The 71,153-nt window shown below is 47.2% G+C and overlaps 2 protein-coding genes and 1 pseudogene across 6 annotated transcripts in view; 2 read left to right on the top strand and 1 right to left on the bottom strand.

The window, feature by feature from the left end:
- Positions 1-343, top strand: part of TM4SF1 (transmembrane 4 L six family member 1) — an 8,661-nt gene extending 8,318 nt beyond the window's left edge. Inside the window, exon 6 of the mRNA XM_066241073.1 lies at positions 1-343. This exon is cut by the window's left edge and continues 524 nt beyond it. The gene's annotated coding sequence lies outside the window, so the exon portion shown is untranslated.
- A 33,033-nt stretch (positions 344-33,376) lies between these two features.
- Positions 33,377-70,294, top strand: TM4SF18 (transmembrane 4 L six family member 18). 5 transcript variants are annotated; one of them, XM_066241587.1, is made up of 6 exons: positions 33,377-33,501; positions 52,574-52,767; positions 56,784-56,873; positions 62,164-62,306; positions 66,733-66,913; positions 68,091-70,294. In XM_066241587.1, the coding sequence occupies exons 2-6, from the start codon at positions 52,591-52,593 to the stop codon at positions 68,103-68,105; spliced, it is 606 nt and encodes a 201-aa protein (XP_066097684.1). In that variant the 5' UTR covers positions 33,377-33,501; positions 52,574-52,590; the 3' UTR covers positions 68,106-70,294. The 5 variants fall into 5 exon arrangements, with proteins under 5 accessions (XP_066097684.1, XP_066097681.1, XP_066097679.1 ...); XM_066241584.1 differs by lacking the exon at positions 33,377-33,501 and adding an exon at positions 52,246-52,386; XM_066241582.1 differs by lacking the exon at positions 33,377-33,501 and adding an exon at positions 52,246-52,473.
- Positions 37,479-39,802, bottom strand: LOC136311632 (nuclear pore complex protein Nup88 pseudogene; annotated as a pseudogene).
- Positions 70,295-71,153: the final 859 nt, after the last annotated feature.

The following is a 71,153-nucleotide window of genomic DNA, read 5'->3' as shown; positions in this document are numbered from 1 at the left end:
TGCGGGAGAGACAGCTCCTTGTCCAGGGCGTGGACTGACTGGCGTTGCTCCACGCCCAAAGAGCCATCAGAATGTGCCAGCTGCTAGTTGCTGCAAGCACTCCCAGGTCCTAAACTCTCCTACCACGTGGAAAGTTCTCTGTCCTTTAAAGACAAGCACTGAGGATTGCGCCTTGAAAAAGAGAAAGGCCTGGATGCTCGGACAGGAAGACGGGAAACGGAATAAAGCAGTTGAATGACATCATACGAAAATTGGGGGCGGGGGTAGGGCAGGAGGACCACAAGGACATACCCCAGACTTGCTTGTTTAAATACAACAAAATAAAGTATTCACTGCCAGGTTTTTTCCTTGTTTAGTGTCCTTGTCCTTTGTTTCAAGTGTCCCCTTTTCTTTCCTTATTTCCCCCCCAGTGTGCAGGTTGTGAAACCCTGTTGCTAGGGGCTCTGTGTCTCCCCGTTTCCATGTCCCACTTTCTCTCCCTAGTTCTCCCCCCCTCTCCCACCTTCCTCTGCCCCCATGCGCTGTAGTTGCAGTGCCTGCCAACCCTAGGGGCCCTCGCCCCAGGCAGTCCACCTTCCTTTCTGGGGGGATGGGGGAGAGGGGGCATGCTGCAGCCTGAGGCTCCTGGGGGGAGGGGATGTAAGAGACATTCCCTCTCCTGATATTTAGGTCGGTTGTCCAGAGGTAGTCTCTTTCAAGTGACAGGATCCCCTGATCTATTTCTTGGAAAATGTCTTTGGAAGCGTTTAGCTTTCAGCATTGTCCGATAATGAAGCAAAGCTGTGATGGCCACTGGAACCAGAAGGTATCTTAAGACCCACAAACAAAGCAGTCAACTCCGTAGAATATAACAGCTTATGACAGTGTAACTTATGTAGGGGAGTGTGGATCAGAGCAGAGCAGACGCCCCAGCCATCCCGCACAGATGACTCGCCGCTGCTGACTGCTGCTCCCGCGCCTTTTAAGAGTGTAACGCAGCGGTCCCCAACCCCCGGGCCATGGATCAGTACCGGTCCCTGGGCCATTTGGCACCGGTCCGCAGAGAAAGAATAAATAACTTACATTATTTCTATTTTATTTATATTTAAGTCTGAATGATGTTTTATTTTTAAAAAATGAACAGATTCCCTCTGTTACATCCATCTAAGACTCACTCTTGACGCTTGTCTGTCACGTGATACATTTATCCATCCCACCCTAAAGGCTGGTCCGTGAAAATATTTTCTGACATTAAATCGGTTCGTGGCCCAAAAAAGGTTGGGGACCACTGATGTAACAGGTGCTAACAATTGACAAGACAGAGGGACCAAGAATGTGGTAGTGTGGTAACGCCAGGGGCCAGGCCTCCGGTGGTCTTGCCAGCGATGATTGTTTATAACTGATACTATTGCCAGTATGATATTCATATCCAGTTATCACACCTCCCTAAAAAGATATTTAAAGCTGCATTTGAAGGGACACAGATGACTGTCAACTAGAAGACGGCTTTGGTACGCTTGCCAAGAACAGTGAGTGAGGCTGGCCCATGGTCACAGTGTGAAACAAAAAAATGAAATCTGGGACAGAGAGATGAAGCTGGCTTTGTTCCTTCACCTGCATCTGTTGAGGGGTTTGTTTGCCTAGGCAACAGACAGGTAGTTCATAGGGAAGCTTTGCTGGCTGTTAGACAGCAGAGCGCCCCCTGCCTGTGAGGGCCCAGCAGTGCTCTCCTGGCTGAAGTGTCCTCATCTTCGCTGGCCCTCTGACCCTGGCCGTGGGAGGAAGACCACAGACAGACTCCTTGGAAGGATACTGCTTAAAAGAGAACTAAAGAAAGCACACGGGATTACAAAGTAAATCACTATTTTGCAACACTTTATCAAAATATTTTTGAAAATTATTAAGTTGTCTTGTCGGCCATCTCCATCCCATCAACATGAGTGCACAGGAAAACAGTGACCCCCCTGTGATAGGGCCTGAGATTTGTACTTTTGCAACATGATCCCAGTTGAAATAAAACTGTGAGATACTCGCAACAATTTTAATATGATATAAAAACAATATGGAGTTTCACTGTTGATTAACGCATCTTCAGTGTTGCTGATATTACTGTGACTTGTTGCATATAGTTCATTACAGTTTAATAAAAATGACTTTTTTTCCCATCCCAGTTTAACACTCCTTCTCACAGATATCTATTCATGGACCTCTTAGGCGTTCCTAGACCAGGTTGAGAATCCATGCAATAAAAGATCCAAAAAGAAGCATAATGACCAGTTGTGTCTTGTTTTCCTAAATGGATCCTCGGAGAAAATGGCAGGAATAGGCCCTGGCCGGTTTGCTCAGTGGTAGAGCGTCAGCCTGGCGTGCGGAAGTCCCGGGTTCGATTCCCGGCCAGGGCACACAGGAGAGGCACCCATCTGCTTCTCCACCCCTCCCCCTCTCCTTCCTCTCTGTCTCTCTCTTCCCCTCCTGCAGCCAAGGCTCCATTGGAGCAAAGATGGCCCGGGCGCTGGGGATGGCTCCTTGGCCTCTGCCCCAGGCGCTAGAGTGGCTCTGGTTGTGACAGAGCGACACCCCGGAGGGGCAGAGCATCGCCCCCTGGTGGACAGAGCATCGCCCCCTGGTGGGCGTGCCGGGTGGATCCCGGTCAGGCGCATGCGGGAGTCTGACTGCCTCCCCGTTTCCAGCTTCAGAAAAATACAAAAAAAAAAAAAAAAAAAAAGAAAAAAGAAAGAAAATGGCAGGAATAATTATCAGCCACGTTAGTCATAGTAGCAACCATGGAGCTCCTCCAGTGTGTCAGTTACTGTACTTCGGTTCTACACGGTATTTCATTCAAATCCCTCAACAGCCCTAGAAGGTGGGACTTGTCTCCATTTTATAGTAAAAACTCGGAGAGGTCAAGTAATCTGCGTAAGGTCGTACCTTTCCCAAGCAGTGAAAAACTGATGCAAATCCAGATCTAACCTGAAAACCCAGGCTTTTCAGCTCCTCTTGCTGGTCCCTCTCCCTCGGCTATTCCTGCCCAGGTGCAGGGATCTCCGCTCCCTCAGTGCTGACTCAACCTCTTCACCCACCTGAAGGGGCCCCTGTGACCCTCACTCGTTCCCGTTCCAGAGCTCAGATGGGAGTGATTCATTTTCCCCTGGTTTGCAAAGGCTTTAATCATAGACATTGCCTTAGCCCAGAGGAAACAGCTCATTCAAGTTACTGGATATCCTAGTTCATTTGTATTTATGGCTCACACTCTGGATGTGTAATATTCTGAACCCCTCAATTGGGCTGGAAATTCCCTCAGGGATGCTCAAACAGCTCATTATCATCTGGCAACGTAAAAACAATAAAAATGATGCGAAATCGGAATCAGCTGAGTAGGACACAGGGCCCCAAATTTAGCTACTTCAATCTAAGGGTCATAGGGAATAGTACCCAAATTCACCATGGTCACCGAGTTTACAAACAACTGCCTGCGTAAAGGACATCCCTCGAACTGAAACCTAAGAGGATCGATGGGATGTTGCCTTCATTACAGTTTGTTTCTTATATGTACGAGAATGCTTTGATTACATTCGCTTTGATGTTTAACCCTGTGTGGGAATGGAGAGATGTGGTGCAACTCTTCAGAAAAGCAAAAATCTACACATCTTTTAACCATTATTTTTATTTATTTTTTTGCAAGAGAGAGAGAGAGAGACTAAGAGAGAAAGAGGGAGAGACAGGAAGGGAGAGACATAAGAAGCATCAACTCGTAGTTGTGGCACTTTAGTTGTTCATTGATTGCTATTCATATGTGCCTTGACTGGGTGGGGGGGGCCTCCAGCAGAGCTAGTGACCCCTTGCTCAAGCCAGCCACCTTGGGTTTCAAGCCAGCGGCCTTTGAGTGCAAGTTAGCAAACATGGGATCATGTGATCCCATGCTCAAGCCGGCAACCCCACGCTCAAGCTGGTGAGCTTGTGCTCAAGCTGGTGACCTTGGTTTCGAACCTGGGACCTCATTGTCCCAGGTTGATGCTCTATTCACTATGCCACCACTGGTCAGGCTAAATCAGTATCTTTATTTTTAGAAATTTATTTTAAGAGAATCATCAAGGGCCTGACCTGTGGTGGCGCAGTGGATAAAGCGTCAACCTGGAAATGCTGAGGTTGCCGGTTCAAAACCCTGGGCTTGCCTGGTCAAGGCACATATGGGAGTTGATGCTTCTGGCTCCTCCCCCCTCCCCTCTCTATAATGAATAAATAAAATCTTAAAAAAAAAAAAAAAAAGAATCATCAAGGATGTTCAGTTTCCAGGGATAATTTTGGAAGTATTGTTTACATGAAAATAATAAATGACAAGAACCTCAAAGTCCAACAAGAAACTGGTTTGAGCAAATGTTGTCAGAACAATAAAATTATATTTATATGTAATATTTATTGCTAAAGAAAATAACTGAAATGTTGTTTTAATCAGATTCTGGGTGATTTTTATGTTGATTTGCTTATCTAGACTTACTAAAGCTTCTACAATAATCACAATACTTTTGAAAAGAAAATAAAAATGAGAAAAGAGAGATTCAATTCTGAAGTCATTCAGGGAGCAGTCCAGTGTTTGAAGGAAATGCCTCCAATGTGTGGGAAACTGTTGTTCTTGTAGGTGAGCCAAGGAGTCCTTCTCCAGCTAACACTGCAAATGAGCCAGCAATTTGGTGGGGGCTGGGCCAGGTGGAGCAGGCAGTAACCACAGCTAAACTGGCGATTATGAGGCCATCATTGGGAAATGTAAGTTCATGGCACCTATTGTTGCAGGAAAATGGCACCTAAACGGAGGGTAATAGACACCCAGACAATTTATGAAGGAAGAAGAATTTATTAGTAGCCAGCGGAACAAATGAGACTAGTAGCACGAAATCATGAGCTCCCTGAAGTGAGATTTCTTACGTCTTATGTACGTTTTACAGGGTCCATGCAAGGGGCACGTGATTCCATTGTCTGAGGTCCTACGTGCACCTCGTGACTCAAGGTGGGATGGGGAAGTTTGGGCCGCAAGGGGGAAGGGGTGTCCGGACCCCTGGTCCTATCTGTTTACAGATCCTGTTTTTCTCGTGAGTACTGTAAGCATCTCCGGAAGATCAGTTAGAGCAGGGGTCCCCAAACTACGGCCCCCTGAGGCCATTTATCAGGCCCCCTCTGCACTTCTGGAAGGGGCACCACCATCTCATTAGCCAAAAGCAGGCCCATAGTTCCCATGGAAATACTGGACAGGGCCCTGGCCGGTTGGCTCAGTGGTAGAGCGTCAGCCTGGCGTGTGGGAGACCCCGGTTCGATTCCCGGCCAGGGCACATAGGAGAAGCGCCCATCTGCTTCTCCACCCCCACCCCCTCCTTCCTCTCTGTCTCTTTCTTCCCCTCCCGCAGCCAAGGCTCCATTGGAGCAAAGATGGCCCGGGCGCTGGGGATGGCTCCTTGGCCTCTGCCCCAGGCGCTAGAGTGGCTCTGGTCACGGCAGAGCAACCCCCCAGAGGGGCAGAGCATCACCCCCTGGTGGGCAAAGCGTAGCCCCTGGTGGGCGTGCCGGGTGAATCCCGGTTAGGTGCATGCGGGAGTCTGTCTGACTGTCTCTCTCTGTTTCCAGCTTCAGAAAATTAAAAAAAAAAAGAAAAAAGAAAAATACTGGACAGTTTGTTGATTTAAATTTACTTGTTCTTTATTTTAAATATTGTATTTGTTTCCATTTTGTTTTTTTACTTTAAAATAAGATATTTGCAGTGTACATAGGGATTTGTTCATAGTTTTTTTTATAGTCTGGCCCTCCAACGGTCTGAGGGACAGTGAACTGGCCCCCTGTGTAAAAAGTTTGGGGACCCCTGAGTTGGAGATCTTTAGGATGTGGATAATCTTTGACTGGCTGAGTCGGTCATTCCCGCAGGCCCCTCCTCCTGCATCCCTCTGGTTTCTCCTCTCTCACTACTTAGTTTAGCTACTAAATAAAAACATTAAAAAAAATATTACCTACATGATCTGTTTTTGTTTTTAGTTTTAAAAATGAAAGTAATGAAATTTCTTTACTTTAAACATAGCCTTCTGTTGGTCAAATAAGTTTGTAAATACGATAAGTGTTTGCTTGCTTATAGTTTGCACTGGGTGTGGGGGACAGGCTGTAAGCAGGCCGGGTCCTTATAGCCTAAGGCTTAGTTTTAAGACTAAGCTTTTCCCCACACCCTTGACTATTGCATGATGTGGGGTAGTGCACTCTAGTGAGAAATCCCATTATGCCTCAGATAAGTGAGTTTGTATCAGAGACTTCCTTGTTTGTATATTGGATTAAAGGTTTTGGTTTCTACACTATAACGTGGGGCAGACCCGGAGCTTGCTCTCTCTCTGTTCCTGAGATTATCATTAGAGCAGAGAGCAGAGAAAGGCCACGTGGAGGAGAGGAGAGAGGCAGCCAAGATGGCGGAGTGCTGAAGGAGAAGCCAGTTAGTACAGAGTTTGTGCAGAGAGAGAAGGAAATGGGGAACAGAGGTGAATGAGGCTAGTGAGCTAGAAACCTTTGATTCTAGGAAACTCGGATAAGTCAGTAGCTTTATGAGCACTGAATGAGTGGGTTTTGGAGACCAGTGTGTTTTTACTTGCCCGCTGGGTGCAAGCTAGGATTAAAGCTAATGGCCCACCAGTTCTTGGCTCCGTTGTTTCATTACCCTCTGTCTGAATCTAATGCGAACCTGCATGGGCCAGGTGGCTGTGATGGTGACCGTGGATACCGGCTTCACACCTTCTATCAGGGCCGTTTGTAGTACAGCTTGAATTTTTCTCATTTTAAATTTCTGAAATAAAAGGTGAGTTAACAAAAGCATGGGTTTATAGGAGTTGGCCCAGTCTGGTAGTGAAGGTGACCCAATGTGTTTCAACAAGCACAAAAACTGAGTCACCCAGCCCAGGCTGGTACAAATTGTTCCTCCTTCCCTTTGAACATGAAGTGTGTGTGTGTGTGTGTGTGTGTGTGTGTGTGTGTGTCTTTGCCCCTTTGGATACTTATGTTTAATTACTACTGTTTGCAAAAGTTTGCAAAGCTTTTCTGGATGTGGATTTCATGTTAATTCTTGAAATCAATCAGTTCTCCCACACACACATACATACATATACACACACTTTCCTATTGCACAGCAATTAAAAAGAACAAACAAGTGCTGCATGAGACAATTTTGGGCGAGTCTCACAAATAATGAGAATGGAAACCATCTACACCAGGGGTCTCAAACTCGTGGCCCGCAGACTAATCCACGAAGTTCAAAATATTTTGGATAAAATTAAGTAAGCCTCGGGGCCTACTTGTATTTTTCATTTCTCTAGCGTCCTAGCTAGATATTAGCTTAGTTAACAGCAGTTGTGATACGAACTACAGTTTCTGGTCGTTTTGTGACACTGAGTAAACTGCATGTACGATTGTGCTTGTTGTACTGATTTTTTTTGTTTTCAACTGCAGTGAGAAAAGTGTTGCGTAACAGTTGCCTTTTGTAGACCTAGTGCGGCCCGCCGAATGGCTGTGATCTTGCTCTGTGGCCCACATGCTGAGTTGAGTTTGAGACCCCTGATCTACACTGTCCCTTCCTCCAGTTTTGTCAGAATTCTAAATGTAACCTTAACTAATGTAGCTAAATCCTTAACAGAGAGAATGGAGTGGTGAGTCTTCTCACAACATTTCCCATGCTGGGTTTCTATAGAAGCAACACTGTAACAGTTCCCCAAGAGGGGCAGTTGCAAGGTGTCTAGGTTCACAAGTTTCATCCTGCCAGTAAAAGACTCCCTGTCAAGCCTTACACTTGCTAATTCTCACCACACCCTGTCACATGTGTACAAATATCACTGATTCAGGTGGAGGGCTCAGGGCTAATTGCAATGGCCGCACCCATCTCAGATGTTGATGCCTAGAAGGGCCTGAAAACAAAACCAAGGTAGCCAGGTTGGAACCTCTCCAAATACCTAACGCCATTTTGTTTAAGACAAGCCGTGACGAGTGCAAGGCTTGTCTTCCTTCTAAAACAGCAGTTAGCCCTCCTGATCATCTCTCACACCTATTACATTCCTTTAGAATCTCTTAAAACTTTTATTTAAATCACTTTTTACATCAGTAAAATGTGCACAACGAGCCTGACCTGTGGTGGCGCAGTGGATAAAGCATCGACCTGGAAATGCTGAGGTCGCTGGTTCGAAACCCTGGGCTTGCCTGGTCAAGGCACATATGGGAGTTGATGCTTCCAGCTCCTCCCCCCCTTCTCTCTCTCTGTCTTTCCCCTCTCTCGGTCTCTCTCTCTCCTCTCTAAAAATGAATAAATTAAAAAAAAAAAAGTGCACAACGATGGACAGCCCAGTGAATTTCACACGTGGTGATACCACGGAACTGTGGATGGAAAGGGGCCGCATGCCGAGCCTGATGGGCCCAGCGGAGGCCGGCAAGGTGGTCTTGCAGACCCGGAGACCTAAAGTGACCCCCCAGACCCGGAGACCTAAAGTGACCCCCCAGACCCGGAGACCTAAAGTGACCCCCCAGGATGGTCTGCAATGAAAACTTCCTGACTAAAAGCAGTTCATAGCAGGCAGTCATGTTCTAGGGTGGTATTTTCCCCTAACAAGGGTCAATATTTACCTCAGTTGAGTTTGTCTGTGTTTTGGTTTTTTCATCTATAACACCACACCAGATAACCTTTGAAATGGAAGAGCAACGAGAGTCCCTGAGGGCGCAACCACCTCACTACAGCAGAGTCCACAGATCCCGCATCATCACGACCATGTGGACTGCTAACTATCCTATACCTACCTACCTAAATGGAGTAGGAGGCTACACATTGTACTTTTTTTTTTTTTTTTTTCATTTTTCTGAAGCTGGAAACAGGAAGAGACAGTCAGACAGACTCCCGCATGTGCCCGACCGGGATCCACCCGGCACGCCCACCAGGGGCGACGCTCTGCCCACCAGGGGGCGATGCTCTGCCCATCCTGGGCGTCGCCATGTTGCGACCAGAGCCACTCTAGCGCCTGAGGCAGAGGCCACAGAGCCATCCCCAGCGCCCGGGCCATCCCCGCTCCAATGGAGCCTTGGCTGCGGGAGGGGAAGAGAGAGACAGAGAGGAAAGCGTGGCGGAGGGGTGGAGAAGCAAATGGGCGCTTCTCCTGTGTGCCCTGGCCGGGAATCGAACCCAGGTCCTCCGCACGCTAGGCCGACGCTCTACCGCTGAGCCAACCGGCCAGGGCCACATTGTACTTTTTATCCAATCCCAAAGCCCCTCCCCCACTTTGCTTTCTCCAGCCTCCTTCCCCTGCGCCGGTGGAGCTCACGTAACCCCTGACCTGACGTCTTCCACTTCGGTTCTGACGGATCGAGTAAGGGAGGGAGCTGCTCCTTCCAGAGCATTTCCCCCATCCGTTGAGATTTGGGTTCCCGGCAATTGATGACATTTTGGCTCAAATAAACTCATTCAGTTCCCACAGGGTTAGACCTTTCTTACACTGACATAGCTGACATCTAGGTCAACACACAGGGCGCTTCCAGCACCCCCGAGAATTCTTGTCCTCTCCTGGCGACACACCCCTCCCACCCCCACGTGCGCCCTGAGTAACTCTGTTCTCTCCCCTGACGTCACCACAGAGCCCTCTTTTCTGTTCTGGACCTTCCTGTCAACGGATCCAAAGAGCATGTTCTCTCTTGTGTCTGGTTTTTCTCACTAAAACGGATACTTCAATTACAATGGAAGAGGAGAACGGGCATTTGTGTTACTTTTAAGATTATTATAAAAGCCTTGGCCGGTTGGCTCAGTGGTAGAGTGTCAGCCCGGTGTGTGGAAGTCCCGGGTTCGATTCCCAGCCAGGGCACACAGGAGAAGCGCCCATCTGCTTCTCCACCCCTCCCCCTCTCCTTCCTCTCTGTCTCTCTCTTCCCCTCCCGCAGCCAAGGCTCCACTGGAGCAAAGTTGGCCCGGGCACTGAGGACGGCTCCATGGCCTCCACCTCAGGCACTAGAGTGGCTCCGGTTGCAGCAGAGCAATGCCCCAGATGGGCAGAGCATCGCCCCCTGGTGGGCATGCCAGGTGGATCCTGGTTGGGCTCATGCGGGAGTCTGACTCTCTGCTTCTAACTTCAGAAAAATACAAACAAACAAACAAAAAGATTATTATAAAAAATTTTAATATATTTTTTAAGAAGTGGAAAGAAAAAAACTGAACCTAATTTCCCTACTCTCCAGCTAGAAACATGGATATCAGGGGATGTATTAGTCTCCTTGGACCACCTTAACAAAAAGTACCACAAACTGGGTAGCTGAGAACAACAGAAATTCATTGTCTCGCTGTCCTGGAGACCAGAAGTCTGATATCAAGGTGTCAGCCGGGCCACGAAGACGCTAAGGAAGGGTCTGTCCAGGCACCTGACCTAGCTTCCGGTGGCCTCAGGCCCCCCTTGTCTTATAGAAGAACACCTTCTCCCTCGTGTCTCTTCACACTGTCTTCCTTCTCTGCACATTGTCTCTGTGTCCAATTTTTCTCTCTTTCTTTCTATTTAAAAATAAAAAAACCCAGTCATAGTGCATTCAGGTCCACCCTAAGAACCTCATTTTAACTTGATTACCTCTGTAAGGTCACATTCTGAGGCACTGGGTATTAGAACTTCACTGTATCCTGTGTGGAGGGCACATAATTCAAACCATGACAGAAGTAATAGCAATCTCTGTCTGAGATGTCATCAACATCTTCTAAAGTCACCAGGTATTCTATGAGATGCCCTTAAAAATGTCTGGGAGCCCTGGCCGGTTGGCTCAGCGGTAGAGCGTCGGCCTAGCGTGCGGAGGACCCGGGTTCGATTCCCGGCCAGGGCACATAGGAGAAGCGCCCATTTGCTTCTCCACCCCTCCGCCGCGCCTTCCTCTCTGTCTCTCTCGTCCCCTCCCGCAGCCAAGACTCCATTGGAGCAAAGATGGCCCGGGCGCTGGGGATGGCTCTGTGGCCTCTGCCCCAGGCGCTAGAGTGGCTCTGGTCGCAATATGGTGACACCCAGGAGGGTCGCAACATGGCGACGCCCAGGATGGGCAGAGCATCGCCCCCTGGTGGGCAGAGCGTCGCCCCCTGGTGGGCGTGCCGGGTGGATCCCGGTCGGGCGCATGCGGGAGTCTGTCTGACTGTCTCTCCCTGTTTCCAGCTTCAGAAAAATGAAAAAAAAAAAAAAAAAAAAATGTCTGGGAAATTGTGCACACAATACAGATCTTCATGACGATTAGCCACTTGTATTCACATGCCATACATTCTGAGAAATCTTGTTGTAAACACCTGTTTAACCCAAAACCTCCCAAATTATGTAACTACGAGGCCCTGGGGCTGCAGCTGTGGAAAGAAGGTGATCAGTGGATAAGAAGAAAAAGGTAGAGCTGGGAACAGGTAAAACTCATTAAATGACAGTAGAGCCTAAGTGTCAGAGGAGTCAGTCTTTCCATGACAACCAGGACTTTAAGATGAAAGAAAAACCTTCTCCATGTAATTAGCTATTGCCAGTTCAATGGGCAGAAACTCAGATGTGCTTTGGCCATATTTCCTGCTCTCAAACAGGTGTGCAGGGTTCCCACCTGTGGCTCTTCCTTCTGTTCCCTAGGGGAACACTATGTGCCCTTTAATCAATCTAGCTCCCTAGATTTGGGAGGGAGTCCTGATTTCTTTTTTTTTTTTTTTTTCTTTCTGAAGCTGGAAACGGGGAGAGACAGTCAGACAGACTCCCGCATGCGCCCAACCGGGATCCACCCGGCACGCCCACCAGGGGCGACGCTCTGCCCACCAGGGGGCGATGCTCTGCCCCTCCGGGGCGTCGCTCTGCAGTGACCAGACCACTCTAGCGCCTGGGGCAGAGGCCAAGGAGCCATCCCCAGCGCCCGGGCCATCTCTGCTCCAATGGAGCCTTGGCTGCGGGAGGGGAAGAGAGAGACAGAGAGGAAGGGGGGGTGGAGAAGCAAATGGGCGCTTCTCCTATGTGCCCTGGCCGGGAATCGAACCCGGGTCCCCCGCACGCCAGGCCGACACTCTACCGCTGAGCCAACTGGCCAGGGCCAAGTCCTGATTTCCAATGTCAAAATTTTGGGGAAAAAAAATTCATTGTGGTTATCTTCGTCTCTAAGGGAGAGTCTTCTGCAAGTGGGCGAGACAACAGAATCTTAGAGATATAACTACCCATTTATAAGACATTTCATTGCTCCATAACTGAGTGCCAAGCTGGTTCTCCCACTGACTCCATTTCCGAGTCCCCATGTGTTTGTCATGGGGCGGGCTTGTGTGTGCGTACGAGCAGTGGTCTAAGAAAGCTAAAATCCCTGCACGTCTGTGAAGCAGCTTCCATCTGCGTGTGCGTATACATCTCCCTGTGCACGGGTGTCGAGGTGTGGGGGACAGGGACGTAACGGGGACGTGGGAAAGGGACACAAGTGAGATGACATGTTAGTGACCCGTTGCTGCAGAGGCAAGCTGGGTGATTCCGTCTTCAGCATCCTTCGCTAGAGTCAAGTCATCTGTGAGTGACTGTGTGCTTCTTTGGCCCAGGGGAGGGCCACACTAGAGGGGGTCGCCAGTCTCGTTTTGCATAACGAGAGAAGTATTCCGTCTATACCAGCAGGGCCCCCTATGTGGGTGAGGGCATCAGGGTTTGGTGGTTTGTGGAGGCTGTGCCAGGCGGCAGAATGGGCTGAAGTCTAGATACCAGAATGGGCTGAAGTAGGAGGCCTGTACCCTGAGCACCACGCCGTCCGTGGCTGCACACACGACCCTCTCTCGACCAGCTCTGCTTCTGAAGGTGGAGTGAACTACTGGCTTCCTTCCACAGACCTGAACTAGGTGGTTTCTCTCCATGTGCTGTTTTGAAGACTCTTCCCCCCCCCCCCCCTTTAAGAGTCATTTTCCTTGAATGGCACAGAGAATTGAATGACTACTGGACTTTTATTTGATAAGCACATTTGAGTAACTGAATGAATGATAGAACTTTGACTAGGTAATAAGTGATAAAAAAAAGCAACAAAGGGTACTGGGTTTCACTCAAGAACCCTGGATTTAGGTTATTTATGGCTGTTGATCTTGGACAAGTCAGTTTTCCTCTCTGAGCCTCAATTTCTTAACCTGTAAAGTAGAGATATTATCTCTAACCGCCTACCATGATCAGGGTGATTAAATTAGATACTATGTGAAAACTCATTGTCAAGTATAAAGTTTTGTGTCAGATATATTATTTTATCCCTGAGTAAAAAATTAGAACAGTAGTTTCGTTACCTTAGCACTCATTAATACTCGCTCCGTCGTCTTCCTCACCCAAGTCACGAACTCTGGGATTCAGTTGCAACCCAACATGTAAAGAACTCACATACTTTCTTCTTCCTTTCAGCCTTTAAAGCAGTGATTCTTTTTTTTTTAAATTTTATTTAGAAAATTAAATTTAATGGGGCGACATTGATCAGTAAGAGTATACAGGTTTCAAGTAAACATTTCTAAAGCATGTGAACTGTTGATAGAGTTGTGTGCCCATCACCCAGAGTCAGATCATTGTCTGTCACTCCTTACACCCTCTCCCTGAGCCCCTCCCCCAACCCTTCCCGGGTAACCACTTCATTCTCATCTGTGTTCACGAGTCTCATTTTTACATCCCACCTATGTGTGAAATCACATGGTTCTTAAATTTTTCTGATTTACTTATTTCACTTGGTATAATGTAGAACAGTGAGTCTTAACCCTGTCCGCATGTACAGATCACCTGGAAACTAGAGCCCAATATCTCTCATGAACATAGATGTAAAAATGATCAGTAGATCATCAAATGGGACCCAACAATGTGTAAAAAGTACTATACATCACAACCAAATGGGATTTATGCCATGTATGCAAGGCTGGTTCAACATTCCAAACATCAAGTAATCCATCACATCAACAGACTGAAAAAGAAAAAAAAGTCACATAATTGTATGAACAACAGATGGATAAAATCTAACACCCATTCATGCTTAAAAAAAACAAAAACCAAAACTTTCATCAAACTAGCAATAGGATTCTCTCACTTCATAAAGAACATTTACAAAAAAATCTACAACTAACGTTATATAATACTTTATGGTGAGTAACCAGTCCTGCTAAGATCAAGAAAAGGGCCAGTATGTCCATTCTCATCACTCCTTTTCAATATATTACAGGAAATTTCAGCTAATGCAATAAAACAAAAAAATTATATAAAGATATACAGTTTTGAAAGGAAATATACTCTACCTTTATTCATAGGTGACATGACTTTCTCTGTAAAAATCCAAAATAATTAACAAAGATGTTTTAGAACAAGCAATTACAGTAAGTTTGCAATAGACAAAGTTACTGTACAAAAGGATATTCCTTTCCTATATACCAGCAATGAACATGTAGAATTTGAAATGAAAAATACATTACTATTTACATTAACACCCTAAAAAATAAAATATTTAGGTATAAATCTAACCAAATATATAAAAGATTTATATGAGAAAAACTTTAAAATGCTGATGACTCCTGCAGCCAAGGCTCCATTGGAGCAAAGTTGGCCTGGATGCTGAGGATGGCTCTATGGCCTCTGCCTCAGGCGCTAGAATGGCTCTGGTTGCAAAAGAGCAACGCCCCAGATGGGCAGAGCATCGCCCCCTGGTGGGCATGCCAGGTGGATCCCGGTCGGACGCATGTGGGAGTCTGACTGCCTCCCCGTTTGCAACTTCAGAAAAATACAAAAAAAAAAAAAAATGCTGATGAAAGAAATCAAAGAAAAACTAAATAAATGAAGAGATAGTTCATGTTCATGGACAGAAAGACTCAGTTGGGTCAAGGTGTTAATTCTTCCCAACTTGATCTATGGATACCACCCAATCCCAGTCAAAATCACAGCAAGTTATTTTGTGGGTAACAACAGATTCTGTATTGTATGTGGAGAGGGAAAAAAACCCAGACTAGCCGATACAATATTGAAGAGAAAGAACAAAGTTGGAGGATTAATGCTACCTGACTTCAAGACTTACTATAAAGCTACAATAATCAAGACAGTGTGGAACTGGAAAAAGAATAGACCAATAGATCAATGGAACAAAATAGAGATCCCAGAAATAAACCCACATAAACATAGTTCACTTATCTCTGACAAAGAAACAGAGGCAATAAATAGTGCTGGAAAGAGCAGATCGACACAAGGAAAAAAAAGTGAATTCAGATAGAGACCTTACACCCTTTGGAAAAATTAACTCAAAATAAACCGCAGACCTAAATGTAAAATGCTTAAGTGTAAAACTAGAAGATGATATAGAACAAAGCCTAGATGACCTTGGCTATGGCAATGACTTTTTAGATAAAATACCAAAGACATAATGAAAGAAATAATTGATAAAATCAGAAACTTCTGCCTTGGTGAAAGACACTGTCAGGATAATAAAAAGATAAGTCACAGATTGGGGGTAAATATTTTTAAAAGACATCTTAATAAAAAATCTTAATAAAAAAACAACCTGCTTTGAAAATGAGCAAAAGACCTGCTTAAACACCTCATCAAAAAAGATATGCAGATGGCAAAAAAAGAAAAAGAAAAAATGCTCAACATCAGATGTCATGAGGGAATTGCACATTGAAAGAAGACACCACTTTGTCGAACAGCCAAAATCCAAAACATTGACAACACCAAACACTAGTGAGGATGTGGAGCGACAGGAACTCGAGTCATTGTTAGTGGGAATAAAACTTCGGAAGACAAGTAGGTTTTTAGAAAACTAAACATACTCTTACCATACAAACCAGCAATGGTATTTACCTAGATGGGTTAAAAAGCTATATTCTCACAAAAACCTACACATAAATGTTTATATTAGCTTTATTCATGATTGCCAAAACTTGGAAACAACTGAGCTGCTCTTCAGAAGGTGAATGGATAAACTTTAGTACATCTATATTCTAAACATGGAGCATTATTCAGTGCTAACAATAAATGAGCTATCAAGCCATGAAAAAAAAAAAAAACATGGAGGAAACTTAAATGCATATTATTAAAGCGAAAGAAGCCAATCTGAAAAGGCTACATAACTATATGATTCCAACTGTATGACACCCTGGAAGAAACAAAATTACAGAGATAGTGAAGAGATCAGGGGTTGCCACGGTTCAGGGAGGTGGTGGGGGAGGCGAAGATCTGAGACCAGAGGATGCTTAGAACAGTGAGACTGCTCTGTACGACACTATAATGGTGGATACATGTCATTGCATAGTTATCTGAACCCACAGAATGTAGACCACCCAGAGTGCACCCTAGTGCAAGCTGTGGGCTTTGGCTGATAATGCTGTGTCATTGTAGCTTCACCGATTGTAACAAATGTTCCCTTCTGTGGGCAATGTCCATAACAGGGGAGGCTATGGACGCGTGAGGAGAAAGGGCATATGGGAACGAAGCTCGATACCTTCTGCTCAAGTTTGCTGGGAACCCGCTCTAAAGTCAAGCTGTATATAAACAAAAAATTACCTGGTAGTTTTTAAAATTCCCAGTGCCTATAGGCCACACTCCAGGTCAATTAAATCAGGGCAAATGGGGATGCAACCTAGACATCAATAAATTTTTAATACAGCCCATGGAATCCCAACGTTCAGTCCAGGGTGAGAACTACCTCTCTAGAAGACGGTCATCTTGTATCAGTGGATCTCAGAACTGGCTGCCCGTTAGAACCACCTGGCTCTTAGGAAAATATGTCGATAACCAAGCCCCACTCCCTGAAATTCTGATTCAATTAATTGGTCTAGAATGAGGCCAAGGCACTAAAAATTCTTTAAAGAGCTCTGATGGTTCTAATAGGGCGCCAGGGTGGAGAATCGCCGACCTGTAGCAAGAAGGGCAAATTCCGGAACATGACACGCGCTTCACGCTCTCCAGCCCTGTACCCACGGCAGACCTCACTGACCGTTCCCAGAGCGCTTCCCAGCCGTGGCCGGGGCTCCTCCTCCACTCGGCACACCAGGCAGGCATCCATAACCCACCAGGGTTCCCCCTGCAGCTCCCTTCTGGCGTTGTTGCCTCACAGATCTGCTCTCCAAACCCGGGCTGGCTTTGTCGGACCTTCCTCCCCTCCCCCGTTCCTGCCTCGACCTCGTGATGTGGAGAGCCCGGCATTTTCACAGGAGAGCCAGCCGGCCCAGGCTGGGACTGTGTGACAGCTGCTCAGGCTTGAGGACCACGCTGTACCTCCATTCCCTGCCTGGCGTCTTCAACTCGCAAGGACTTTCTGCAAGCGCACGCTCATTCTTTTGAAAAGGGCTGATGCTACCAGGACTGATGGGATCGTGTTTATGAAACACTCCCCATTCGCGGATGAAAGACAGTGAGCTCTTCACTATTCACGGACAGGCCTATTCAGAGGCCACTGAGAACGGCTCATGGGAGTTGGCTGCCCCCCTTTTCTTTTCTCTTTTTTGCTTCGCTGTGACTAGATTGAAGGCCAGGACGCTCTAAGGAGCGCCCATGGCGTGGCAGGAGCAGCAGGAAGGATCCTGGTTGGGCTCCAGCCGCAGTCACTTTCTAGTTTTGTTTTCTTAAACAAGTTTCTCAGCGTCTGTCAGCTTCGCTTGACTCACATGTCCGGAGGGAATGATCATGCCGTGTTCTCCTCATGTATGTGAGAATGCCAGCCGGGCGCTGACAATGTCGGGGTTACTCGAAGAAGCTGGGGGCACCTCGGGCTGCTTTTAAAGGACCGCAGCGGGTGCACTGGCTCGTCAGGAGGGGGAAAGGTAGAGGATACTGCTGATTAAGAGTCCAGAAAGGAGCCTGCCTTTGACCACCGTGAGAAAGTTGTAAAATTTCCCACGTTGAGATTCTAGTTAAACACGAGCTCCGTGTTGAATCTAGGTTTGCCTTAGAAGTCGGGTTATGTCCAGTCAGGCAGCTGACCTCTCTATTTAAAACAAAAGCTCTTGCAGACATTCACGAAGTGGCTCCTCCACACCAAGCTGAATAATGGCGATTTTAAAAAGCTTTTATTTTTCCCCCAGTGCCTGGGAGAAAGTTCCTGTCACAAAATGCAGGCAACACATTTCATCTATTGCTAAGACGCACATAATTTTGGTACCTGTCACATGCCTGAAGTTGGAGTGTCCCTTAGAACCGAAGGCGTGTGTCATCATCTGATTGACAACATTTCTTTCCTCTCTTAGTGGTTCAGAGAATAAATGGGACATCTTACAGCGGACAGCATTTTAGGTTTAGTGAAACACAGCAGCCCTCTCCCTCTCCCTCGCCCTCAGGGGCACTGGAGGCTTGCATGGGATGACCTGGGAGAAGCCCCTGGACGCATCATCTCCCACTGCCGAGCAGGTTACCCCACAAGTTAGTAGTTTACGGCAGTTATTTCTTTTCTCGTCATTTCTGGGGGCCAGGAGTCCAGGAGCAGCTTAACTGAGGTTCTGGGTGAGGGCTGCCAGGAGGCAGTGTCAGAATGTCAACTGGATCCACCGTCATCTGAGGCTTAACTGGGGTTGGGCATTCCACTTCCAAGAGTGCTCACATAGATTTCAGAAGGAGGCCCTTGTCACCGTGAGGCAGCCCTTTCCAACAAGCAGCTTACAACAGGCAATGGCTTCTCCAAGAGTGTAAAGCCAGTAGCCACGGCCACCATCACAGCCGCCTGGCCCATGCAGGTTCGCATTGGATTCGGACAGACGGTAATGAAACAACAGAGCCAAGAACTGGTGGGCCATTACCTTTAACCCTAGCTCACACTCGGTGGGCAAGAAATACACACAGTGGGAAAACACTTCCCTTTCCATTCAGAGCTCCCAAAGTCACTGACTTATCCAAGTTTCGTAGAATCAAAGGTTTCTAGCTCACCAGCCTTACTCTCCTCTGTTCCCCATCTCCTTCTCTCTGCACAAACTCTGCACAAACTGGCTTCTCCCTCAGCATTCCACCATCTTGGTTGCTTCTCCTCTCCTCCATGTGGCCTTTCTCTGCTCTCCTCCAGCCTGGGCTCCTCTGCCCCATTTTATATTGTAGAAATCAAAACCTTTCACCCAATATACAAACAAGGAAGTCTCTGATACAAAGTCACTTACCTGAGGCATAAATGGGATTCCTCATGAGAGTGCACCACCCCCTATCATGCAACAGTCAAGGGTTTGAGGAAAAGCTTAGTTTTGAAAAGATCTTAGTATTAAAAGGGCGGGAAAGACAGTCTTAAAACTAAGCCTTAGGCTATAACGACCCTGCCTACTTACAGCTTGTCTCCCACACCCAATGCAAACTATAAGCAAGTAAACATATATATCATATTTACAAACTTATTTGACCAACAGTCATGATGAGAATGGGAGAGAGAATGAGAGGAGAAAAAATAAGTAAGAGAGTGAGAGAGGAGAGAGCGAGAGAAAGAGTGAGAGAGAGAGCGAGAGGAGAGAGAAAGAGTGAGAGAGGAGTGAGAGGGGAGAGAAAGAGTGAGAGAGAGCGAGAGGAGAGAGAAAGAGTGAGAGAGGAGTGAGAGGGGAGAGTGAGAGGGGAGAGAGAAAGTGAGAGAGAGAGCGAGAGGAGAGAGAAAGAGTGAGAGAGGAGTGAGAGGGGAGAGTGAGAGGGGAGAGAGAGAGAGAAAGTGAGAGAGCGAGAGGAGAGAGAAAGAGAAAGAGAGAGAGAGAGAGAGAGAGAGAGAGAGAGGAGAGAGCACAGGCAGCGCACAAGCACCCAAGACGGAAGAGCGGAGCTGCAGGCTCTTGTACCTGGAAGCGACACACTGTCTCTTCTGCCATGTTCTGTTGGCCAACAGACCAGTAATGGCACAAGGAAGCAGTGATTACGAGACATCTTGGAGACTTATTATCACAGTAACCAACACATTGAGTGACAAAAAGAAGGTAGGAAATAAGTGTTAGTTTCCCTTCCTATAGCACTTGTCTTTTTTGTGTGTGTATTTTTCTGAAGTTGGAAACGGGGAGGCAGTCAGACAGACTCCCGCATGCGCCCGACTGGGATCCACCCAGCATGCCCACCAGGGGGCGATGCTCTGCCCATCTGGGGCATTGATTTGTTGCAACCAGAGCCATTCTAGTGCCTGAGGCAGAGGCCACAGAACCATCCTCAGCAACCGGGCCAACTTTGCTCCAATGGAGCCTTGGCTGCGGGAGGGAAAGAGAGAGACAGAGAGGAAGGGGGGGGGGGTGGAGAAGCAGATGGGTGCTTCTCCTGTGTGCCCTGGCTGGGAATCGAACCCGGGACTCCTGCACACCAGGCCGACGCTCTACCAGTGAGCCAACTGGCCAGGGCCTATAGCACTTGTCTTTTTAACCTCATATAGACTTTGTTGGAAGAGATGGGGTCTGCACGTGGGTTTACACCATCACCCAGCGCATGGATTCGGTGTGTGTAGCTGCACAGCTAGAGGAGCAGATGCAGTCCTGTGAGTGGCTCTATTCGCTTTGGCTGGTGACAGAAAGCTAGCTTTCTGGCTTGTGTGCAAGAGGTGAGGACTTGACCACTCTCTCTTTTGAAAGAAATATTTCCAAACTTTGAAGTCTAGTCACCCAAGACAACTCAGCCACCATACTGCTTCTGACCTTGACAGAGCAGCCACATGACGCCAGGTGAGGGTCTGGAAACAACAAGAGCTCCCGGGGTCTCAGACCCAGGCCCCTCCACGGGGCACGAGGGGACCCGGCAGGCAACGCCTCCCCTGCTGGCAGAGTGGGAAGAATAGAGAGACGCACCAGGACATTCTGGGGGCCGGTTTTAAAGGTAGTATTAGACATGAGAAGCCTGGTCATTCAAAGGCGACCCCAGGGCTGCCCTGAATGTGCATCACACACCCTGAGTCCCCGGTTCCTCAGGTGTCGTGCTGGCCCAGCAGCGCCAGTGTCCCTGGAGAAGTGGATGGAAATGTGAATTCTCAGCCCTCAGCACAGAGCTGCAGAATCAGCCCACAGGGCAGTGCAGCCCAGTGAGTCATCTGTGTTTTAATGAAGGTTACAGGTGATTCCAATGCTCACTCACGTTTGAGAACCACTTCCCTGAGGAGTTTGGGAGCCACTCCCCACCGTGAAATCCTCTTTGGCATGATACCAACCCACCACCACCCCCAAAAGCAACACAAAGATAGTGTTTGGGAATGCACTTGCACGATGAAACTACAGAGGAGAGTAAGGGAGTGTTTCCCGTAAGTCAGGAGAATGGTTACTTGTAGGGCATTTGGTGACAGTGTAGGGAAGGGTGCACAGAGGGCCTCCAGGCTGGGCGTGCAAGCCCTTTAAAGGAGTGTGGGCACACCTGTTACGGGTTCAGTGTGGGTTTCAGGAAGGCAGACAATGCAAATAGGAGGGCTGGAGATCTGGAACATTCTCACACCTGCCCCCCCCCCCAGCACAGAATAGCTGTGCAGCCTTCTTCATAGCAGTCCAGTCTTAAGCAAATTGTAAAGCCAGGAGGCACGGCCAGGGCCACCATCAGAGCAGCCCAGCCCATGCAGGTTCGCATTGGATTCGGACAGTCGGTAAAGAAACAACGGAGCCAAAAACTGATAGGCCATTTTCTTTAATTCTAGCTTGCACCTGGCGGGCAAGTAAAAACACACACTGGGCTCCAAAACCTACTCACATTCAGTGCTCACAAAGCCACTGACTTATCTGAGTTTCCTAGAATCAAAGGTTTCTAGCTCACCAGCCTTATTCTCCTCAGTTCCCCATCTCCTTCCTTCTCTCTACACAAACTCTGCGCCAACTGGAATCTCACTCAGCACTCTGCCATCTTGGCTGCTTCTCCTGGCCACATGGCCTCTTTCTGCTCTCTGCTCTGCTCCCTCTGCTCTCTCATGCTAATCTTCCCAGGAACCAAGAGCGCCAGCTCCCGCTCCGTCCCCATTTTATAGTGTAGAAATCCAAACCCTTAATCCAATATACAAAACAAGGAAGTCTCTAATACAAAGTCACTTCACTGAGGCATGATTGGATTGTACCACCCCACATCAAAAAGGGTGGGAAAGGTTTAATCCCAAAACCAAGCCCCAGGTTACAACGATCCCCAACACACATTAATATCACCTGGGTGATGGCCTCCACGTGGGCGGCGCCATCTTTAACAAAGTGAGCATAATACATTTTATCTGCCCAACACAAATGAAACCCAGAATCCCGTGCGAGAATGTAGGTGTTTTCCAACACCAACCACCAGATGTTCCTATTCTCTGGGTAGCAACTGGGTCCCCAGCAATGCAATTCAATTTTGAAACTAACTCCTTGGAGTTGGTGTCAGATTATGCAGATTTAAGGGTTCAGTCTCCTTCGACTGCCCCCCTGTCAGAGTACTTCGGTTGTTCTCAGGACCCCACCTCTCCAGACTCAATAATGCGCAAGAATGGCTCCTAGAATCCAGGAAAGCGCTGTGCTCATGTTTGCCAATTTACTGTTGGGATGAGGCAGCCAGATGGGAGATGGACTAGGGCAAAAGGGCAGAGGGCGGGCCTAGGGCTTCCACGCCCTCTCTGGGCGTACCACCCTCTTAGCATTTCGATGAATTCACCAACTGGAAAGCTCATCAAATCTTGTGGTTCAGGAGCTTTTATAAAGCTTAATCTCCAACCTCTCTTGCACCTCCTGGAGGTCACTGGGTGGGGCTAAAAATAACATTCCAACCATTGTATCACTGGGTCTGTTTGGTGACCAGCCCCATCCCAGGGCTGTCTAGGGGCCTCGCCCTAAGCCTCCTCATTAGAAGACACTAGAATTGGGCTGATTGTGATAACAAGGATTTTCAGAATTCAGGGCCTGGAATCTGGGGCCACAACGATGAAATACACTCTTTATACCACACAGAGGAAAAAGTGTGAGAGGGAGCTACAATGTCAGGAAGAATTTTCTCAGATAGATGTGGCAGAGACTCAACTCTAAGGCCCATGAGTTTGGGGACTCTAGGCCTCAAACTGAAGATGGAAACCCCCTTGAGATAAGAGGCTTCAAGGATATTTTATAATTTAGGCCAGGTGTTCAGAGAGAGTATGTACATATGGTTTTTTATACGTGTGTGTGATTTACAACAGCTCAAGATGGCCGATTGCATTCCTGCTTAGGAAGGGCTGTTATATTGTCAATAAAGAGGTTTTCATTCTTAGAAGGTTTTGAATAGAAGGAGAAAGGAGACTCGGACCCCCTCCCATCTCCACTCCTGGTGAAAGAAGGTAAAACAGCCAAGAATGCAGGAGGGGGGAGGGAGATTTGAGTAGTCCTTTCCTCTTCCCCTTTCTCTCTCCTTAATGGGCAATTTACAAATGATAATCCTCTGGCATCCTGTAAGCCCCCTCCCATCCTGAAATCATGTGATTGACGACTATATCTCAAGACAAGGAATCACGAGATCCATGAATGTGACTTGTGTTCTGTAAAGGGTATATACGATGTGAGAAATCTAATTTTGGGAGCACGTGTCTTTGGAGCTATAGCCCCGTGTGCTCCGCCGGCTTTTATTAATACATTCTCTTTTTCCTCTAATAGTTATCTGAGTGTCAGTCCTCCGAGGTTTTGCTCTCCTGCAACAAAACAATGTCGGGAACGTGCTTTTGTTCTTCTTTCTCCCGTCTGCAGCCTCCGTGTCCCCTGGCCGGTTGGCCACCTGTTGGTCAAATAAGTTTGTAAATATGACATATGTTTGCTCGCTTAGAGTTTGCATTGGGTGTGGGGGACAGGCTGGAAGCAGGCTGGGTTGCTATAGCCTGAGGCTTAGTTTTAAGACTAAGCTTTTCCCCTCACCCTCGACTGATTGCATGATGTGGGGGGTGCACTTTCATGAGGAATCCAATTATGCCTCAGATAAGTGACTTTGTATCAGACTTCCTTGTTTGTATATTGGATTAAAGGTTTTGATTTCTACACTATAAAGTGGGGCAGACTGGGAGCTTGCTATCTCTTGGTTCCTGAGATTATCATTAGAGAGGAGAGCAGAGAAAGGCCACGTGGAGGAGGCCAGGAGAAGCAGCCAAGATGGTGGAGTGCTGAGGGAGAAGCCAGTTAGTGCAGAGCTTGTGCAGAGAGAAGGAGATGGGAAACAGAGGTGAATAAGGCTAGTGAGGTAGAAACCTTTGATTCTAGGAAACTTGGATACATCAGTAGCTTTGTGAGCACTGAATGAGTAGGTTTTGGAGCCCAGTGTGTGTTTTTACTTGCCCGCTGGGTGCAAGCTAGAATTAAAGGTAATGGCCCACAAGTTCTTGGCTCCGTTGTATCATTACCGTCTGTCTGAATCCAATGCGAACCTGCATGGGCCAGGCGGCTGTGATGGTGGCCGTGGCTACTGGCTTTACAGTACTGGAGTGGAGATCTTTTGACCGTCTGCGCATGGGCTGTGTGTTTACACCAGTGGGGTGGCTAGCGGTGGCTGGGAGGGGCCAAACACACCAAGGTCACATGAAAGGCTAAGGGGTAGCTCTCCATGAAAAGAAGAGAAGAATTCCAGGTAGCCAAAAAATAATACATAAGAGGATTTGATGGAGACCCCACACAGAGCAGAGTATAAACCAAAATAAATTCTGGAGTATAATAAAGAATAAAAAGCATTTATTTGAGCAAAAGGAACTGCAGCCCAGGAGACCACAGACTCAGGGAACAACCTAAACTGTGTCCCCTATACCGTGCTGCCATCAATAATGGGAGGCTGCCTTTGGACAGAAAGTTCCGTCCCATTCCCTCCGTTAGGCAAAATGAGATCTCCAAATTCTGAAGATGCAAATGAAGACTAAACTTATGCAGTCCTGATTGGACAGGGCAGGTGTCAGTCCGCCGGTAGGAAGATGAGACCAGGGCCTCCCTACAAGTGCTTGACTCAGATGGTCTACAGGCAGATGCAGTGTGGGAAGCTGAGAGTTCAATCTGAGGTCCTTCCCTGAACAGAGAGGACATGAGGAGCCCCTGTCAGCAAGCGGCCACTAGACTCATTATTCATAAAATTTAGGCCCTCGGTTGACCATGGGAAACCCTTCTCAGCGGATAAATTCCATCTGGGGATTCACATCAAACGGATCTTTCTTCTTGGGGTCCACAGGAGTGAGAGATCTTCAAAGACTAGCTGCAGTTCTTAAAAGGTGTGTGCATTTAGTAATGGGATGCAGAAAACTGTAGCAGGTGCTGTGGGGTCTGCCTCAGCCACCCACCCGGACTCATTCCCATCTCCCTTCCAGCCCCTCGGTGACCCCTGAGCTTTCCCAGGCCGGCAGTGTCTCCAGATCGAAGGTGCAGAGCGGTGCTGCAGGAAGAGCACGGGGCTCGGAGACCCGTCCTGAGTCCTGGACGAGGCCTAGGAGTCGGGGCCCTCGGTCCCAGGTTTGCCCTGACTTGACCAAGTTCACTCCCTTCTCAGTAAACCTGGCAGTAGACCGGGCTAAGCAGAATACGGTCATGGGCGGTGCTGGAGGGAGGGCGAAAGGAAGGGATAAAATCCCTCCGCCGAAGGGGCCGGGTGCGTTGACTGTCACAAAGATGTTATACTACAAGGTCTGTGACTTGGCTGAAAAATAAAAATGATAGACTGGAAATATACTTGGTATTATTTTATCTTAGCTCTATGGAAATTTTTTTCTTTCTTTTTTTTTTGTATCTCTTTACTTTTTTAGTGAGAGAAGAGCAAGTTTTTTCCCCCTCACGGGCTAGGATAGACAATAAATAGCTTTGGGTGGAGGGTGGTGGGGTCCCTTAAGAGGATACATATCATTTAAATCACAGGAGACCCGTAAGGAAAGGGTGAGTAATTTAGACTGTCTAGGCAGAGGTGATGTAGAGAGGAAAAGGTGAGTAATTTATACTGTCTAGGCAAAGGTGACACAGAGAGGCTGTTTACATGTTAGAGGTTGGGGTAGAGGGTGGAAATAGGCCGCCCGGTGGCCCCTTGGTGATCACAGGAAGGAAAGGACAGGACAGAGGAAGTTTCGTGACCAGGGGAATCCATCTTGACTCAGAGCTTCCGGGACCAGCTCTGGCTGCACAGAAGCTGAAAGAGACGGGTAAGAAGGAGGAAGGGGAGCACACGGGGGCCCTGGCAGAACCTGAAGGTGGGCCCTGTTTTCCGTGAACAGCCCCTGCAGCTTCTGCACGGACTGGCGCCCTGCGGGCTCCACACAGTGGACCGGGAGCATCTTCAGCTGAACCAGCTGCTTCCCAACAGTGACACCGTATGGCAGAGAGGAGTAAAGACAGTGCGGGGCCCCAGGTCCGCCCCGTGGCTGAGGGCATCCGGCCAGCCAACCCAGCCTTGAATATTTGAGAGCATGCACCTCAAGAGGAAGAAGTGCTAGTTCTTGTTGCTGTGCTTGGTGGGTGGGGGCTACAATGATTTTGATCAGTACGGACACTGAGGGGGAGCAGAGTTTGCCACCCCAAAATATGCCTTTTGGGGGGATATTAATTATTTTAAGCTGGTTATTTTAAGAAACAAAAGACTTGGAAAAGAACCTTTGCTCTTCTCCCTAACGACTTAAAATGATTTCAATACAGGACCTGCTCCAGGACGGGGGCTGTCAGCACAGATAACTCTGGGTTAACACGAACTGAGTGTGACAGAGGAACTCAGCTAGACCCACGTGATAGGTCCTCTCTGTGTTCCACTGTGAAAGGCGGCCCAGCAAACAGTTGTTCACCAAACATTTCCTCCTTCATCTTCATGTGAATTGCTTTCTTGCCCTTTGAGGTCCAAACCATTACACTCACACGTGTGCACACACACACTCACAGGCATACACACTGCCCATTCTCTCCTTAGTTCAAGGTGGCATATATGTAAGGTGACCAACTTTTTTTTTTTTTTAATATTTTATTTATTGATTTTTAGAGAGAGGGGAGAGGGAGAGAGAGAGAGAGTGAGAGAGAAGGAGCAGGAAGCATCAACTCCCATATGTGCCTTGACCAGGCAAGCCCAGGGTTTCGAACCAGCAACCTCAGTGTTCCAGGTCGATGCTTTATCCCACTGCGCCACCACAGGTCAGGCCGGTGACCAACTTTTTTACCATGGAAAGGAGGACAAAAATAAATTGAAGAAAACAAGATCATAAATAAATAAAAGAAACATTTTGTTCATTGCAACAATAATACACTATAATGTGATAAATGCATAATAAAAACATTTGTAATATTTTATATTGTAATTAGGCTTACATGCCTATTCATTTTTAATACTAATTGTAAGAAAAAAGTACTCATTTAGTATAACTAAATATCAAACAAAACCACAAATTTGGAGTGATATTTGGGTGTATTTATTATTTTCCTAATTAAAAATCATGTTTTATGCAACTATTTAATCAAAATGCGTTATTAATAGATACGGTTTGAAGTTAGATTTCCACTCTAAAACTCGAATTTCGGGAAAATACTTGTAAATAAAATTATACGTATTTGGAAATTATTAAATAGATAATGAATTAATAAAACATGAATTGTGTCTACCTGTCTATGATTGAATATTCACTGAGAAAGAAATAATCATGAGTCTACAGTGTCGTATGTGCCGTGTTGTGTTTCAGTAAGAAGTACACAAAGCCATTTACACGCTCAGTATATCGCATGCTCTCTCAAGGTCTCCTGTGCGGAGCGCATGTGTCTCATAAGCTCATCTCGCCACACTGTACTGATCTTTGATGAGTCGTCATGTCAAATACAAATACATCACATCACATGCGATGGATCAATTCTGTATAGATTGAATATGGGCATTTACAGTCTTTCAATATCAAAAAGGAGGACATGTAGGAGGACACTTTTCGAGAGAGGAGGGAACTTACAAAAGAAGGACTGTCCTCCCTAAAGGAGGACGATTGGTCGCCTTAATAAGCCTCAACTGCCTGATTTGTCCTTAAGTGTCATGATCTGATGGCACCCTCATACGTACATACATCACTCAATCTGGTTATATTTTCAGTTCACCTGTCTCATGTGAGTTAGATATTGAGACCAGGCAGAAGAGCTAGGAGGGAGAAGAAGGGAAAGTTTCCCCTCCCCACCATACTTTGAGTTGTTGAAAGCAGTTCATACTGGTTAAACACATTCTAAAGTAAGTGTTATAAATGGACAACTTAGCATTTTTGAAAGTCATTTTGATTCTCGCAGGTTTCCCTGGAGCTCCTGAACTACACATTGCAGGCCGCAGAACAAACTGTGTCTCATTCTGTCTTTCACCGGACGGTGTGCTGACTTGCATTTTGAAAAGAAGGAAGAGGAAAGAGTGCGAGGACTTAATTTTTTTATATCACATGGGACTTGTAAAAAAAAAAAAAAAAAAAAAAAAGGTGGTTCTATGGAAAGTAACATTACAGGGTAACCTGATCATAAATTCCTAACTGGGCAGGTCAGGGTGAGCGATTGCATTCCAGGCACATAACTTCTTCACCTTAAAGCTTATCTTTGCCTCAACCCAGCCCTGCCCCTTGTCTCTGTGCATCTCGATGAACACACTTTTGAAATTCCCCTTTCAGACCCCTCCTTGTAATAGCTGACGGCCTTTTTAGCAAGACCTCCACCTGCTATAGGGCGGCGAAGGGCATGTAATCTTAACTATCTCCCCCCTTCATGTAACCCTTTTTAAAATCCCTCCTTTTCTCAGATTCATAGAAGAAACTGTAGTGTAAGCTGTTATTATTGGAAGCGTTTATCTCAGTCTGATGAGATCTTGTTTTTCATGTTTATCCTCTGTTTGTTCTGTGGGTCAAATAAGTTTGCAAATATGATGTATATGTTTGCTCGCTTATAGCTTGCATTGCGTGTGGGGGACAGGCTGTAAGCAGGCAGCGTCCTTATAGCCTAAGGCTTAGTTTTAAGACTAAGCCTTTCCCACCCTTCTAACACTAAGATCTTCTCAACACTAAGCTTTTCCCCACACCCTTGACTGTTGCATGATGTGAGGTGGTGCACTCTTATGAGGAATCCTATTTATGCCTCAGATAAGTGGCTTTGTATCAGAGACTTTCTTATTTGTATACTGGCTTAAAGGCTTTAATTTCTACACTATAAAATAGGGGATACCAAGGGCTCATGTTCTCGGTTCCTAAAGTTAGCATTGCAGAGGAGAGGCAGCCAAGATGGTGGAGTGCTGAAGGAGAAGCCAGTTTGTGCAGAGAGAAGGAGGTGGGGAACAGAGGTGAATAAGGCTGGTGGGGCCTTTGATTCTAGGAATACTTGGATGAGTCAGTGGCTTTGGGAGCCCTGAATGGAAAGGGAAGTGTTTTCCCACTGTGTGTATTCCTTGCCCGCCGGGTGCAAGCTAGGATTAAAGCTAATGGCCCACCAGTTCTTGGCTCCGTTGTTTCATTACCGTCTGTCTAAATCCAATGCAAACCTGCACGGGCCAGGCGGCTGTGATGGTGGCCGCGGCTACTGGCTTTACAGGTTCAAATAAATTTTTACAAAACTTCTTTATAGGTTTGGATGTTCTTATGTCGACAGGCTACCCTGAGGTCATTATATTTTTCTCTAAGGTACCTTTCGGCTCAAATGTTTACAATTTTATATGGAACTATTTAATGTGTTAAGAATCTCCAGGAAAATTGACCCATGATGCTGAGGGGGAAGAAGAAAAATTTCTCTATCTCGACCCTCAAGGTTCTTTCAGCTGGTCTAATAGTCAATCAGTGTGAGATAGATTAATGACAGAAAACAACCAAATTTAATTACCTATGTGCACATGGGAACCCCACATACATGAGAGAGCCAGAGACCTCACATCCACGAGAGGTTCAGAGACAGATAAAATGAGGTAGATATGACATCTCGGGCTAAGGAATGATGTTAGGTGCCCTAGGCTTCAGAAGGGAAGAGGCTCATTTGCAGACTGATAAGAAAAGCAGGTTTTCGGTAATCAGATGTTTTTCCTGCTATGTAGATAAGTTTTTTTGTTTTTTTTAAAAAAAAAGCTTATTTCTGACAATAGTTCCTATTCGGCAAGGTCCCTAATTTAAAATTCTTCTAGATAGTTAAGGGGTGGGGCAGAAGTTTCTCTTGAGTTGGCAGGGCTGAAAGGGACACTTAGACCACAGAGGCACAGGTTGGGGGTAACTCGTAATGAACCCCGGCATGACTCACTATGTACACTATGTAGTTTTAATTGATTAAATATTTCATTTTATTTCTAGCTGAACACTATTGTATCGATTCTCAAGGCATTTACATATTTATTTTAATATGACTGTGTAAACTAGTCAACTGGGTATATAGTTCACGTGGGCTCAAGTGTCATTCAGTCACATAATAGTTAGGGTGCGGACCTTTCTCTGGGTCGGGCACTGGTCTGGGTAGAGAAGATAGAGGGGTACAGAACAGAACTCGGCTTCTCCCCCAGGCAGCCTGCCTGTCTGGAGAGAATCAAAAGGCACGAACAGAGCAGAGAGGAGGAAGACTTGAGCCAGGCTTAGTTGCTACCGCTGGTATTGAGAGGCATAAAGGCACAAAGAAATGCCAACAACCAAACAAAGCGTCGGCCCACAAAATCAATAATTCTCACTCAAGCAGTGATGCTTAAATGTTAAATGTGTTGAGTGTTTGAGCCAAGATTACTTGGGTCTGAATCCCAATCCCACACCACTTAGCAGCTGTGTGATGTTGAGCAGACACTAAGCCCCCAAGTGCTTCCGCTTCCTTACCTGTGCATCGGAGAGAATAATACTCAAGAGAAATTTAAATTAGATAGTACTGGCAAAGGGCAGTGCTGAGTAGGATTGAGCTTTATTGTAATCATGGAAAGAAGAAAAAAATTTTCAGACCAATCAGATGCCGTGTTCATATCAAGAGTTGACTCATTTAATAAAGAGTCGCAGGTTTAGAGAAGATGAGATTTACCATCTCTCTTTAATTCTCTGGATCTTGACCTTGTCTGCATATCTGAATCACCTGGGAAGTTTTAAAGCTGATGTCCAGACTCCATCCCCAGAGCCTGATGCTGGGTTTCAGGATTTTTAACCATCAGTAAGTGTGCAGCCAGGGTTGGGACCCATTTGTCTAACTAAATATGGAGACTGAGCTGATCTGTTCTTGGGTCTCAGGTAACCAAAGCAGTTACTGATGGCTTTCATTCACCCTTACCAGTCAGTCACGTGGTACTGATAAAAAGAAGCAAATTAATCTCTGTATCAAATTATTATCAAGATTTCTTTGCAGGCCCATTTGACCTTAGACTGTGTTTCACTAAGGATTGTGTTCAAAGTTTACTTGAGTTACTTTGTTTTGTACCAGACACGGTGCCCTGACTGCTCAGCTTTGGTCTCTTTATATTCTAAAGGAAAAAGGACTGCAAAAAATCTAAACTCTGGCTCATAGATGTGTGATCGTAATATTAGGATTATAATTCTAAAGCTATTCTTTTAAATATATTGTGGAGTAAATCAAATGGATTTACTATTAAGAACCACAATTTTTGGTGTGATCATGTAGAATGTTCTTGGTCTTAGACAATACCTATTGAGAGTTTTCTAGCCCTGGCCAGTTGGCTCAGTGGTAGAGCATTGACCTGGCATATGGAAGTCCCAGGTCAATTCCTGGTCAGGGCACACAGAAGAAGTGACCATCTGGTTTTCCACCCCCACCCCCTACTTTTCCTCCCGCAGCCATGGCTCGAATGGTTTGAGCAAGTTGGCCCTGGGTGCTGAGGAGGGCTCCACGTCTCCCCTCTGGGGCTGAAGTGGCTCATTGCCGAGCAATGGAGCAGCAACTCACACGGGCAGAGCATCGCCTGGTAGGGGGCTTGCCAGGTGGATCCTGGTCAGGGTGCATGCGGGGATCTGTCTCTGCCTTCCCTCCTCTCACTTAATTAAAAAAAAAAGAAAGAAAAGAAAGTTTTCCAGTGAAATATTATCATATAGGCACTTTCTTTGAAATGATTCGGAAAAAACAACAACATGTGAGAAACGTAAAGCCAAGGGAACAGTGTATGAACATCGATGAATCAATCTCGTAACACAGTAGTCATTACGTAATTCTAATTTAAAAGGCATTTTCCTAAGTTCAAAATTTTTCAAGATAAAAAATTTTAGAATAGTAATATATCTTATTTGACATTTTATAAAACTTTTGTGTGTGTGTGTGTGTGCAACTTGACTAATCAGAATATGGTATAAAGCCAGATTTTACTTCAGTAAGAAGCAGCATCAAAATATCAAGAGCTTAGAGCAAAGGTTTATTTCTTGCTCAACACAGAGAGTCCATGCAAGAATGGAGAATCTCTCACAAATAATGAGATACCTACCCGGAACGGACACACACACCTGCTAATCTTGTGCTCCCACGGACCCCTAAGGAGAGTTGGGGATCGGGAAACAGCAGACAAGCAGTATCAGCAACTGTCCCTGTGTTCATGTTTTGTGCCACAGTAAAATCAATCGATGTGGGAAGGTAATACAGTGTAGCGGGTAGGAGCCCAGGCTCTGCAGCCAGATTACTACTTACAGGTCAATCACTTCCCAGCTAATCTCCAGCAAGTTACTTCATTTCTTCCCACCTCCATTTCATCTGATGTAAAAATTGGATCTACTCATAGTAACTGGGGAAATGTTAGGTCAGGGGTCGGGAACCTATGGCTCGTGAGCCAGATGTGGCTCTTTTGATGGCTGCATCTGGCTCACAGACAAATCTTCAATTAAAAAAATAATAACGTTAAAAATAGAAAACATTCTCATGTATTACAATCCATTCATTTCCTACCGCTCATGTTCATGGTTGCGGATGGCTGGAGCCAATCACAGCTGTCCTCCGGGACAACACCACATTTTTATTGGATAATGCTTAACGTACACGGGTTGTGTATGGCTCTCACGGAATTACATTTTAAAATATGTGGCGTTCATGGCTCTCTCAGCCAAAAAGGTTCCCGACCCCTGCGTTAGGTGATTGAGCATAGTTAACGCATTTGGAACAGTGGCTGGCGTGTTCCTATCCTCAACAGCATTATTTTGTCGTATGAAACTCAGTATAATGCCTTCAAGAAATTCCTCAATGCCCCTCCTCCAAATCAGACAGTACGAAGACTGGCAGTGAGAAGTCAGCTCCTCTCACCCCTGAGCCTCCCCACCCCGGAACGCCTGTTGCCAGCTGTGGCGTTTGTGAGTTCACTGCCTTTCAGCCCCAAGTCTCCCTTCATTGCTCGGCCTGTGATAAGGACACATTTCCTTTGCCAGCTCACACGCCGCTGTGAAAGCCTGCCGGTAGGGGACGCCAGAGGGACTCGGAGGGTCCATGGGCCTCTTCCTGGTTCCGGCTGGCTTTCCGTTCCTGCTCCTGGGGTGCTGGGTGGGTGTGTGGGAGAGCCAGCCAGGGGACTCACCCCCTCAAGTTCCACTTCCCCCGGGCCAGCTCAGCGACACTCCAGTGAGCAGCGTCCTGGCATCTTTCCAGGGGGCCCCCTCTGTGGACCAGCCAGCTTCCCGTCAGGTTCCACAGCCATTTCCCAGTGAGTTTCATCAGCACCCCCAGTGAGGGATTTCTCTCCTCTAGCCTCAGACTCCCAGGGCCCCCGTGGAAGAATTTCCAGCCTGTGGACTGTGGACCAGCTCTGGCATGAGGTAACCCAGCTGACTATTACAGTATTCAGGGGGCTGTCCCCTCTCCAAGGAGGTGTGGGTCCAGCCTTGAGGTCCTCTTTTCAGCCTTAGCGTCTTCTTCCAAGCTCTCTTATTCCCACCTACTAAATAACTCATTACTCTTTTCATTAAACTTTGACTATGCAGATGATGGCGTCATTTCCATCTCCTGAATGGACAGGAATCAGGACAGAACAGCATCTGGTCATCATCTTCTGGAGACAGGCTATGTCTATGTGATGTGTGTGTGCATCCACCTCTTTTATTATATAAATAGTAACGTCCTGGACAGTGTTTTCTGAACTCAGCCATCAATGCGATCCACACACAGAGATTTATTTCCTTGGAAACAGTTGCATAGTATTGCATATTATATAGAGATGCCATAATTTATTGAACTAGTCTCTTATTAATGGGGAATTAAATTATTCCACAAATATGATAGTAGTATTCTTATTTGGTTGGCCCATAGGCCCATGTGCAAGCATATCTTTTATTTAATTTATTTTTCTGAAGTGAGAAATGGGAGGCAGCAGACAGACGGGGATCCACCCGGCATGCCCACCAGGGGATGATGCTCTGCCCATCTGGGGTGTTGCTCTGTTGTGGCCAGAGCCATTCTAGCACCTGAGGTGGAGGCCATGGACCCATCCTTAGCACCTGGGCCAACTTTGCTCCAATGGAGCCTCGGCTGCGGGAGGGGAAGAGAGAGACAGAGAGGAAGGAGAGGGGGAGGGGTGGAGAAGCAGATGGGCGCTTCTCCTGTGTGCCCTGGCCGGGAATCGAACCCGGGACTTCCACACGCCAGGCTGACGCTCTGCTGCTGAGCCAGCCGGCCAGGGCCAGCATGTCGGTTTTCTTGATCATCAGAACCTCTTTCACTCTACCTCCCCCTATTCTCTGTCTAGTAAGTCCTAAGTCTTATTATTCTTTCCCCCCTTTTGTTATTTTTCTATTACAGTTGACATTCGATATTATATTAGCTTCAGGTGTACGACCCAGTGATTAGATACTTATATAACTTAAGAGGCAATCCTCCCGGCCCGTCTAGCAGCCTGCCGGCATCATACTTAGTTATTGTGATAATATTGACCATGTTTCCTGGGCCGCACTTTACATCAGCCAGTGACTATTTGTACTCCTTAACCCCTTCATCGTGCCAGCCAGCCCAACCTCCCTCTCCTCGTCTCCCCATTTTTTTTCACAGTGCGCGATATTGATATAAAATCTTTACACAGTGAAGTTCACACTTTGATGGTACAGCTTTGACAAATGTATACTGCTGTGTCATCAGCACAATAAAAATACTGTACAAAGTATTTCCATCCCCCTAGCAAGTTCTATGTGGCCCTTTGTAGTCAACTCTTCTCCTGTCCCAGCCGCCGGTAACCATCGATCTGATTTCTGTACCAACAGCCTTGTTTTCTCAGGATGTCATTTCCATGAAATCATGTAGTAGGTAGTCTGCCTTCTTTCACTCAATGTACGTCTTTTGAGATTCAGTCATGTTGTAGTATCAATAGTTCCTTCTGTTTTCGCTGCATAGCATTCCATTTGAAAATATATAGCTTACTTATCCATTTACCAGTTGATGCTTCTAATTTGGGGTGATTTATAAACATTTCTGTAAAGGTCTTGGTGTGTGGACTGATTTTTTTTTTCTTTCTGAAGCTGGAAACAGGGAGAGACAGTCAGACAGACTCCCGCATGCGCCCGACCGGGATCCACCCCGCACGCCCACCAGGGGGCGACGCTCTGCCCACCAGGGGGCAATGCTCTGCCCCTCCGGGGTGTCGCTTTGCTGCGACCAGAGCCACTCTAGCGCCTGGGGCAGAGGCCAAGGAGCCATCCCCAGCGCCCCGGCCATCTTTGCTCCAATGGAGCCTCGCTGCGGGAGGGGAAGAGACAGACAGGAAGAAGAGGGGGAGGGGGAGGGGTGGAGAAGCAGATGGGCGCTTCTCCTGTGTGCCCTGGCCGGGAATCGAACCCGGGACTGCTGCACGCCAGGCCGACGCTCTACCACTGAGCCAACCGGCCAGGGCTGGACTGATGTTTTCAATTTTTTTTTCTTTTTTTTTTTTTTTTTTTTTTTTTGTATTTTTCTGAAGCTGGAAATGGGGAGAGACAGTCAGACAGACTCCTGCATGCGCCCGACTGGGATCCACCTGGCACACCCACCAGGGGCGATGCTATGCCCACCAGGGGGCGATGCTCTGCCCCTCCGGGGCGCCGCTCTGCCGCGACCAGAGCCACTCTAGCGCCTGGGGCAGAGGTCAAGGAGCCATCCTCAGCGCCCGGGCCATCTTTGCTCCAATGGAGCCTTGGCTGCGGGAGGGGAAGAAAGAGACAGAGAGGAAGGGGGGGTGGAGAAGCAAATGGGCGCTTCTCCTATGTGCCCTGGCTGTGAATCGAACCCGGGTCCCCACACGCCAAGCCGACGCTCTACCGCTGAGCCAACCGGCCAGGGCCTGATGTTTTCATTTTTTTAAAGTAAATAACTAGGAGGGGGATTGCTGGGTTGTATAGCATGTTTAGCTTGGTAAAAGGCTGCCTAGCCATTTTCCGAAGGAACTGCTGTACCATCTCCCATTCCCACTCCCGCAGCACACGAGAATTCCTGCTGCTCCGCGTCCTCACCGCGTCGGGCCTTCTTTCTATCTGACGGAATGACTGCAGTTGTCTCTGGAGTGATCTCTTAGCTCCATACCTTTCAGACTCTAACCCAGCCTTCAAACTGAAACCAGAATGAGCCTTAACATCCCATCTGCTCTCCCCCCAACTGTTCACTGACTTTATTGGGGTGACACTGGTTAACAGAATTAGGCAGGTTTCAGGTGCCCAGTCCACAACACGTCGTCTGCTCACCTGCACACGTACTGTGTTCACCTGCACATGGCTCACCACCCAGGTCAGCTCCTTCCCTCCCTGTTTACCCCCCGCACCCCCCTCCACCTCCCCCCACTTCCCCTCCCCCCAGAAATCACCACACTCTTGTCCATGCCCGTGAGCTGGTTCTCTTTTTTCTTTTCTTTTTTCTTTTTGCACTTTTCTGAAGCTGGAAACGGGGAGAGACAGTCAGACAGACTCCCGCATGCGCCCGACTGGGATCCACCCGGCACGCCCACCAGGGGGCGATGCTCCGCCCATCCAGGGCGTCGCTATGTTGCGACCAGAGCCACTCTAGCGCCGGGGCAGAGGCCACAGAGCCATCCCCAGCGCCTGGGCCATCTTTGCTCCAATGGAGCCTTGGCTGCAGGAGGGAAGAGAGAGACAGAGGAAGGAGAGGGGGAAGGGTGGAGAAGCAGATGGGCACTTCTCCTGTGTGCCCTGGCCGGGAATCGAACCCGGGACTTCTGCACGCCAGGCCGATGCTCTACCACTGAGCCAACTGGCCAGGGCCTCTTTTTTCTTTTTTGCTCAATCTTTTCACACACACCCCTATCCAGCCTACCAACCCGATCCCTGACACCTGTCAGCCTGCTGTCTGTCTGTGAGTCTGTCTCCATTATGCTTGTTAGTTCATTTGTTGATTAGATTCCACACAGGAGTGAGATCATACGGTACTTGTCTATCTCTGACTGGCTTATCTCACTCAGAGTAATGCTCTCCAGGTCCATCCATGATGTCACGAAAGGTAAGATGTCCTTCTTTTTTACAGCCATAAAGTATTCCACTGTGTAAATGTGCCACAACTTTTTTATCCACTCCTCTACTGATGGATATTGGGCTGCTTCCAAATTGTGGCTATTGTAAATAATGCTGCAATGGACATAGGGTTGCATATGTTCTTTTGAATTAGTGTTTTGGGTTTCTTTGGATAAATTCCCAGAAGTGGAATCACTGGATCATAAGGCAGCTCCGTTTTTATTTATTTTTTAAATAAAAGCATTTATTCAATAATTATAAAACAAGTTAGGTATAAAAAAAATGAACAACCACACCAAAGCTTATCGAAATGCTTCTTTATAAACGGGATGCTGCAACCTGTTGTACAGTATGAGTTCAAGCCTTCTCTTGTGTTAACTTCAGGTGTGAGTCTGTCCTGGTGGTGTCAGAAGTTTATATGATTTTGGATATCGTTAAGTTGCTTCACCATTTCTCTTATGTGTTCACCCTCCTCCTTCAGGACGGACTGGATGCACTTCCGCTGGTAGGTGCTGAGAGTAATGGTGGGTTTCTGAGGACTAAGTACCTTTTCCATCTTTCGCTGCTGATAGTCTTTTTTCATAGTAACCTGTTTGATGGCATTTCCCAAATGTCTAAGTTGATCAGGTATCAGCTGTAATTCTTTCTTCATGTCTCTCTCACTATCAGAGAGAACTGGGAGCTGAGAATGAAAACTGTGAAGTACTTTTTTCATCCTGTTCATGTTATCTTCTTGCTTTTCCTTGGCTTCCTCATACTTGTCAGCTAAGTGCTCAGCCATTTCCCGTAGACTTTTCCTTTCCTCACGACAATAACTGAGATCTTCTAGTTGTTTCTTTTTTTGGTCACACAGTAATTTGACCCTCCGCTGAATCTCCTCCTTTGCCAGGTCCTGCTTCAGAATGTACTGCTCTCTGAACACCTGGGTGGCTCTGCTGATGAGCTGAAGACATTCTTCCAGGGGAAGGGCCGTATCTTTTTCAGATGATTTCAAAAATGATGGATTTGCAACACTACATTGCAAAATGCTTCTTATATGCTTTTCAAAGGAATCCGGGGTTTCAGCAAGAATTCGGAGGGGAGATTCCGCCACTTCAACATCTTCTTGGGTACAAAGCAGGGGAGGAGAAGATGGATGGACTGAGCTTAATAAAGGCCGTATGAGGCATTTGTAGGTACTGGTGATGCAGATCATCGTGGGCCCCAGGATGTCAGGGACAATCCAGAATCCTTGAATTGGAGCTGGTTGCCTGCATGGCAATGGCTTCGTACAAAGGATGTGTTCTACAAAGCATTTCTGTTCGGTAGCAAGTAAACTATCCTTATCTTCTTCATCTGATCCAAGAAATTTATGAAGTTTATGAATCCAAGTTAGCCCAACACTGTGTACACCAGTTTCATGAGTACAGTGATATCTTGAGGGACACTTGGGATCTCTATGAAGTTTGATTGGACAAGAAAAGTCAGAATCAAAAGGATCATCCTCTCCTGATGCCAGTTTCAGGGCAAGCTCCAACTCAACACACTCAAACACGTACAGAGAAGGAATGAGGTCCGCCCTGGAATCCCAGAACTTCTCTGAAGTTTGGTCATCTTCTTCTTCGCCTTCCAGCACAACACAGTGATACAACATTCCAGATTCAGTTGCAATTACTAAGATGTTGGGGACACAGGGTAAGCAGAGTATAGCACAGACATCATAACCATAGTTATCTTCAGCTACAGGATGCATGGGCAATGGACCTAACAGCTTCCCGATATTCCCAGGGCTGTGAAACAGACTAACAAATGTAAGGAAAGTCTCCCCATTCTCATATAAGATGTACAGTGAGTATGCCATTACTTCATCTTTGCCTTTTTGTCCAAATATATTCTTCGGGACTGCTGCCAATGGCCCAAAGTCAAATGCAACTGCTGTCTCTCCTAGAGATGCAGTATATGCCCTTCCTTTATTGAGTATTAGGTTTTCCTCTTCTGCTTCTGAAAGTATGATGACCTTAGTGGGTGTCTGGGGCTCACGTAGAGAGTAAATTCTTATTACATTGTCTGATATTAACAGCACTATGTGGGGATCCAACATTTCACTTGGATACCAGGCAGCATGCTTTAGAGTCAGAGAGGTAGAACTGGTGAAAAATCTCTTGGCTATTGGAGTGGTACTACAATTCACTGTTGATTTTCCACCTTCAAATTCAGAATTCTTCCCCCATCTTTTAGGTAATTCTAATACCATAAGTCCTTTTATTCCTATAAGTGCTATGTGATGTTGTGCTGGACTTAACAAGACTTGATAGATTTCAAACAGGGGTGGATTTATGCAAAGCAATCTCTGGTACTGGGGGAGGGAGGGCTCCTCACCCGCGCCGCTGAGGCCCCGAAGGCAAACCACTGAGAAGGTGCTGTCTTCACTGTCCCACAGGAAGAGTTCTCCGCCAAGGCCTAACACCAGGTTTCTTGTCAGCAACTGTGGTGGCAATGGCGGCGACGAAGGCTATAATGAAGAAACCGGTTTCTCAGCCTTGGCTGGACTCTGGTCTTTCAGTCCCTCCCGGAGCTGCAAGAACACGGCGTGGTTGGGAAGCCAGGTCTGCCACAGTTCGCCGTCGCCCTCGTTTTTAATTTTTTGAGAAAACTCCATATTGCTTTCTGCAGTGGCTGCACCAGTCTGCATTCCCACCAACAGCACACGAGGGTTCCCTTTTCTCCGTATCCTCACCAGCACTTGTTGTTTGTTGATTTATTTATTTATTTTTATTTATTTTATTTTTTTGTATTTTTCTGAAGCTGGAAACGGGGAGAGGCAGTCAGACAGACTCCCGCATGTGCCCGACTGGGATCCACCCGGCACGCCCACCAGGGGCGATGCTCTGCCCCTCCGGGGCGTCGCTCTGCCGCGACCAGAGCCACTCTAGCGCCTGGGGCAGAGGCCAAGGAGCCATCCCCAGCGCCCGGGCCATCTTTGCTCCAATGGAGCCTTGGCTGCGGGAGGGGAAGAGAGAGACAGAGAGGAAGGAGGGGGGGTGGAGAAGCAGATGGGCGCTTCTCCTGTGTGCCCTGGCCGGGAATCGAACCCAGGTCCCCCGCACGCCAGGCCGACGCTCTACCGCTGAGCCAACTGGCCAGGGCCTATTTATTTATTTTTAAAGAGACAGAGAGAAGGATAGATAGGGACAGACAGACAGGAACGGAGAGAGATGAAAAGCATCAATCATCAGTTTTTCGTTGCGACACCTTAGTTATTCATTGACTGCTTTCTCATATATGCTTGACTGCAGGCCTTCAGCAGACCGAGTGAACCCTTGCTCAAGCCAGCGACCTTGGGTCCAAGCTGGTGAGCTTTTTGCTCAAACCAGATGAGCCCGCATTCAAGCTGGCAACCTTGGGGTCTTGAACCTGGGTCCTCCGCATCCCAGTTTGACGCTCTATCCAGTGCGCCACCACCTGGTCAGGCTGTTGATTTATTGATGATAGCCATTCTGACAGATGTGAGATGATATCAGAATGCTGTCCACTCTTGTGTGGCTCTGGCTTCCTCCGAATGAAGTCCAGACTCTTCAGCCTGACATGAACAAGACCTTTGAGCTTCGAGCTCCTTTCTCACCTCAGCCCCAACCACATCCCTCGTCTCCCACCCAGGGAGCCAGACACAGCCACGCTAGAAGGGCCCAAGCTGTAGAGGGGCCTCCATTTCCTAACTTAGTGCTCCTGTGCAGCCCAATGCAGTTGTCTGGCTGGAGCAGTTTCGATTTTCTACTTCAAAATCCCAGGATGAAACACCCTCTGAATTGTGGGTAATGTTGGTGTGTATGCAACCAAATGTTTACCAGCATCATCTTTTTTGTGTGTGTGACAGAGACAGAGAGAGTCAGAGAGAGTGACAGATAGGGACAGAGAGACAGACAGGAAGGGAGAGAGACGAGAAGCACCAACTTCCCGCTGTGGCACCCTAGCTGTTCATTGACTAATCCCTCACATGTGCCTTGACTGGGGGCTACAGCAGCCTACGTGTCCCCTTGCCAGCCAGCAACCTTGGGGGTCGCTCAAACCAGATGAGCCCGCGCTCAAGCCGGTGACCTCGGGGTCTTAAATCTGGGTCCTCCACATCCCAGTCTGATGCTGCATCCACTGCGCCACCGCCCGGTCAGGCCAGTGTCATCTTTTTCAACTATTTTATATGAAAAGTTTCAAAGAATTCAGGGAAGTAGAAAAACTAGTGCAATGAACACCCAGGTTGAATTCAACGATTGTCACCACGCCGACAGGTTTACTTCACTTGTCAGTCTGGCGTACACCCGCACAGCTCCCTCCCACCTTCTCCTCCTCCTGCCAAGTCCTTTCAGATCTCAGATTTGTGTTAGACCGTCTGGTAAGTCCATGTCAGGTGAATGTATCTCCTAAAAATGAGAACAACCTCCTTCATAACTGTACCGCTATCATACCCGAAAGAAATGTAAAACAACCTTTCAATATTGTCTCATACTATCTCTATTTGTATTTTTCCAATTGACCCCCAAATATATTTCACCACATTGTTTCCCAAACCAAGACCGAATCAAGCATCACGCCTTGCACTTACCACCGGTGGCCGTGTCCACGCTGTCTGAGTCTCCGTCTGCCCAGCCACTCGCTCCTGTTCCCCTGGAAGACTTGGTTCTGTCCCCACCCTTCCAAGGAATTTCCCACAACCCCCCAGCTCCATTCAAGCTTCCTGGGCCTTGCTGTCCTTTCAAGAAGCTTATGTTTAAATTCATTGAAGAGCCCTGGCCGGTTGGCTCGGTGGTAGAGCGTCGGCCTGGTGTGCAAGGGGTCCCGGGTTCGATTTCCGGCCAGGGCACACAGGAGAAGCGCCCATCTGCTTCTCCACCCCTCCTCCTCTCCTTCCTCTCTGTCTCTCTCTTCCCCTCCCGCAGCGAGGCTCCATTGGAGCAAAGATGGCCCGGGCGCTGGGGATGGCTCCTTGGCCTCTGCCCCAGGCGCTAGAGTGGCTCTGGTCGCGGCAGAGTGACGCCCCGGAGGGGCAGAGCATCGCCCCCTGGTGGGCAGAGCGTGCCCCTGGTGGGCATGCCGGGTGGATCCCGGTCGGGTGTATGCAGGAGTCTGTCTGACTGTCTCTCTCCGTTTCCAGCTTCGGAAAAATACAAAAGAAAAAAAAAAAAAAGATTCATTGAAGAGTCAACATTTTTTTTTTATCACAGACCTTTAGCTGAACTTCTCTGTTTCCGCAACTATATATAATAGATCCCAAGCAGACCCAGAACATCTTGGGAGCAAGAAATGATTGTTCTTCACCTCCCTGCTAGGTGGTAATTGCCCCTAACACATTTAAGGGATAAATGTGGACTGCAGCACCTTGGTCCTCACTGTGAAGAGCGGGAATAAATGAACAGATTGTGGAGGCTTCCAGAAGGAAGGGAGGACAAGGCAGGTCAGACAAGGGTCTGAGAGGCCATCTCAACCAGAGGGTATTGCTTGAGGAGCTTTGAATAAGAATTGTATACTCCTTCACCTCTCTCTGTAAGCAAAACACTGGCTGCATGACGGTTGGTTGAAGACGGATGCACAGTCCAGCGGCACCATAGACACTTTGGGGCAGATAATTCTACAGACAGAGTTATAAACACAAAAATCAAGGACACTGCAACTCAATGGTCCATTTCTGTTTACACAGCTGTTCTGCCGATGCTTTTGTCACGTGTTTTCAAGGAAATACCCACTTCCGGTGGGTTGCCTAGGTTGACTGAACCACGATCAGCACTGGGTGCCCTTGGTCAGTGGGGTAAATCATAATTCACCACTGAACTCCCCGGCGGGACATTTCTCTTGGAATATTAGCATTTGCTGCCTTCAAAACTCTTGTCACTGCGGCAAACGCTCTGATAACTTTCTTTCAGCTACTTCCTTCTTCTCCACTTCCCAGCACCTCTGGGATTAATTTCAGGATCGTATATTCACTCTGATTCCGAAGCGACGCAGAGGCTGCGCACGGAGACTGTTTTAGGTGGAGCGCTTCCTCCGGAGTGGCCTTGTCCCCGGGTAGCAGGCATCCTGCGGATTTCCTCAGCTCCGCTGCAGAGAACGGGAGGCCAAGGCCAGGAGCCGCCGATAAGCACAGGAGCCCAGTGAGTGACGAGTGACTCGTCCCGGTTCCTGGAGGGCTTGCAAGAGAAATCCTGATTTAGTAAGAATTCCTTGGCAAGAAAACTGAGACTTTACTGAAGACAAATGGCTTCGGAAATGCTTTTTATAAGTATAAAAGAAAAAAAATTTTTTTTTCAGCAGGCAGGTTAAACAAGAGTTTGCTTAGGAATGGCATTAAGCAAAATATTAGCTGTCCAGGAAGACTTCGTTGGATGTTTTGGTTCATGGAATAACCCAAGACAGGAGAATTGCTGAAACTCTCCTTCTCACAATTTTATCAAGTTTTCTAGCTTGTCAACTCCTTTTCATTCTCTTCTGCCACTCTTATTAAACAGTCTTCCAAATGACAGGCCTTCAGAGCTATCTGTGGCATGAACACATCACCAGAGACGTCGTTCTGGGCTTGACCGAGACTGGGGAATACTAGCCATGTGTGTTGGCCTTCCCTGACCCTGTCTTCCTGACGGGTGTCAGTAATCTATCCAGCTAACATGGCCGACCTGGACGTCCCTCCCACGGAAACCAGCGTGTCTTCAAACCAGCGCGGTAGGCAGTCACTGCCGGGGTGTCAGAATATCCAAGCTGCAAGCCTAATGAAGAAGAGAGGGCGAGTGCCTAAATGTGTGTGTATCAGGCAATGGTGAACGTGGTGGAAGAGTCCAACGCAGATGAAACTCAGGCTGAACTCCTAGTTCCCCGGCAAGTTTAAAAAAATGTTTTTTTCTTGGATCCATTTTTTTTTCACATTCAAAATGGGGTTAATAATAATGCCTTCCCCTTTGTGTCGTGCGAGAATACTTTCTGTTTGTTTGTTTTTTATTTATTTTTTATATTTTTCTGAAGTTGGAAACGGGGAGGCAGTCAGACAGACTCCCGCATGCGCCCGACTGGGATCCACCCGGCATGCCCACCAGGGGGCGATGCTCTGCCCATCCGGGGCGTCGCTCTGTTGCAACCAGAGCCATTCTAGCGCCTGAGGCAGAGGCCACAGAGCCATCCCCAGCACCCGGGCCAACTTTGCCCCAGTGGAGCCTTGGCTGCAGGAGAGGAGGAGAGAGACAGAGAGGAAGGAGAGGGGGAGGGGTGGAGAAGCAGATGGGCGCTTCTCCTGTGTGCCCTGGCCGGGAATAGAACCCGGGACTCCTGCAGCCAGGCCGACGCTCTACCACTGAGCCAACCGGCCAGGGCCTCGTTTGTTTGTTTTTAATGTGCGTGAAAGCTTCTAGCACAATGCATAGCACAAAGATATCAATTTGTCATAATTCTTTTGAGGAACGCCCTGAATGGGGGTGACAGCTCCCCTCACTGACACGGAAAGTTCCCGGAAGCTACAACTTCACATGCTGATCATCAACACAAGATGAGAAAGGCTCGGTGAGTCCATGGACCGTGAACTTTAACAGAAGGTATTCGTAGTCACTCGTCTGCAAAGAACAGAGCACTGGCAACAAAACACTTGCATGCAATCTCAGCAAAACCCTCAGAGCGCTCGCAGATACGTCTGGAGAAACGCTCTGCTCCGGGCGTTCTTGGTGGCCAGCTGTCCTTTCCAGAGATCGTCCTGCTCTGCCACTGGCTCCTCGTTTCGGCGCCTGTTAGAATTTCTATCACGAGAGATTTCAAGGAGGAAAACTGAAAGCCAGACCGAACACTTTCAGTGTTTTCAACAGCTTGGGTTAAACGTTGCTGAGCAGGAAGTTGGCTGAGTGCGGGCTGAGGAGACCCTCAGTTTCCCGGCCACGTAGGGTGCTGTCCTCTCCACCCTCAGTCACTCCGTCTCCGGCCACTTCCTCTCATTCCTCGAAGAGCTCAGCACCTGGCTCTTTAAGCACTGTCACTGTCTCCGAAACGACCCTCGTCACAGTGTTGATTTTAACGTTCATTCTAAGTACTCACCGCAGCACCCAGCGCTCTCAGCCCCTTCCTTCCAATCCTCTTGCCTCCCACCCTCTGGCCGCCAATCACACTCTGGCCACGCCCCGACCGGCCTGCCAGGACTGCCATCGGGAATATGACAGAGGAGGTGGTGTAAGCAACACAGATTGATTTCTCACAGTAATGGAAACAATAAATCCAAGATCAAGACGTCAGCAGGTTTGGTTCCTCTTGAGACGTCTCTCCTCGGCTTGCAGATGGCCACCTTCTTGTCGTGTCCTCCTGTGGCCTTTTCTTTGTGCACAGACGCCCCCCGTGGCTGTCTGTATGTTCAAATTTCTTCTCCTCCTTCTCCTTCCTTTTTTAAAGTGAGAGGAAGGGAGATAGAGAGACAGACTCCCACATGCGCACTGACTGGGATCCACCTGGTAGCCCTATTTGGGGCCAATGCTAGAATCAACCACGCTATCCTCAGTGCCTGAGGCCAATGCTCAGACCACCCGAGCCACTGGCTGTGAGAGGGGAAGAGAGAGAAAAGGGGGAGAGGAAAGAAAATCAGATGGTCGTTTCTCCTGTGTGCTCTGCTCGGGCATTGAACCTGGGATGTCCGCACGCTGGGCCCATGCTCTATCCACTGAGCCAACCCACCAGGGCCTCACATTTCTTCTTATAAGGACACCAGTCAGCTTGGATTAGGTCCCACCCTAACAGCCTCACTTTAACTTCATCACCCTTTTTAAAAGCCCTGCCTCTAAATGTAGTCCCATTCTAAGATTATGGGAATTAGGGTTTCAAGACATGAATTTTGAGGACGCTATTTAACCTATAAAACACCTATAGATTTTTGTCTTCACTGGTTCATAAAACAACTTAATCTCAAATTCCAAGATCCCACTTCTTACACAGTCAATTTTATCTTTCCAGGTCTTTCTTTGCTACTCAGAACCAATCATTTTTCAAACACACTAGGACACATCGGCTACAATCCAACTCCCCCCTTTTTTTTTACACTGTTCCTCACATTTCCTCTTTACTCAGATTAAGTTCCACAGCCTGTCACCATAATCACTCTCTTACACATATTCTTGATTCCTTTATCTTCGTGGTACTTGCCTGGTCCCAGTCCTGGTTGATTCGAGTTTCTCACTACTCTGCTCTCACCTCTGTAGCAGGACTTCACTGGGAGTAACCCTCCGCCAAGCCTCCCAGGCCTCCTGTAAATTCATGACCTGGAGGGGGCATTTCCGTGCCTGCTGGCAACCCTGCCACATTTCTCTAGCTTCCTCACCACCCAACTGTTTCGTACCTTCTCCTCTCTAAATCTCTTAACACCTTCTCCGACCCCCTCTCTCTGCTGTCACACTTTGCTTCTGCTTCGCCGAGAATGTGAGCCCTCAGAAGCCCCCACGACCTCCAGCCTCATGTGCTCTGTCTTCCCCTCTGAACTAGGACCGAGCTGCCCACGCTGCCGTCTGGGGCCGGCCCTCCAGCTGTGCCCGCATGCCCACCCCTCCTCCTTGACTCACAGCCACTCACTGTTCCAGCCACTCTCCTCTCCTCTCCTCTCCTCTCCTCTCCTCTCCTCTCCTCTCCTCTCCTCTCCTCTCCTCTCCTCTCCTCTCCTCTCCTCTCCTCTCTCTCTCTCAGATCGTCAGCCCCCACCTCCCTGCCCTGCCCCCAACAAAAACATTTCCATCACTGTACAAACATGCTGTCATTTTTCCCGTTGAATTTTCCCCCTTGACTTTCTCTTTTCCCTTCAGCTACGGCCCCATTCCTCCCCTCTGCTCTATAACAAAACTCTCAAAGAAGGTACTTTCCTCTGCCTCCAGTTCCTCTCTTCCCGTCCCCCCCCAACCCACTGCAGCTGGACTCTCCTTAGAGTCTCCCACCACTACAGTGTCCCTTATCAGGGTCACCGGTGACCTTCGTGTTACTAACGCCAGGGTCAATTCTCAGGCTCCCATATTGCGTGCTCTATAGCAGTGGTCCTCAACCTTTTTTGGGCCACAGACCGGTTTTATGTCAGAAAATATTTTCACGGACTGGCCTTTAGGGTGGGATGGATAAAAGTATCACGTGACCGAGACAAGCATCAAGAGTGAGACGGATGTAACAGAGGGAATCTGGTCATTTTTTAAAAATAAAACATCTTTCATACTTAAATATAAATAAAACGGAAATAATGTAAGTTATTTATTCTTTCTCTGCGGACCGGTACCAAATGGCCCACTGACCGGTACCAGTCTGCGGCCCGGGAGTTGGGGACCACTGCTCTGTAGACCGTGTTTGACCCAGCTGAGCACTGCCCCTCAGTTAGGAACTTCACTTCCAGGATAAGCTCTTGGCTTTTCTTCCTACTTGCTGACCACCTCTTGGTCCCCGCCATTTGCCCGGACGCAGTTCATTGCACTGCTGAGGGTGTGGTCTTCCGACCGCTTTCCCATCTATATTCAGTCCAATAGTGTTTTGTGGATTTAAGTACCATTTACATGCTGACAACTCTCGTATATTCCAACCCAGACTTCTCCCCTCGACCTTCAGAACATTTGTGCATCCAACTGCCTCATGGGCATATATCCGCTTGGGTTTCTGATCCGATATCTCAAAGCTTGGGATGTCTGCATCTGACCACCTCCTCCTCTCCCTCCCAACTCCGCTCCACCTGCTGCTTTGCTCATTTCTGCTAATGACAACTTCATTCTTCCAGTTGCTCAGGCCCCCGGCTAAATACTCACCTTGGACTCCTCGCTTCTTACGTTCAGTCCGATCTGTCACCACGTACTTGGCTCTGTCTTCAACACATTCACAGAATCCCGCCTTTTCTCACGGGCTCTGCCCCTGCCGTGGCGGTCTGATCCGGCGTCATCTGTGCTGAGGCTGGGTGGCTGTTGAAATGGCTTCAGAACTCATCTCCTTTCTTTCACACGTAGCCCCCTTTCCGACCCATTCACAGCACAGCAGCCAGCGTGAGCCTGTTAACATATGAAGTCATTTCTCCATTCAAAACTAACCTCAGATATCACCCTTCTTCACCTCTCTGCCCCTCCTCCACCTCCCTGCCCCTCCTCCACCTCCCCGCCCCTCCTCCACCTCCCCGCCCCTCCTCCAAGCTGCAGCGGCTTCCCGGGCGGGGTCGCTGCCGCCTCCCAGCTCCGGCGCCCTGGCTGCGCTCTCTGCTTAAAATGCTGCCCCTCAAGTCTCTACGTGGCTCGCACCTCCGCTTCCTTCAAAACTTTGCTCAAGTGTCACCTCCTCAGTAAGGTCTTCCCCCACCACCCTGTTGGAAATGCCATCCTCATCCGATTCGCCAGCACCCTTAGCGGCCCTCGCCTGATTTATTTCCGCCACACTTTTCACTATGTGGTGAGCTGTGTGTACTTACCCATTCTCCAGTGTTAGTCTTCCCTGGAGTAGAACGTCGGCTCCCCGAGGGCCACTGTCTTGTCCAGGGACCTCTCCGGGGCTCCCAGAACAGTGCCTGGCACACAGGAAGCACTCAACCAAAAATGTTACAGCTTTCCCATCACCCCAAGGGCTCTAGCAAATATGATTTTAGGGGTAGATAATCCGAAGAGGGGTTGCTGGGTCATATGGTAACTCTATTCTTATTTTTTGAGGAACCTCCCTACTGTTTTCCATAATGGCTGGACCACCAACAGTGAATGGGGGTTCCTTTTTCTCCACAGCCTCTCCAAACCTTGTTATTATCTGACTTGTTGATAACAGCCAATCTAACAAGCGTGAGGTGGTATCTCATTGTAGTTTTGACGAGCATTTCTCTAATAACTGCTCGTGAATTTGACCATCTTTTCCTGTATCTGTTGGCCTTTTGTATGTCTTCTTGGGAGAGGTGTCTGTTCAGGTCCTCTCCCCATTTCTTAATTGGATTGTTTGTTTGTAAAGCCAGGAGCCAAGGCCAGGGCCACTATCAGAGGAGCCCAGCCCATGCAGGTTCGCATTGGATTCGGACAGTCGGTAAAGAAACCATGGAGCCAAAAACTGGTGGGCCATAGTCTTTAATCTAGCTTGCACCCGGCGGGCAAGTAAAAATACACACTGGGCTCCAAAACCCAGTCACATTCAGTGCTCACAAAGCTACTGATTTATCCGAGTTTCCTAGAATCAAAGGTTTCTAGCTCAACAGCCTTATTCTCCTCAGTTCCCCATTTCCTTCCTTATCCCAGATACAAACTCTGTACAAACTGGCATCTCACTCAGTACTCCGCCATCTTGGCTGCTTTTCCTGGCCTTCTCCACGTGGCCTCCTCCCGCTGCTGGCTCTATTCTCTCTGCTCTCTCATGCTAACCTCAGGAACCAAGAGCGCAAACTCCCGCTCCGTTCCCATTTTATAGTGTAGAAATCCAAACCCTTAATCCAATATACATAATGGGGAAGTCTCTAATACAAAATCACTTCTATGAGGCATGATAGGATTGTACCACCTCACACCAAAAAGGGTGGGACAGGCTTAATCCCAAAACCAAGCCTCAGGCTACAACAATTCTCAACACACATTAATATCACCTGGGCAACGGCCTCTTTAACAAAGTGAGCATAATACATTTTATCTGCCCAACATTGTTTGTTTGGTGTTGAGGTGTATGAGTGCTTTATATATTTTGGATATTAACTTCTTGTCGGAACTGTTGTTTGCAAAAATCATCTCCCATTCAGTTTGTTGCCTTTTTGTTTTGTTGGTTTTATTTTTTTCTATGCTGAAGCTTTTTAGTCTGATATAGTCCCTTCACTTATCTCCCCCGCCTTTGGGGTCAAATTCATAAGTAGAGTACCTATAATTTCTCCTATGTAATTTGTTGTTTCAGATCTTATATTTAGGCTTTTGAACCATTTTGAATTAATTTTTGTACATGGGAACAAACTGTAGTCTACTTTTATTCTTTTGCTTGTGGCTTTCCCATTTCTCCAACATCACTTATTAAAGAGGTTTCTTTTCTCCATTGTGTGTTTTGGCTCCTTTATCAAAAATTATTTGACCTTATACATGTGGGTTTATTTCTGGGCTCTCATTTCTGTTTTACTGGTCTGTTTTATTTTTTGCCAATACCATGTTGTTTTGATTACTACAACTCTGTAGTATAATTTGAAGTCAGGTCGTATGATACCTCTAGCTTTGTTCTTTCTTCTCAGGATTGCTTTGGCTGTTCTTTTGTGTTTCCATACAGATATGATGATTTTTTTGTTCTATTTCTTTTAAAAAATGACATTGGAATTTTGATGTGGATTACATTAAATCTGTATATTGCTTTTGGTAATATGGCCATTTTAACTATGGTAATTCTTCTAATCCACGCACACAGACTAGCTTTCCATCTTGTTGTATCTTTTTCAATCTTTTTTACTAACACTTTGTAGGTTTCAGTATATAAGTCTTTCACACTCTTTGTTAAGTTTATTCTTAGGCATTTTATTCTTTTGGTTGCAACTACAAAAGGAATATTTTTTTCATTTATTTCTTCTAAAGTTTCATTGTTATATAAGAAAGCAGTGGATTTTTGTACACTGGTTTTGTATCCTGTACCTTTACTGTATTTGTTGATTGTGTTGAATAGGTTTTCTTGGTGGAGTCTTTAGGGTATGCTATATACAGAATCATGTCATCTTCAAAAAGTAACACTTTTACTTTTTATTTCTCAATTTGGATGCCTTTAGTTTCTTTCTCTTGCCTGATTGCTCTGGCTAGGACTTCTAGAACTAAGTTAAATGAGAGTGGAGAGAGTGGGCAGCCTTGTCTTGTTCCTGATTTCAGAGGAAAAGCTTTCGCTTTTTACCACTGAGTATGATTTGGGCTAGGGTTTGTCATATGTGGTCTCTATTATTTGAGGTCCTTTCCTTCTATAGCCATTATTTTAGCATTTTAATAACAAATAAATGTTGTATCTTATTGAACACCTTTTCTGCATTTATTGAAAGATCATATGATTTTTGTCTTTTGTTTTTATTAATGTGGTATATTACATCGATCGATTTGTGTATGTCGAACCATCCTTGTGTTCCTGGAATGAATTCCACTTGGTCATGTAATATATATATATATATATATATATATATATATATATTTTTTTTTTTTTTTCATGTATCATTCTATTCAGTTTGTTAGTATTGTGTTTAGGATTTTTGCATCTGTATTCATCAGATCTGTAGCTTTCTTTTTTTTTTTTTTGTCCTTGACAGGTTTTGGCATCAGGGTTATGTTGGTCTAATAAAATGTGTTAGGAAGATTGCTTCTTCTTCGATTTTTTGGAAGAGTTTAAGAAGCATAGGTACCAAATCTTCTTGAATGCTTGATAGAATTCACTGGTGAAGCCATTTGGTCCTGGACTTTTATTCTGGGGGGGAGGGGTTAATGGTTGTTTCAATTTCCTCACTGTTTGCTGGTTCGTTTAGGTTTTCTAATTCTTCACGATTTAGTTTGGGAGTATTTTACATTTCTAGGAAGGTATCCATTTCTTCTGGATTGTTGAGTTTGGTGGCATGTAGCCTTCCGTAGTATTCTACTATAACCCTTTGTGTATCTGAGTTGTCTGTGATGACTTTTCTTTCATTTCTGATTGTGTTTTCTTTTTCCCTTAGTAATTACATGTAAAGTCTTAATCAAACTACCCAACTCCTCTCACTCCCTTTTCCTAAGCAGTAAGGTAGAGATGAATTTATTTCTTTATTTCTGTTATTATTTTTCAGACAGGTAGAGAAAACAAACACGAACTCTTGGATAGAAGGCTGGCCTGGTATTGTAACAATAAACTCCACAGCTGTGATGTCCTGTTTCTCTCAACCAGCAGCCTGTCTGTCCCTTTCTTTGTCTTTTCTGTGTGCCCTGCAGTTTAAACAATGTCTTAGTGAGGAGGGCGCCCGCAATAAAGAACACTTAGTAAAAGACGGGTCTCTAAAGACAGGACATTTGAGAAAACAAACCACATACCACGCTCTAGTATAAGCTCTCTTGGTCGTTTTCTCTTCCACCCCTTTCCTCTGTTCGATGACATTTGCCAGACTCAGTCAGTGCCAAACCCAGCCCCTGCTTCCTCCTTCCAGCAGGCTCAAGGTTCAGCCTGGAGTGGTCTCGTCCAGAGGAAAATGACTTATTTTAAAAGCAGTAAAAACACCGCATTCCTTTGGCACAGGATGGGGACCAGGTCAGCTCTTCAGCAGCAGATCGCTGTCTATTGTTCTCAGAGAGTCCACCGGTAATTCGCACGGGGAGACCGTGGGCGGCTGTCCTGAGTCCGGGGCTCCTGATGAATAGAAAGTGAAGAGCTGTGACCCAGAAAGTGGTAGGCAATTTCAAAAAGAAAAGAGAAGAAAAAGAAAAAAAGGCAGGTGGAGTGAAAAGCCTGCTTTATGTCATTTTCCACTCTTGAACTCGTCCCGCAGGCTCTGAGCGGAGGGAGATGGGGTCCCGGAAGTGTGGGCGCTGCCTCAGTGGCCTGCTGGTCCCGCTCGCGCTCTGGAGCATAACCGTGAACGTGTTACTGTACTTCCCAAATGGCCAGACCTCCTACGCGTCCAGCAATCAGCTCACCAACTACGTGTGGTATTTTGAAGGAATCTGTTTCTCAGGGATTATGGTAAGTGTGGCTTTGGAGACTTGGGATCACAAAAAAGGCAGTTTTGTAAAGTTTTTGTTGTTGTTTTTGTTGTTTGTTTGCTTGTTTTTACTGAGAATTGCTTTGTTCTTTAAAAAAAAAACATGAATAATGGTAAAATGATTCTGCAAAATCACCCTGGGTTTGGGCTTTGGACAATGGAGGGGGTGGGGTGGCGAAGCAGGTAGTCCCTCAGGACTTGAAGAGTAGCTCTGGGTCTCACTCAGTAAGGCTGCTCGCGTGTGTGACTTCGGCAGTGCAGGAAATCAATCCTAACACCAGCCTGTGGGACTCTGGCCTGTGGAAATAGCGTCTCCTCCTGAGCTCCGTGTCAGGTCAAGTTATTTACTGTCCGGTGGTGCTGCTCCTGTCCAGAACAGTTTCCACCTGCACTCACTGTTTCTCTGGCTTGGTGTTAAGACAGCATGAAAAAAGGGTGGAGATTTGGAGATTCAGACAAATTCGTGTTCAAATCTAAGCTCTGTCCTTTGTGCCGTGAGACCCTGAGTAAGTTACTCGGTGTATTCATTTGGAAAGATGGGAATAATGAGACTTACTTTTCAGGTAATAGTGGGGATTAAGTAAGACCTCATGGATGGCGTGCCCTCTACGAAGACTGACATGCAGTAGTCCCCAGTGGCTATTGTGATTATAAATACTTATTGAAGAATGGGGACAGACACATCATTTTTAAATAGTGTGGCATTATATCCCTAAAAATGGAAAGTATTTTTAAAAACTAAATCAAATTATGCAGAGTAAGAATCCACGGATGTTTTCCTCATGACTTTTCTTAAAAAAAAAAAAAAAATAAGTGGAAAAGCGCCCATTTGCTTCTCCACCCCCACCCCCTCCTTCCTCTCTGTCTCTCTCTTCCCCTCCCGCAGCCGAGGCTCCATTGGAGCAAAGATGGCCCGGGCGCTGGGGATGGCTCCTTGGCCTCTGCCCCAGGCGCTGGAGTGGCTCTGGTCACGGCAGAGCTACGCCCCGGAGGGGCAGAGCATCGCCCCCTGGTGGGCAGAGCTTCGCCCCTGGTGGGCGTGCCAGGTGGATCCTGGTCGGGCGCATGCGGGAGTCTGTCTGACTGTCTCTCTCCGTTTCCAGCTTCAGAAAAATACAAAAAAAAAAAAAAAAAAAAAAAAAAAAAAAAAAAAAAAAGTCATGTCGGCAACGCAGAGGAAAAGATACTTTTCCCGGTCACTTCATTGCTAAAAACACTACACAGTGCTCTGTCAGCTCACTGTGCCGCCGATCACTAGGAGAAAATCCATCCTGAGCTATCTCGACATCTCTGTGGGTGTTTGATTATTATAATTCTTGAATAGTTATGTTGGAAAAACGGTTTTCATTGTGTGACTGCCTTGCACATGAAGTTAGTAAACTACAGAATATTAATCCCCAGCTATGGAAGCTGCTGTGTGTGTGACAGGGACACAACAGACAGTGGTTGCAGTTCTATAAATAAGTCTAAACTTTCGGAGAAGATCTTGAAATGACATATTAAGATCCATGAGAATGCTCTGTCTTCTGAGTCAGGAATCTGAAATCCGAGAATTCATTCTGAGGAAATAATCCAAAATAAGAAAAGAGATGAAGACGCAGATGTTTGTGACAGCATTATGTATAATAGTAAACAACTGGAAGCATCCTAGCATAGCAGAGGCCAAACAATCTGATACATTCACTTGATATGGCATTATGGTTAATTTTCCTCCCTTATTTGGAGCTCTCTGTATTGCCGTTATATTTTACAACAACAAAAAAGAGAGCAGTTTCTCTTTTAACATGGGCTGTGCCTGTGTTTCTCCTTTGCTACAGGACTCTAGGGCCAGGTCTAATGATCTTATCCAATATTATAATGAAGCTGGTTACTGTATCTGGTTTACTGTGCCTTATCTCATTGTTTCCCTCAATAGGTGATTGTAGTACATAGAAGAGTTGCAAAGCATGGTGGGGTTAACATCCAAGAGAGTCTGTGATAACTAAGGGTGTTGAGAGGGGAGGAAAAAGGACTCTTCAGCTGACATTCATATGAAATTTAAAACGGGAGAAAACCTCTTTTCTATGTTCCGTTGCCTAAGATTTTTTTTGTTTTGAAAAATATTGTTACTACATCAAATCCTTTTAAGAGAAAAGACAAGCATAGAGATAAATAATTAAATTGATGGATAAATAAATAAAGACGGAAGGAATTTGGGAACTGAAAATGCTGACTACAAACAGTCAAACAACAATGAACTTAGCTTCAAGATTCGAGATTCGGAAACCGGGAGTGAAGGACAGGTGGAGAATTTGCCAGAAGCAATTCGTGCTCCATACCCGCCCCAACCAGGAATTATAAAAACCAAGAAATTCATGTTTTTCCAAAATAAACACAACCCTTTGCCTAAGAAACAAATAAATAAATAAAAAATAAATAAAAGGAAGCAGAGCACATTGATTCCTTGCTGCAGACAGACAAGCCACTCTGGGAAATGTGACCCTCAGATGACTTGACTGCTGGGGGCGGGGGTGGGGGCAGAGATTGACTTACTTTACTTTTGAATTAAATGCTGTCGCTGTCGTTTCAGCAGAATAGAGACAGAGGCGGGACCAAAGGGACCAGAGGGAAAGTGGACAGAGGGAAAGGGGATGAGAGGATGGGATCAGAGAAGGGGAAGAGATTGGTGAAATTATATACACATGACACAGCGTTATAGAGAGCAGAAAAGCACATCCTGGAGGGAAGTAGGGAGGGTGTTGGGAAGAGGGGGCAAGGGGGTGTTGAGAGGAACACAGAGGGAGGATGCATTCCGGGGGACACTAAAATCTATGTAAACACAATAAATTAAAATCAATTAAAGAAAAGAATATAAATAAATGCATAATCAAAAAAATAAGGTTTTTAATTAAGGTATACAAATTGTATTTTTAGATAGACATTATGCTATGCGTTCTTAATATACTACAGAACAGTGTGAACCTAATTTTTTTTTTTTTTTTTTTGCATTTTTCTGAAGCTGGAAACAGGGAGAGACAGTCAGACAGACTCCCGCATGCGCCCGACCAGGATCCACCCGACACGCCCACCATGGGGCGACGCTCTGCCCACCAGGGGGCGATGCTCTGCCCATCCTGGGCGTCGCCATGTTGCGACCAGAGCCACTCCAGCGCCTGAGGCAGAGGCCACAGAGCCATCCCCAGCGCCTGGGCCATTTTTGCTCCAGTGGAGCCTTGGCTGCGGGAGGGGAAGAGAGAGACAGAGAGGAAGGCGCGGCGGAGGGGTGGAGAAGTAAATGGGCGCTTCTCCTGTGTGCCCTGGCCGGGAATCGAACCCGGGTCCTCCGCACGCTAGGCCGACGCTCTACCGCTGAGCCAACCGGCCAGGACCTTGAACCTAATTTTTATATGCACTGGGAAACCAAAAATTTGAGACACGCTTTACTGTGATAGTTGCTTTACTGTGGTGGTCTGGAACGGAACCTGTGATATCTCCAAGGTATGCCTGTATTCTGTACTTATTCAGATATAGCACAACACGTTTCCTTAAAATTAAGGGGAAAAGAAAAGCTGTCGTTTCAGCTTCCCCGTGCCCCGCACCTCCAATCCCAGCCAGCTCAGAGGGGCTGGCAAACTGCAGTCTGGGAAGCGTTTTCCTGTTTTTTTACAACCAGGTGAGTGGGACACTCAGGTTTGCTGCCAGGTGGCGTTCCCAACGCCCACACCATTCACTCTGCTTTAATTGCTAGCTTTTGATGACTGATCCTCCATGATGACAAGAGCTAACATTTCTTACTCACTTACCGTGAATCAAACACGCCGGTCAGAATGTTACACACGTTACCTTCTAATGCCCTAATAACACCATTGTATAAGGAAGGACTCTCGAGTTTACAGTTAGAAATAATGCAGAACTAGGATTCGAACCCAGATCTCCCCGACCCAGAATCTGTGCTCCGAATGACTCTACAGCGGTCATGACTTGCCCGTCTCTGACGCTGTTCTCTTCCCTGCCGTAGATGCTTGTGGTCGCGGCCGCTCTCCTGGTCCTGGAAGGCGAGAACAGCTCCGCGTGTTGTCAGAGTGAAAACTGCAGCAGAAGATACGTGGTAAGAGCCCCGGTTTCGTGCAGATGGTGCCGTGGGCTCTGGCGTTCTTTCCTCTCACTCAGAAACACACACACAACATTTTTGAACACTAGGCTGCCCTCACCATGATCCTTTTAGTATCGAGCCCAAGAGTTCACTCCAAAAATAATCTCCCATTTTGTTTGCAGTCCTCGTTCTGCCGATGGTCTTCCAGAAATTCGGGATTTAAAGGTACATGAAATCAGCAAATAATACCACCTTTTTCTAACTGGGTCTCTTCGAGTCATTTTTTTTTTTCTTCTTAACAACTTTATTGCAGACTAATTTACATGTAAGGCATGACATCCATTAAAATAATACAATTCCATGAGTTTTGATGGTGAATATGCCCATGAAACCACCATCGCAATCAAGATCTAGAACATTTTCATCACACCCAAAAGACTAATCTTTTATTATAGATGGATTTATATTTTGTATCAACAGGATCATATAGTACTTGTCTTTCGTATTGGCTTCTTTCTTTCCTTCAGCGTAATGATTTTGGATTCATCCTTGTTGTTGGGTATGGGCAATGTACATTTGGATGGGAACTTTAAAAATAATTTAAACAGAATCGAGAGAATAATAGGCCCAAATTCGTGAAGCCTGTGCTGAACCGGCGTGAGCTGGGCTGCTCCATTTCCACCAGTGTTCTTTCTCCTCTTCCTCATGATCACTGCTCATTCACAGCACTTTGTGGTTCTTTGGTATGTAGCCAGGGAATCAGATCATGCTCACTCCGGTTTCATAGGCGCGTCGCCTGGGGTTCAGAGAGAGCGTGTGGTCTGGGAGCTGGGAGGGCGCTCCCAGAGGCCCGGCAGGCAGGCTCTGCAGCGGAGTCCCCCGCCTTAGCTGTCCATCACAGCCATAAGAGTTTGGAGTCGGAATCCCACCCCCAGAGGCCCGACTTACTTGGTCTGAGGTGCAGCCAAGATGTTTCTTTAATGCCTTTGGGAGATTAAATTCATTGCTTTATTTTACACTGTGCCCTTGGTGAAAAATTGAAAAATTTAAATACGCGCGCGCACACGTGTATGTTTTCTTAACCAGCTGACTCAGATATCCCCCAGTAGCCGCTGGTAGTGTACTTAGAAAAAAGATTTTTAAATTGCCTAGGTGAAGTAATGGATTCAGGTGAATTTAAGCTATGAAGCTCAGGAGAGTTCTAGAAAACAAATGTATGTGCCAATAAAAATCAATGTGCGCGACTTGACTTAACGCAGTGTTGGCACGCTCAGCCCAAACGGATGCCAGCCATAGGCTAGCGTCTGAAGGGGTCCTAGAGTCAGGACTGAATGAGATGACCGCAGTCTCAGTGGGCCGGACAGGAGGAAGGAAGAGAGGGTTCCCCAATGCCCTGCTTGGCCCATCAGGGCAGGCTCTGAAATCGAAGTCCCATCTCAGACGTCCCCAGGAGCCCAATATCTGACGGAAACGAAAGAAGTCAGCCTGGTCAGCGTGACAGCAAAATTTCCGTTTAAGGACGAGAGCTGCTGCCCGGGTCCAGCCAGTTCTCACCGTGACAAAACCAGGCAAGAATTCTGTGTTCAGTAAAAAGTAGAAAATGAGTTTTTCTCTAAAACCTCTCAACTATAAAATGCTGGCAACGAATTCTCATTTAAATGAACTAAAGCGCACCTTGCAGGCCGGACTGGAGTCTGTCCCGGTAGTAACTTCTAAAGCTCCAGATGGACATTGTCCCCCAAGATTCACTTTTTTTTTGTTGTTGTTGTTATTTTTCTGAAGTTGGAAACGGGGAGGCAGTCAGACAGACTCCCGCATGCGCCCGACCAGGATCCACCCGGCATGCCCACCAGAGGGCAATGCTCTGCCCATCTGGGGCGTCGCTCTGTTGCGACCAGAGCCACTCTAGCGCCTGGGGCAGCAGCCAAGGAGCCATCCCCACCGCCCGGGCCAACTTTGCTCCAATGGAGCCTTGGCTGCGGGAGGGGAAGAGAGAGACAGAGAGGAAGGAGAGGGGGAGGGGTGGAGAAGCAGATGGGCGCTTCTCCTGTGTGCCCTGGCCGGGAATCGAACCTGTAACTCCTGCACGCCAGGCCGACGCTCTACCACTGAGCCAACCGGCCAGGGCAAGATTCACTTTTTAGGGGAAGGTTCACTTTGACCTTCTTGGGGGTCCCCGGCTGGATCTGAAACATTAGACTGACAGAAGATAAACTGACAGGAGAAAAGCCACACACATTTTATTAGCTCTATGCACGTGCATGCTAGTTTTCAGGAGAGACTAAGGACCAGAAGTAGCCCGAGCATCCAGTTTTAACACTTTTTTAGATAAAGAAACAGATATGTGAAGAATGGGCAGAGCAGAAGTAACTGGGAAGAGGAGGGTCAGTGTCATAGGTTTGTTTACACAGATTTACAGATTTCTCAGCCCCAATTCCTTGTCTCTGTGATATGAACGGCTTCCTTCCTCCTGGCGCAGGGAGGGGGCCTTCCACAGGGAGTTCTCTGACCGGTCCCGGGGAAACAAGGCCGGGCGGGCTGTTTGGTCAGAATGACCTTCCTGCTTCTGCCACTTTCTCACACTTCTTTAAGCTTAACATATTCAGTTTTCCAAGGTGCCATGTTTGGGGGATAGCATTTTCTGAACCCCATCTGAGACTTCCCCCAAGCAGTCTCACAGTCCGCAGACTGAGTTAGGAGACTGTCCCATAGCCCACTGAAGCAGGGCCTCAGTCTGGGGCATTTCTATGGAAAAGCAAAGGCTAATAGTTAGAACAGACTGTGACCTCTGCTTTTAAGTCCAGAGGACAGTCAGTTAAGAGGACTTCTACACGCTGGGCTCCGAGCAGCGTAGGTTAGAATAAGGGCAGACAGTGGTTCTCTGACTGAGCCTCCTGGTCTGTCGTTGAATGTCCCCGGGGATGTTATCAGGTGTTGTGGTAAGCGTACTGAGTACAGTAGCTGGACAACAACCAGCATGAACATTGTCTAAACACGAGCTTTTTGCTGCTTTCTCTGAAGCGTGTATCAAGCTGTCCAGCTATAGCTTGCAGGGGCCCCAGGAAAGGGCAGTAGTAGTTCTCGATGATTTAGAGTTAGAGGAGGGTAGAAAATGGAGAACATGAATTTGGGAAGTTATAGTCAGATATTGGAGGAAATGATAAAAACTTAGGGTCCAGTCTAGTTTACAGGTTGATAACCAAACCTCACAATCAGCAGGGCCAGAATCTGATCTCCACAAGAGAGTGTCATAGTTTTCTACTAAAACATATGTATGTGTATTTATAGTCACAACCATTTGTATCAGAGATACTCAAAGTAATACTCATTTCTTCGCAAAATAAGTCTGGTTTCATTAAACATGGCCTAGTTTTCTATGTAAGTGCATCAAGAATAGTGATGACCATATAGGCTCTTTCAAGTGTGCTTTGCTGGAACTTTTTGTTTGTGTGTTTGTTTGTTTGTATTTTTCTGAAGTGAGAAGCGGGGAGGCAGAGAGACTCCTGCATGTGCCTGACTGGGACCTACCCAGCATGCCCACAAGGGGGCAGTGCTCTGCCCATCTGGGGCATTGCTCCACTGCAACCTGAGGCATTCTAGCACCTGAGGTGGAGGCCATGGAACCGTCCTCAGCACCCGGACTAACTTTGCTCCATTGGAACCTTGGCTATGGAGGGGAAGAGAGATAGAGAGAAAGCGGAAGGAGAGGGGGAAGGGTAGAAAAGTAGATGGGTGCTTCTCCTGTGTGCCTTGGCCAGGAATTGAACCTGGGACTTCCACATGCTGCGACGATGCTCTACCGCTGAGCCAACCAGCCAGGGCCTGCTGGAGCTTTTTATAACTCAGATTAGTTTTTATTTATTTTTTCATTTCTCTGATTTGTTTATTTTTATTTTAAATTTATTAGGGTGACATTGGTTAATAGGATTATATAGATTTCAAGTGTACATTTCTATGATACATGACCTGTAGAGTGCATTGTATTCCCACTACTCAAAATCAAACCATCTTCCATCACCATAAATTTGGCCCCCTCTGCTTACCCTCTACCACTGTCTCTCTGGTAACCACCATACTGTTGTCTATTTCTATGAGTTTCAGTTTTATATCCCACCTATGTGTGAAATAATACAGTTCTTAGTTTTTTCTGATTTACTTATTTCACTCAGTATAATGTTCTCAAGGTCCATCCATGTTGTTGTAAATGTCACTATGTCATCATTTCTTACGGCTGAGTAGGATTCCATTGGGTGTGTGTATGTGTGTGTGTGTGTGTGTGTGTGTGTGTGTGTACCACATCTTCTTTATCCAGTCCCCTATCGAGGGACACTTGGGTTGTTTCTATGTCTTGGCCACTGTGAATAATGCTTTTTCTTCAGTGCATGTCTTTGTCACTTGAACTTGAAGTTGTCTCCACATTGAATCCTTACTCCTGAGCTCTCTCATTTCCAGCTGGCATGACATCACTGTTAAAGAAATCTTCCAAAATCATGTATTGATTTATATCACATCCTTGCTCAAAAAACCAGCTATATGACTTGTCAGAAAAAAGACGTTATTCCAGGTTAGGGCAACATAAATTCAAGATACACTTGGGATGTCTGTGACAGAAAGCAAGACAGTGTTCAAAGAACAAGGACATGTCAAAGGGCACAAGAATTGACTGTGAATAGATGTTTTCACTGGCCCTATTTGGACCATCTCAGCATCTAAAAGAATAATAAAAGTTATGAATTATAACACATTGAATTAGAATATCTACAAGCCTTCTATAATACAGAAAGACACAGTGGCCCTGGTAGAACATCGGCCCAGCATGTGGACCTTCTGTGTTTGATCCCCGGTCAGGGCACACATGAGAAGCAACCATCTGCTTCTCCACTCCCCCCCCCCTTTCTCTTTCTCTCTCTTCCCCTCCCACAGCTATGGCTAGATTGGTTTGAGTGCATTGGCCCCAGGCGCTGAGTATAGCTGGCTGGTCTGAGTGCATCAGCCCCAGGTGCTGAGGATAGCTCAGTTGATTTGAATATTGGCCCCAGACAGTGCATCCTAGTTGGGCACATGCAGGAGTCTGTCTCTCTATTTCCCCTCCTCTCACTTAAAAAACAAAAACAAAAACAAAAATAATAACTTATTTTAAAGATCAAGTGGGTTTGGATGAACTGCTTTCATTTGTATCTGGACATCTGGTGTTATATAGGGTAGGCTTGGATGAGTAGGGGAAGGTCCCTGTCTGATCATTTACCCACAATATCCCCTTGTCTCAGTCTGTGGCACTAATCTCCTTCTTCTGTGTTTAATTTAGACACTGCTGTCAATTATCTTTTCTGCCCTTGGGATCGCTTTCTCTGGATACTGCCTGGTTATATCGGCTCTGGGCCTTGTCCAAGGCCCGTACTGCCACACCGTTAATGGCTGGGAATACGCCTTTGAAGGCACCGCAGGACGGTAAGGAATAGCTCCCCAAATCAAGAAGGTCAAGAAATGCCTGACTTCAGGCTTATTTTCTGCGATCACTTTGAGGTTCCAGACAGCTACTGTAGCACAGCCTCTTCCTGTTCATTTATGAATCTCCAGACCAATATGACTTTTTCTTTCGAATCTTTGAATGCCGTGTGCATTCGCTGTGCTGAGACCGTCCTGGAGAGATCCAGATGAAGGTGGTGTTTCTCCCGTACTTGACAAGAGGGCGTCATGGTCATTGTGGCCTGGCGGCTTCTGGAGCCTGGGACTCGGGTGGTCCTGGGAAGTTGGTCCTGTTCTGTGGCCCGGTTGGACATGTAGCATGTTACAGACCTAATGGGGCTCAGCTGAGAGAGCATCACAGTGCCTTTGGACGATGCCACCCGGGGCGGTCCCAGCAGGGGCTGCGCGGAGATGGGGCCAGGAAAGGTGAGTCGCAGAGTGTGGTCTGAGATCCAGCGGCACGTCTCGGCGTGGGAGCTTGTAGAAGACGCCAGGAGCACAGGGGCTCAAAGGCTGCTCCAGAGCCTGGATGGTTGTGCAGCCAGGTGTTGAGGGGCCCCACCCTGGGTCGCAGAGCGCCTTGCGCTGGCATCGTGCCGGGCTGCCTGCTCCCAGCTTCCGCAGAGGCGGCTCCAAAGGCCGCAGGGCCCAGACAGGGACACGGGAGAGGGCATTGCTGCTCCCCTGTCCCGACCTGTGCCCAGAATTCTAACGGAATAAAATGAGGGGGTGTCTGTCCCATCCCCTGGGGAAGTTACCTGCCCTTCTCCACTCCCTCTGACGGACTTTCTTGTTCAAGAGCCACATCTGTTGTGGTCTTCCACGGTCACCTGGACCTTGAATGTGGACATTCCGCAAGGAGCTACGGCCAGGGCTCTCCCTCCAGTCAGGGGAACCGGGGAACAGCCCCAGGGCTCCCGAGCACCTGGAGGAGGCAGCCCTGTGGGACTGAAGGGCTTCCGAAATGGGGATCCGGAGATAGAAAGTCCCACCGGGTGCAGAATATCCTTTCTTTTATGCCACTAGCCCCTGAACTTTTTCCCACTCCGAGACCAAAGAAGCCTCTCTCTCAATGGGAGAATCTCGCGCTGCCCACAGGCCTCACCGGAAGTTCCTTCTTGAAAGCCGCCCTGGGTGTCTGCACTCACCGGTTTCCAGGTTCTACTCCTTGCCGATCCTGCTGGCGCACGTGTGACTCTCTGTGGTTTACGAGAATAAAGAGCCCACAGTCTGGAAGAACAGCAGAAACCGCGCCAGTCATCTGGCTCTCCAGTGCTGGATGATCCGTGCAGCCCACGTCCTAGTCGGGACGAAGGATTTTTAAAGAGATGAACTTCCTGGTGGCAGAGACTGAGTTAGGAGTGTAAGGGACGTTAGGTCTCTTTTGTGCTTTATAGGTTCCAAAGCGTTTTCACAGAACTCAACGAACAGTCACAGTAACGTCAGGGTTCGTCAGGGGAAGCTCGTTGACCAGAGAAGACTCTGGAGGTCAGGGATGTCAAGTCCCCTGTCCACGGTCCTGCAGATCTGGGAGTTTTGGCTTCATAGCCGATGCTCTTCACCAGTTGAGACCTAAGGGCCATTGGCAATACCAAGAGATTCCCGGAGTGCCTCTGAGTGTCCTGCAGCATAGGGAGTCGGAGAGAGTTAAAGGAAGGGAGAGAGAAAGGCAAAGAGGAGAGAGAGGTCATGGCGCTGGCAGCAGCCACCAGAACGCAGAATTCGTCCCTTCCTGCCACAGACGTTCGTACGCAGGGCCACCTGGCTGGCACTTCACCTGAACTGCTGTTTTAAGAAAATTCATCTTAGTATTGACAAGATAGCTACAGAGAATTCTGCCCTGTAAACAGGTTTGATTGATTTTGTTCGGAGGACTTGTTTGGGGGGAGACCAGTTTTCCATTTTGATTTGGTTGCGCGGAGAGAGAACATCACCGGTCGACGTGGTGATGGTCCCGGCAGACCGGGAAGCGAGCGGGAGTCAGTGCAGTCTCCTCAGTGTGGCTGTGACGCTACCCCGGAAGTCGCTGAGGTCGCACAGCTCCATGCTGAACGAGGCCAATCAGCTCTTACAGCTACCCCGGAAGTCGCTGAGGTCACACAGCTCCATGCTGAACGAGGCCAATCAGCTCTTCCAGCTACCCCGGAAGTCGCTGAGGTCGCACAGCTCCGTGCTGAACGAGGCCGATCAGCTCTTCCAGCTACCCCGGAAGTCGCTGAGGTCTCACAGCTCCGTGCTGAACGAGGCCGATCAGCTCTTCCAGCTACCCCGGAAGTCACTGAGGTCGCACAGCTCCGTGCTGAACGAGGCCGATCAGCTCTTACAGCTACCCCGGAAGTCACTGAGGTCGCACAGCTCCGTGCTGAACGAGGCCGATCAGCTCTTCCAGCTACCCCGGAAGTCGCTGAGGTCTCACAGCTCCGTGCTAAACGAGGCAGATCAGCTCTTCCAGCTACCCCGGAAGTCGCTGAGGTCTCACACCTCCGTGCTGAACGAGGCCGATCAGCTCTTCCAGCTACCCCGGAAGTCACTGAGGTCGCACAGCTCCGTGCTGAACGAGGCCGATCAGCTCTTACAGCTACCCCGGAAGTCACTGAGGTCGCACAGCTCCGTGCTGAACGAGGCCGATCAGCTCTTCCAGCTACCCCGGAAGTCGCTGAGGTCTCACAGCTCCGTGCTAAACGAGGCAGATCAGCTCTTACAGCTACCCCGGAAGTCGCTGAGGTCGCACAGCTCCGTGCTGAACGAGGTCAATCAGCTCTTACAGCTACCCCGGAAGTCACTGAGGTCGCACAGCTCCGTGCTGAACGAGGCCGATCAGCTCTTACAGCTACCCCGGAAGTCGCTGAGGTCTCACAGCTCCGTGCTAAACGAGGCAGATCAGCTTTTACAGCTACCCCGGAAGTCGCTGAGGTCGCACAGCTCCGTGCTGAATGAGGCCAATCAGCTCTTACAGCTACCCCGGAAGTCGCTGAGGTCGCACAGCTCCATGCTGAACGAGGCCGATCAGCTCTTACAGCTACCCCGGAAGTCGCTGAGGTCTCACAGCTCCGTGCTGAACGAGGCCGATCAGCTCTTCCAGCTACCCCGGAAGTCGCTGAGGTCGCACAGCTCCGTGCTGAACGAGGCCGATCAGCTCTTCCAGCTACCCCGGAAGTCGCTGAGGTCGCACAGCTCCGTGCTGAACGAGGCCGATCAGCTCTTCCAGCTACCCCGGAAGTCGCTGAGGTCGCACAGCTCCGTGCTGAACGAGGCCGATCAGCTCTTCCAGCTACCCCGGAAGTCGCTGAGGTCGCACAGCTCCGTGCTGAACGAGGCCGATCAACTCTTCCAGCTACCCCGGAAGTCGCTGAGGTCGCACAGCTCCGTGCTGAACGAGGCCGATCAGCTCTTACAGCTACCCCGGAAGTCGCTGAGGTCGCACAGCTCCGTGCTGAACGAGGCCGATCAGCTCTTACAGCTACCCCGGAAGTCGCTGAGGTCGCACAGCTCCGTGCTGAACGAGGCCGATCAGCTCTTCCAGCTACCCCGGAAGTCCCTGAAGTCTCACAGCTCCGTGCTAAATGAGGCCGATCAGCTCTTCCAGCTACCCCGGAAGTCCCTGAAGTCTCACAGCACCGTGCTGAATGAGGCTGATCAGCTCTTACAGCTACCCCAGAAGTCGCTGAGGTCTCACAGCTCCGTGCTAAATGAGGCCGATCAGCTCTCTTGGTCCTTTGTGTCCCCACCTCACCATCTTCTAAACCTTCCTAAGAGCTGCAGACCGCGCTGCTCGAAAGCAGCGCTCCGCACACCGTGACCCGCAGACGGGCGGCATCAGCACCAGCGCCGAACGTAGAAATGCTGAGTCTCGAGCTGCATCCACAGCTTCTCAGTCAAAACCCCGGTGGGGCTGAGCAATCTGCATTTTCACCAGCCCCCCACCCAACCCTGACGTCCGCTCAAGTGTGAGAACCGCTGTCCTGAAGAGTCTAGGAATGCCAGTGGAATTTCTCTTTGTTATTTTGCCACCTGTGGGATTTTCTACCCAGCCCAAGCTCAGCCTTGTCCCTGGCAGCCCAGGCTAATTTCTGGACTCCCAGAGAGTGGGCAGTCCTGACCACTCTTGGTATTGACCTCCGCTGCCTTTCCCTGCGGTGGAATTCTTCAGTAAAGAGCCCTGCTTGCTAATGGAATTAGAATTGTCTCTGAGGCAGGCACCATAAGCAGCGCCCAGGGCTATAGACGCTACGTGTCCAATACATATACTGAGTGATTTTTAAAAATATATATGAATTCATAGTCAGTGATATCATGTATTTTAATCATCTATATTAGTGTCCCATAGAACTATTGCCTTCTTCCTTAGACCAAGAATGCAGGCCTGGCCTGGTTGGGTCTTACTGACCATTTCCTTCCTCTCTCCCAGGTTCCTGACAGACTCCAGCCTCTGGGTTCAGTGCCTGGAACCTGCTTATGTGGTGGAGTGGAACATCATCTTGTTTTCCATTCTCATAGCGCTCAGTGGGCTTCAGGTGCTTGTCTGCCTCATCAGAGTAGCCGTTCAGTTATCCGGGATACTGTGTGGCACCTACTCAGTCATTATCCAGGTAACAGACCCCGGCTGACACCCGCACCCCCGCAGTCTTACCGCCCCACCACCACCACTGCCCCCGTCGGGATTCAATGGGTTTTGTTCAAAGGCTTTTCGAATTCCATCACTTCCTGTCTATCTCTATGGCCCTCATCTTTTTATTTATTTATTTATTTTTATTTATTCATTTTAGAGAGGAGAGAGAAAGGGAGACAGAGAGAGGAGAGAGAGACAGGGGGGAGGAGCTGGAAGCATCAACTCCCATATGTGCCTTGACCAGGCAAACCCAGGGTTTTGAACTGGCGACCTCAGCATTTCCAGGTCGACGCTTTATCCACTGTGCCACCACAGGTCAGGCCATGGCCCTCATCTTGACTCAACTTCGAATATCTCTAGTTTTCCCAATATTCCGATGTGTGTGTTGGTTTATCTAGATGGATTGAATCAATGGAATAGTCATGTCTGCATTCTGTGTTGTCTGAGGCAGTGGTCGGCAAACTCATTAGTTAATAGAACCAAATATCAACAGTACAACGATTGAAATTTCTTTTGAAAGCCAAATTTTTTAAACCTAAAGTATATAGGTAGGTACATTCCGTATTGAGGTAGCGCCCACACGTGGTATTTTGTGGAAGAGCCACACTCAAGGGGCCGCAGTTTGCTGACCAGGGGTCTGAGGAAAACTGCCCTGTGTTTTCAACAAGGAACATTTCAGTGTTCTGTGTAGATATAACCCAAAACTCCAGTGAATATATGCATTTGTTGAGAATTTTCCTGTTCATGAAATCAATGGCTCACAACCTTATCCTATTTAGAGTGCTGTTTCATTCAGTTAATAATCTTTTATACTGAGTCAATAAGAGTGGTTCCTAAGAAGTGGAATCTGTCTTTATCTGTTTGAACTTTCTGTGTCAACTGCTAAAATATTAATGTTCATCTAGTTATGGCTGAAACTGCTAAACCCATCCAGCAAGTCCAGAGTAGAGAGAAATCATGAATGAGATATCCTGTGTCTTCTTTAACAACAAGTATTAGATCATTCCTTTCCTAGTAGTTTCAACTAGATATTTTCCTAGTCCATTATGTTTTAAATATGAACTATAAGTTTCGGTTACTACCGAAACTTGTCACTAATCAAGTCAAATTTATTACTTTACTCACTCTGGTTTTTCTTTTCTTTTTGTTTTTTATAGCCTGGAATCATCTGAATCAGGACAAGAATGTTTTCCGTTATCAAGTCTTCATCGTTTCCCTAAGTTTCATATTTAGACTTGAGGGCAGTAGTCAAAGGCCTTTTTCTCCGGTTGCTGTTTATTGTACCCCGTTGTGAAGTTTACAGCCCTCACTGCATGTGCAAGTTTATACCACACTTTTATTAAGAACTTTTTTCCTAAGTGATAGGTGTCAAAATATGTGTGAATTTTTTTTCTAAGCAGGATGTGTCAAGATCTCTAGAAATGTTTTTATATACTTTGATAAAACAAGTCCCTTTCTAATAAAATATACTATGGAAAGAAATAAACTTTAAAAGATTCAAATTTATGCAAATGCATACCTTTCCGCATTATATAATATTCTGGAAAATTAGAAATATCAACCAAAAATTTGAAGTTCAGGGGAAAGATTAAATAAAGAGTATTCCATGAGTTGTAATATTATATGGTCATGACAAATGATGTTGGAATTATTATGAATAGTGCTATGTGAAAAAGCATACTTATGTTTATAGTACAGGCATAACCAGCCAGAACAAACAAAACACCAAATACTCAAAACATAAGATGAAAAACTAAGTCTAGAAGGGTTTACACAAAAATGTCAACTGTGGTTGAATTTAGGTTATAGGTGACTCTTCTTCCTACTTTTTGATATTTTCCAAGGTTTATTATATTTTACTGTCAAAATACTTTTTAATAACTCGTTTTACTATTAAAATTTTTTTTCTGTTTTTCTAACCTGTAAAAAAGCTTATGCTTTTTCAACATTGAGGGCCACTAAATGTTACAGAATAACACTTTAATTAATGATCAACGAAAAAAGTAGTAAAATAGATAAGCCAAAAAAAGTCTTAGGTATATTTATAGAACCTAACTGAGCCCTTGGCATTATGTTCTTACTCCTGGTGATGGGTGTGGTGGGCTACAAGGGACAGCAGTTGAGGACATGGTCAGTGGGTTAGAGAAAGTGACCACTGACCCGTTGATAATTGTCCTGGTGAGTTATCACTACCTTTATTTATTGTTTTTTTTAGACTGTATTAAGCAATACATTGATAATTCTACCTAAACACTGATAATTCTTCTACCTACACTTACCAAGACCTCCCTGAGAACAGCAGCCATGTCTGATATTTTCCCATCACCCACGAGGCCCAGCACAAAATGGGCATAGTAACCCCTCAGTGTTGGCTATTCAAACCAAGCCCTTCTGCTCCTCGTGGCTGCCCGACTGAGCACCTGTCTCCATCAGAAACCCACGGGCCTCAACACTTCAGACCCTTCCCCACCACTCTCCTCCGTGGGCGCTGTCGACAATGCTGAGCCAGCACGTCAGCGACCCCGTGCCAAACCTGAGCAGTGGTAACCAGCGGTCTGGAGGACGCCTCTTTCTGTGCTGCCCGCTCAGCCTACTGCCTTCTTCAAGAGAAGCTGCCCCGCCCACGGCCTTTGCTGAAGTGAGCCTCTGGAGAGCAGGCCACGCTGGGTACCACCTGACCCCCCTGCCCTGGACCCAGCCGGCACAGCCGAGACGGGCGCTCAAGCCACAGGCAGCCAGCTGACCCCCCGCAGCCTCTTAGCCCAGGGTCAAACATTGTCCGGACCGGACTGGTAGTCATTCCTGGGTGAGAGTTTGAATTGGTTTGTCAGACACATTTAGACCGTCTCAGCCGTGTTTGAGTTCAACGTGGTACCTTATCTAGAGTGGGCCGTGGGGAGGTATCTGCTGAACGACCCCACCACAGAACTGGAAACATTACCGAAAAACAGGGGCCCAGTCAAAGGTAATACAGTATATCTGTCACTGAATGAAATTTAACACAACCACTCAAAAGTCAGTATTGAAAGAGAATATGCCAATGATGCAACTTTAATTAAAAGAGCTCCATACAGATTTTTATGTGCAGTCTGAGCCCTAGCTTTTCAAACAACCGTATAATTACAAGTAGACATGTACGAATCTTCAGATACACAGGAAAAAGACTGAAAAAAATACTTAAATGTTGATAATAATTATCACTGAATGATGAGATTATGGAATATATTTCTTTACATTGTTCTGTATTTTAAAATCTTCCTTTGAAAATGTATTACTTGAATATAATTAGAAGGAATAAATATTTTAAAGACAATTATCCTCTAATCTTGTTTCTTTTTATTGATTTTAGAGAGAGAACGAGAAACATCAATTTGTTATTCCACTTATTTCTGTACTCATTGGTTGATTGTTGTATGTGCCCCGACCGAGGATCAAACCAGCAGCCGTGGCATAGCGGGAGGATGCTCTAATCCAGTGGTCCCCAACCGTTTTTGAGCCATGGGCCAGTTTAATGTCAGAAAATATTTTCATGGACCGGCCTTAAGGGTGGGACGGATAAATGTATCATGTGACCGAGACAAGCGTCAAGAGTGAGTCTTTTTTTTTTTTTTTTTTTGTATTTTTCTGAAGCTGGAAACGGGGAGAGACAGTCAGACAGACTCCCGCATGCACCTGACCGGGATCCACCCGGCACGCCCACCAGGGGCCACGCTCTGCCCACCAGGTGGCGATGCTCTGCCCCTCCGGGACATTGCTTTGCCGTGACCAGAGCCACTCTAGCGCCTGGGGCAGAGGCCAAGGAGCCAACCCCAGCGCCCGGGCCATCTTTGCACCAATGGAGCCTTGGCTGCGGGAGGGGAAGAGAGAGACAGAGAGGAAGGAGGGGGTGGGGGTGGAGAAGCAAATGGGCGCTTCTCCTATGTGCCCTGGCCGGGAATCGAACCCGGGTCCCCCACACGCCAGGCCGACGCTCTACCGCTGAGCCAACCGGCCAGGGCCAAGAGTGAGTCTTAGACGGATGTAACAGAGGGACTCTGGTCATTTTTTTTTAATTTTTTTAAATTTTATTATTATTATTATTTTTTTACGGAGACAGAGAGAGAGGGATAGATAGGTCAGACAGACAGGAACGGAGAGAGATGAGAAGCATCAATCATCAGTTTTTCGTGCTGTTGTGACACATTAGTTGTTCATTGATTGCTTTCTCATATGTGCCTTGA

Source organism: Saccopteryx bilineata, chromosome 8, assembly GCF_036850765.1.
Source record: "Saccopteryx bilineata isolate mSacBil1 chromosome 8, mSacBil1_pri_phased_curated, whole genome shotgun sequence".
In the NCBI taxonomy this organism is placed as follows: Eukaryota; Metazoa; Chordata; class Mammalia; order Chiroptera; family Emballonuridae; genus Saccopteryx; species Saccopteryx bilineata.
This window is presented reverse-complemented; position numbering and strand designations above follow the sequence as displayed.

Excerpts from the sequence above, each read along its gene's own strand:
- TM4SF18 (XM_066241587.1), top strand. The coding sequence starts at position 52,591 with ATGGGGTCCCGGAAGTGTGGGCGCTGCCTCAGTGGCCTGCTGGTCCCG. Across the intron at positions 52,768-56,783 it reads TCTGTTTCTCAGGGATTATG|ATGCTTGTGGTCGCGGCCGC; the intron begins GTAAGTGTGGCT and ends TCCCTGCCGTAG. Across the intron at positions 56,874-62,163 it reads ACTGCAGCAGAAGATACGTG|ACACTGCTGTCAATTATCTT; the intron begins GTAAGAGCCCCG and ends TGTTTAATTTAG.